The following is a 72,089-nucleotide window of genomic DNA, read 5'->3' as shown; positions in this document are numbered from 1 at the left end:
AACTACATATATAATACCTATAGCAACCATTATTAAAGCTAACAAAGACACTCAAAAATACTACAGATAAAATGAAAGAATATTCAAGAAACTCACAGGAAAGGATAGAGGGAAAGAAAATAAAGAAGTAAAAAAGAGAAAACAAAAAATACAATCACAGATTTAAGCTCTATCATACCGATAACCGTTTGAACATAATGATATATAAATACAGGATTTAGAAGAGATTATGGAGATCTTGGCCAAAGGTAATATAATTATATAGAAGAAATGAATAATAAGTATTTAAGTTTATTGATATGTCAATTCACCTAATCATTCCACACTGTATACATGTATCATGACATCACTGTGCACCCTATAATTATAGATGATCACTTGTCAACAAAAAAGTAGAGGCAGGCAGAGGGATCAAACATATTACCCAACAGTATGCTGTCTACCAGAAACTTACCTTGAATATAACAATGAAGGTATTTTAAAAGTAAAAGAGTGGGAAAACACATACTATGAAAACATTAGTTAAAATAAGACATGATTTGCTACCCTACTATCAGATTAAGTAAATTTCAGAGTAAAGAAAATTACCAGGGACATATAGGGACATTACATAATGATAGAGGGTCAATACAACAAAAAGACAAAGCAATCCTAAATGTGTCCATATCAAACAATATAGCTACAAAGTGTGTGAGGCAAAAACTGATGGAATAATTGAAAGGGGAAACAGATCATTCCACAAATACAAGTGGTATGCATCCCCTCTCAACAACTAATAAAATGAGACAGAAAATCAACAAGGTTGTAAAAGAACCCAATGTCACCGTCAACCAACATCATAAAAACAGCCAGGGCCTCACACATGCTAAACTGACATTCAGAGAACACTCCACCTGAGGACAGCAGAATACAGTTTTTCAAGTACCTCTGGAACCTATACCAGTAGAGACCATATCCTGGGGCATGAGGCAAAGCTCAACCCATCTAAGAACTGAAAGGCACAGTTTCTTCTCTGACCACACCAGAATCTTTCACAAAGCAAGAACTTGCTAAATATTTGCTTCCTCGACGTTTATTAAACAAATCTTCCTTCTTGAAGGCAGTCTGTTAAGTGTGCCAGTCAGTAAGCTGTGTGTCTCAGCTGCAGACTTACCTTTCTTTCCCTACTTGAGATGCCATAGACTTTGTATTAGGCTCTACCAAAGAGGACAGTGGAGGAAATCTGAGCATGGAGGACAGAAAGGGGACTTGCTCTTTCCTGGAAACCTGCTTCTGTACCACCCAGCCTGCTGCTTCACCAGGCAGCAACTGAATCCCCACTTGGAGAACCAGTCCTATCTTGCTGCTTCAGTACATGAAAACCCAGTGACAGCACCCTCCTCACAGGTGTGGGCCCAGGTGCGTGGTCCCTCCTCCCTACCTGGGAACATCAGGCACCAGTGAAGCAGTACCCCTTCCTCTAAGTCTCCAACCTCTTCCTTTGCACCCCAAACCTAGGGGTGTCCAGTGCTTTCTGGAGTTCTCTTCCCTGGTTACATTAGTTTCCCTCTTTTGACTACTTATTTCTTTAATGCCGAGCAAACAATTGTTCCTGTTGAATGTTCTCTTAGGTGAACCGGGATGGTTTCTCTCTCCTAAGAGATGCTGCAAGTTCACATTGCATGCCCTGAGGCTGCCTCGCCTTACACCAGTTCCCCCAGTGGAGACCATTCTCCGAGTGTGGTTGTCATTGATGTGACTGAGTCACATCAGGAGCTGGGAGGCACCTTTGAGACCCCTTAAGGTCAGAGTTACCGCATAAGCAGTCAGTTCACAGAAAGCTCAGCCGAGCACGGGAGGAGGCTAGTGAGGACCTGCTTTGTTCCCCTTTGGTCCCCTTTGTGAGGACCTGGTTCCTTCCCCTCTTGTCCTTCCTGCCTCCCTGGCTCTGGGTTATTGACTGCTTTTTCAGATCCTCCCTTTGCTGGCTGACCCTGCCCCCCACTTAGGGCAGATCTGCTGCAAACCTGCTTCCTTTTAGCCCGTCTTCCATGCTGCGTGGAGAGAGCACCTTCGCTACTTCTGAAACAGCCTCGTGTGGTCTTTGTTGGCATGTCAACCATAATAAATACCAGTGTTGTTTACCAATCTTTCTAGTTCTTTGCCTCCCTGGCACACCGTAGAATTACACCTCCCTCCCCTGAGAGGAAAATGTGAATGAAAAATGATTGTGTCACTTCCAAGTGGAGGCATTTGAAGAGTTGGTGCATAATTTCCCATCTCCCCCTTTCCGCTATTGCTGGCAGCCAGAGAGGCCCCGGGAGGTCGAGCCTCCCTCCAGTTGTTCCTCCCTGAGTGCGATGACCTGGAAGAGGATCTGCGATGACCTGGAACAGGATCTCCCGCTAACTGCAGTGAACAAGCAGCATAAGCAAGAAATAAACCTTTGCTTTAAATCTCTAGATGTTTGGTTTTATTTGTTGCCACAGCAGAACCGAGCCTAATCTTACTGATGCTTAAGATGGCTCAGGGTGTTCCTGTCCTGTTAGCAATTTAGCATTCCATGCTTTCTGCTTACATCCTGCATTGAATGCTAATTAGGTGATGAGTCAGGGCGTTCATGGGGTGGTCTCCACCCCACAGTGTGATGGCACCTGAGAAAGTGCTTTCAGGACCAGCCAACGCTCCTGCAGGCCTGAGGAACAAGGATGAGGCTTCCCAGAACTTGGCGAGAGTGGCAAGCTTCCACTCTGAGAGTTAAAATAGAAGCCAGCACACCACAAATAGCAAAAGTAAACAGTCACCTTAAAAGACAGAACGACTCCTGAAACAGAAGAGCAGGTACTATCATTTGCTTTATTCCATTAACATGTCTGAGGACCAAGTGTGGGGGTCCCCCCCTTCACAGGGCTTACAGCCAGAGGGAAGACAGACCCTTGACAAGACATGGTAATGAAGCAGGATGATAGCACAGAACACAAGCACCCGATGTTCCAGAAGTTAGGAAGTGGTAGGTGTTGGCACCGCAGGCAGTGTGGCTCCCGGGGTGAGCTGCAGGGCTTCAGTTATACCTTCTGAGCAAGTTCTGGAGATCCACGGTACACCACTGTGCCTACAGTCAAGAGTACTAAATTGTACACTTCAGACTCTGTTAAGAGGGTAATCTCTTGTTAAATGTTCTCGCTGCCACAATGGTAGATAAAAGTGTAAATATTAAAGAAAGAAGACTATTCTAACCAGAGTGCTCAGAGTGTACAAATTTTCCAAGACTGTACACGACAGGGCCAGCACCCAGCAAGACAGGGAAATCAGCCTGACCAGAACATAGACTGTCTCGGGGAGAGAGGCCAAAGAAAAGGAAGCTCCAGGTCTTGCATGGCTTTGGAAGTTGAGCTCAAGATTTGGGAGTAACACAGATTTACTTTCTAGAACGGCTGCTGGGAGGAAAGTTGATCATAGAAACCAGTTAGGAGAGAGAGATCGGTGGCCTGATCGTGGGTGGCAACAGCTGGACAGAAAGAGCAATATTCGGGCAGCAGAGGCGGCCGGAACTGGTGTCTGACTGACCACGGGCAGAGGGAGGAGTCCCCAGGCACGGTTCCCAGTTTCCGTCCTAGTGACCAGGTAACTGCTGGTCGCTGAGCTGGATAACCAGGAGGAGCCGCAGTCTGCGGGGCTGGAGCACAGGAGAGGGATCCGGTCCAGCTAAGCACTGTCCAGATGAGAAGGTGCCTGGTTGGGACAGAAGCAAAATCCAGCTGGCCTGCTGTCTCAGCTCGGCCACCCTAACAAAACCAAACGCCCCAAGGATTTTGGAGGGTTTAAATGGAAGTTTGATTTCTCTCTGTTCTACGGGCCAGAAGTCTGAGATTAGGTGCCAGGAGGCTGGGCTGTGGCAGCTGCCTTCTTGGCGTGTCCTCACGTGGTTGGTGGGGGACTTGCATTTCTGATACAACCACGGTTCTACAGGATTAGGGCCTTAGTCCTTTAGGATTACGGCATTACTTAAGATTATGGCATTAATTACCTCCTAGAGACACCTGTCTCCAGATGCAACCTCACCCGGGTTAGGGCCCCAGCGTATGCATTTGGGGAAGGAGACACAGTTCATTCCACAGCAGTGGCAGAATGGTGGGTTGGGTTACCTCAACCAAACATCATTATTGTCATTCCAAGGAGACAAGCAGCTCTTGCTGCCTGGAGTCCACCTCTCCAAGCCACTTCCTGATCATCTTGCTTCCTGTGATCTTCAAGGGAAGAATGCACTGTTTCCGCCAACGCCAATGCTTAGTGACTTGGTGCACTTGAGGTATTGTGGCTAGATTTGTGTGGGTCAGAATGCTCAGAAAACGGCTGGAAGATCACAGTTTTGGACCTCCAGACTTGAGAACCAGTTTCTGGACCTTAGTGAATTCACAATATATAAAACTTCATGGGGTTTCCGGGTCATCCAGCCTTCCCTTGGGAAGGAAACCAACATTTTCCATCTTGCCTAGATCATTTAGAAAGCGGAAATACCAGTTTCAATTATGTAGGCAAAGTAACAGAGCAAAAAGAGAACGGGCTTTGCAGCTGACCCTGTGAACAGGGTCCCTGTGAAAAAGGTCCACTGCAATTGTGCAGTATGCAACTTGTGCTGTTGCACAGAGGCTGTACTTCCAGGAACAAAGCAAATTTCAAATGCCAGTGACTCTACCTACCAAATGTGGAGTCACTAGTTTCTTTTTTTTGTTGTTGCTGTTTTTAGATATACATGACAGTAGGATATATTTTGACATATTTATGTATATGGGGTGCAACCCATTACAACTTTGATCCCATTCTTGTGGTCGAACATGATGTGGAGTCACACTGGTCATGTATTATATATGTGTATAGGAAAGTCACGTCCGATTCGTTCTACTGTCTTCCCTACTCACACCCACTCCCTTCCCTTCATTCCCCTTTGTCTAATCCAATGAACTTCTGTACTTCCCCTCCCTACCCTCCCTTGTTATGGGTCAGCATATCAGAGACTAGTGCAGCCACTCTGGAAAGCAGTCTGGAGATTTCTTAGAAAACTTGGAATGGACGCACCTTTTGACCCAGTTATCCCACTCTTCGGTTTATACCCAAAGGACTTAAAATCAGCTTACTACAGTGATACAGCCACATCGATGTTTATGGCAGCTCAATTCATAATAGCCAAGCTATGGAACCAACCTAGGTACCCTTCAACAGATGAATGGATAAAGAAAATGGGGTATATATACACACAATGGAATATTACTCAGCCTTAAAGGAGAATGAAATTATGGCATTTGCGGGTAAGTGGATAGAACCAGAGACTCTCATGCTAAATGAAAGAAGCCAGTCTCAAAACACCAAAGGTTGAATGTTCTCTCTGATATGTGGATACTAATTTCTCTCTTAAGGCAAGAAAAAAACATATCCACCTTAGAAGAGTGGACTGAGTGGAAAATGATGTGGCAAGCCTTTAGATCAGTATCTGGCATTTGGTGGGCAATCAAAATTGATGGCTATTTTTATTTTCACTGGAAAAGAAGAATAAGAATAGTTAAAAGGCATGAGAGAAACACTCTGTATTTTGTGTCTACCTGGGACTTCGGCTGTTGCTGACTTAATGTTGGAGTAAAATTGCTACTCAGAACCACCCCCTCAGTTCTGCAGGACCATGGAAAGAAAGGCATTCTGTACTACAAGAAAACATTAGTCAGCTTTTCGTTACTATAATTAAATACCTGAGGCAGCTAACTTAAAAAAGGAAAAAGGCTACTTATCTCACAGCTTTGGGAGTTCTAAGTCCAAGATCAAGTGGCCGCATTGGTCCAATCTTTGGTGAGGGTGGCAGATATGGGCACATCATAGCAGGAGTGTGTATGTGTGGAAGAGCCTTCGTTGCCAAACAGAAGTCACAGAGTGGGGTGGGCATCTCACAATCCCTCCAAGGGCACACCTGCAATGACCTTAGGGCTTCCCACCATGGGGACCAAGTCTTTAATCACAATGAACCCTTGAGGGACAGTCAAACCACACCCAAGCCACAGCAGGGAGATAATGTGGTAAGTGACATTGACCATGAAGTAGCACAGAGTTCATGTTTCTGCCCAAAGATCTCCATCTTCTATTTTGACCACCATTACCTCAGTCTGGAAGATATTGTTCCTGCAAAACACAGCTAACGATGACTCCTAATTGGCATAAAGAAATTTCCAGGCATAATGGGTATATCTATCATATTGATTGTGTGGTTATATGTGTCAAAACCTCAAGCTGTACACCATAACTATGTTGCAATCTGTTGTACCTTAATTAAACTTCAACAAAGTTCTAAAGTGCCCTCAAATTATCACCACAGTTTGCCAAACACTGATCCAGGCAGAGAAGGCCACACATGGGAGCCCGGGAATAAACAAAGAGGCAGGAGAAAATGTGCACAAATTAGAAGGCGATCAACAGCATTCTGAAGCGCATGTTAACAGGAACAGACCCCTGGGGAGCTAGCTAGCAAGACCACAATTAAACCAGGAACATTCATAGGTGCAAAGACTGAAAATGATTTGTATAAAATGTTGACGGCCCTGAAGAGCCAAGTGCCATCTCCACCCCCCTGTACAGGACAGAAGTGACCTGGACACAGCAAAGCCTTCAGGAAAGTCCTGGTGCAGTCTCCTGCCCTCTAACCTTCCTGCATACCTGTTGGCTGACAACCTTTCTCAGAGAACACGTCCATGTGAACTCTCGGTCTCCAGCTCCTGTGGTGCCCAACGGCTTCCGAGGTCTAATACAAGTCACTCCTTCCTTCTCTCGACTTTTCTCCTCTGTGTGGATCCATGTAGCTGCTCCCCACTTCCCTGCTTCCTGGGATACCTGCTTCCTTTTCACCTCGGGACTGCCCGTCCCTGCTTAGGCTCAGCCTAATTTTACATACTCTGCAAATCCTTTCACCACTAGATGATCATTTGTCTTCCTTTTCATTAAAAACCTATCTATAGACACTTTATTTCTGAACCCCAAATTGGGACATGTAGATGTGGTTCTGTGCTGTTGACAGATGTGAAAGACAGTCTAGGAAATGTTGCTTGAATGCTTGGAAACTGAACTTTGGGAGATGTTTTGATAGTGATTGTACAGGGCATCCAGAATGCATGACTGATTCTATCATTTGGCTTTTGGCATGAACTACATGCAGTATGTTATTAAATTCTTTCATTAATATCTTTTCTCCAAAACTAAATTTTAATTACTTTGGGAACAGGAACTGTGTCTCTGCCTCTACTCCCAACACCTAGCAGGGCCTGGACAATGCTGTAGAGCGAAGCAATGGTCATGAATGAACAACTTCAGATCTTTAATCTCCGTGGGAAGGGACTTGCATTCAGATCACCATCATCCACCCTTTTCCCTGTGACAGCAGCCGGTGTCTGGGGCACAGTTCATGTGAGTGACACGAGTCCCTGAGGCGAGTGGGGATGCAGAAGCAATCCCCCCGTAGCGCAACATCCCAGTGCCTGGGACAGAGCTCACCTACCAGTGTATTTGTTAAGCTAATATTTGCAGGAATGTGATTAGCATTCTGCTAGATGTTGTATATGTATTCTCTCATTTACACCCTATGACTATTTATGGTTTTGATCTTCAATGGTCCCCAAAGACCATTGGCTAAAGGTTGTTGGGAGGTGGCAGAACAATTAGGAGGCGGGGTCTAACTGGAGGAAATAGGCCAGGGGTGGGTGCATGCCTTTGAAGGATTTATTTTGTCCCTGGTACCTTTCTCTCTCTCTCTCTCTCTCTCTCTCTCTCTCTCTCTCTCTCTCTCTCTCTCTCTCCCTCCCTCCCTCCCTCCCTCCCACTGTTCCCTGGCTCCCCAGAAGGTGAGCCTCTTGGTTCCACCATGCACTCTTCCATGATAGGCTACCTTTCTGCAGGCCCAGAAACCATGGAGCCCTCTGAGCATAGACTGATACCTTTGACACTATGAGCCAAAATAAATCTTTCTTCCTCTAAGTTTATTTTCTCACAGCAACAGAAAATTAACAAACCACAATCCTAGGAAACTGAGCCTTCGGAGGTGTGAAGTCACCCAGTATAACACACAGGGAGGTAGAACCCAGCCCAGGCCCTGTGACACCAAAGTCCCTGTTCTTACCCAGTATACAGCAGGACCCCTGCATATATGTGCTAAGGTGCCACTGCTTCTGTGAACACTGGCTGGTGACAAAATGCTTGATATACTAAATGCTCAAAAACCGGCAGTTATTTTATTTATTTATTTATTTATTCATTTATTTATTTGTTTTGGTACTAGGGATTGAACCCAGGGACACTTAACCATTGAGCTGCATCCCAGCCCTTTTTATTTAAAGACAGGGTCTCACTAAGTTGTTTAGGGTCTCACTAAGTTTCTGAGGCTGGCTTTGAACTTGCGATCTTCCCGCCTCAGCCTCCCAAGCCACTGGGACTACAGGTGTTACACAACTGCTCCCAGCTCAAACTTGTATTTTTATCTAGATTATTTTTCATACCCAAGTATTCTAGAGTCCATATCAAAAGAGATAGAGGTGAAATCAGTTTCTTACAACATTTTAAAATTCTACGTGCAGCATAAAATGCATCTGGGGACACTGAATACCCAGGACTCTTCAAATTTGAAAGTTCCAGAACTACTGGGCTGCTGCATGCAGGTCCAGCTTCCCCATTCTTCAGCATAACAGGGGTGGCTTGTGAAGGGCAGGGTGCTCAACCTTAAGTCAAACAACATTTTGGCTTTTTGTTTGTTTGTTTGTTTGTTTGGTGCTGGGGATTGAACCCAGGGGCACTTCACCACTGAGCCACATCCCCACCTCTTTTTTTAGTTTTTATTTTGAGACAAGGTCTCTCTAAGTTGCTTAGGATCTTGCTAAGTTACTGAGTGAGGCTGGCCTTGAACTTGCAATCCCCCTGCCTCAGCCTCATAAGTTGCTGGGTCAAATAAGGCTTTGAAACGGGAGTCGGCAGCATGGTTGTGGGCCTCATACAGTCCATGTTAGTAGCTACTGGGATTTAAGAGGGAAAGATGCTTGAAGAGAAAATTGTCGTTTCTCAGTTGCTGCTTCCTATGTGAGAAATCCTGCAGGCCCACTCACAAAGCCCTTATAATCTGAATCCTTTTCAACCCCCGGGCCACCCCAAGATGATGCCAGTGTCCTCTCCCTCGTCTCTGTTCCCTCCTACCAGCTCCAGTACCACAGTGTTCTTTTCTCAGAATATAAATTTAGCTGCTGTAGGAGCAGGAGCAGGCTCAGCAACTCTGCTCTCTGCAGGTGGCATGAGTCACTCCGCCTTGGGAGGGGCCTCCCCTGGCAGGTTTGCCAGTCCGTCCTCCTCCTCCATCTTCCACTGGTCAGTGGGTCTGTTTAAACACACCTGGAGGGTCAGGGACGTCTCTGGAATATTGATGCTCACCCACTAGGAAAACAAAGCTGTACTTAAATCCACCCAGAAATGTGCCCTGCATTTGGTTTCCCTATCTCCAGTTAGCTTTTTTGCCTCCTGTATGCAACTTATTCAGAGTGGACATGTAACTCAGATCAGATGGTGAACACTGGCCCAGCTTGCAGTGCAAGAACGTGCCTTCTTTCCACCACCAATTCTAAATGCTCGAGGGATTTTAAGCCTAGTCTGATATTTTTCCTTTTCCTCACTTGCCACTTCACACTGGTCTGTTTATCCCAGTCTGTCTCATAAACATATATGCTTCGCTTTCCTCTGCACCATGGTCTTCCCAGATGGCTAGAATATCCAAAAGGCCAGTAGATTGACAGGAGCACTTTCTTTCAATGTGAAGAGGCTGCCACCTAGTGCCTAACAAAGGAAGTACAGGCATGAAACGTGCCTGCCTCTAAACAAGCACATTGCACCTGACCTGCCAATTTCTGGGCATGTTGGTGACAGTTTGTCACACAATCAGACAAGCTGCATATATCAGGCAGCAACACAAGAGGTAGGTGAGAAAAATACTCTCTCACAGTTCAGAGTGACCATCCCTCTTGGTTTACCTGAGATTAGGGAATTAGTAAGGACAGAGGACTTTTGGTGATAATATCAGGAAAGTCCCAAGAAAACAGGGATGAGTTGGTCACCACATCTGAAGAGATGAAATGGCTCTGGGGGAAGAAATTAAATGAAATAAGAGACCCTGGGCTTCTGGCTGGGGACCGAAAACGGAGCTTTAGAAGGAGAAATTTTGCTTTTAGAAAAGTTACGGGGTTTTGTGGTTAATTAGAGGGAGCAGGCTCAACTAGAGAGCAGAGAAATCACTTGGGGCATGTGTTAGTCAGCTTTTCATAACTGTGACCAAAATACCTGACAAGAACAATTTAGAGGAAGAAAGGTTTACTTGGGCTCATAGTTTCAAAGGTTTCAGCTCATGGTCAACTGACTCCATTGCTTTGAGCCCAAGGTGGAGCAGAAGGACGTGGTGGAGAAAAACAGCTCAGCTTGTGGCAGCTGAGAAAAAGAGAGAGGAATGGGTCAGGAACAAATATAGTCCCCAAGGAAGTGCCTCCAGTTACCTACTTCCTCCGGCCATGCCCTCCCTGCCTACAGTTCCACCTCCCGCGGTTATCAATGGATGCATCCACTGATGAGGTCAGCGCCCGGAGGAGCCAGTCACTTCCCTAAAGTCCCACCCCAGGACACTGCTGCTTTAGAGACCATGCCTTCAACACATGGGCTTTTGAGGGACATTAAAGACCCAAATTACAACAGGACACGAGCCAAAAATATCCTGATCAAGCAGGACAGTGAGGGTGACACAGGAGGGCCCGGAGCCAGGGCTCACAGGACCTTTGTGAACACACTGCACTTCTGAGAGCCACAGGGAGCCCCAGAAGAGCGTGGAGCAGGGAATGCAGCAGCAGATTGGAATTTGGAAAGCTTGCTCTCTCACCTCTAAGGGTGGAGCTGAGCAAACTACTAGCCCTTCCTCAAGATTCCTTCCTTTCACTAAATTCAGGGAGCGTGAGTCAGGATAGAGGCTCAGGTATGAACTGTCCAGGTGGGCGAATCTCCTCCCCCAAGGACTTCCAGACTAAGAGGCTGATCAGGCAAGACAGCAGGAATCTTCCCAGCAAGCCATCCCTGGAGAGGGGGAGCACAGGAGATGGGCTCTGCCCCAGCCCCCAGATGGTGGAGGATGCTGGGAGCTGGCCGCCAGCCAGCCCGGTGCCTGCACGGGCCTCCCCTCCCTTTTCTTTATATAACTAATTCCATGGCTGGTTGTTGTAACTGGTTAACGAATCCAGCCTATTGCAACCCCCGTGTATTCGTGACATCTCTACCTTCCACATCGTTTGACCAGTTGTGATTTAACGAAAATGGCCTCAGTGCTTTTGGAGGTGGGGGAATGAAAATTGAGAGTATGGAGCAGTTAGATACAAAGCAGACTTCCTTTCAGGCTTCTTCACAGAGCTTTGAATCCCTGAGGAAGGAAAATAAGATGAATGGATTCAGCAGGAGAGAAGGACAATGGCAAGCTCTCCACTTCTTGGTTGGGAAACTGAGGCTGGGAATGCAGGGACCCATCTGCCCAAAATTAAACTGGAACCAGTGTCATGGTCAGTTCTGGTCAGCAGGCAGGCTGTGGTCACACAAAAGCCTCTGGAGAAGAAACTGGTCCCCCTTCCCCACCCTGTGGGAGGCTGAAAGAAAATCAAGAGGCCCAATCCTTAGCCATGGTTGGACCACCAGCACCGCAAGAACCCCACTTCAGTCAGACCTTCCTTTACTTCCTCTGATAAGCCACAGCCTTCAGTTTCTGTGTGGTTCCTCTTGCCAGGGCACTCTGACCCCCCCTCCACCAACTCACTTCCTCCTCCAGGTACAGTGCCAATCCACATCCTCATAAAGGGCCTCCAAGACCCACATTCCACTGAGCCTCTCTTCCCCCTGGCCTGATGTTGTTCATCTTCATTATGAAACTCTCACTGGGAAAGACCATGTTCAATTAGTTCCCCATTACAACCCTGGCCCACAGAATGAAACTCCAAGAGATGAGGATCTTGTCTGTGTTGTTTACTCCTATATGCCAGTCAGGGGAGGCCTGGAATAAAGATGGCACTCAATAGCTGTAGAAGGAATTAGTGAAAGAAAGACTTAGAAAAAAATTCACTCCAAATAGGCTTGGAAATTACTGCTTGCAAGGTAATTAAATTCAAAGGTGGTGTAGCTGGGCTTGGTGGTGCATGTCTGTAATCCTAGGGGCTTGAGAGGCTGAGGCCCAAGGATCAAGAGTTCAAAGACATCCTCAGCAATGGTGAGGCACTAAGAAACTCCGTCTCTAAGTAAAATACAAAATAGGACTGGGGCTGGGGGTCAGTGGTTGAGTGCCCCTGAGTTGAGTCCTGGTAAAAGAAAAAAAAGAAAAGAAAGAAAATTCAAAGTAGTGTAGTGGCAAGAAGACCAGGTGAAGTAATCACAAGATAGGAATTTATGTCCTAGATGGACACTTCTTCCAATGTACTGAAAATTCTGAAGCTCAGACTGGTTTGGTAGTATAAAATAAGAAAGCAGAGCCAGGGGTATAGCTCAATGTTAGAGCGATTATCTAGTGTGTGCAAGACCCTGAGTTTAATCCCAAGGACCCAAAGAAAAAAATTCTAAATAAAAATGTTTAAAATTACTTTCAGGTTATGTGTATAAGGTATATTTGAAACCTAAATGAATTTTGTGTTTAGATTTGATTATCATCCCCAAGATATCTATCTCATGATGTATATGCAAATATTACAAAATTTTTTAAAATCAGACATCCCAAATGCTTCTGGTTCCAAGCATTTACAGTAAGGGATAATAGACCTATATTAAATGCTTTATAAATTATAAAATGCAAGTCAATGTATGCTTACAACTTTACATGGAGAATTACTACAGTGATATTTATATATAAGTACTTTCCTTAGCTTATTTAAAACAGGCTTCAACTTGGAAAAAGCTGATTTAGAAACAACATTTCAGACACTCATCTAGTATATAAATTGAATCATTCTTCTAAATGAGGGCAAAGTATATAAACTGTGTCTATTCTCAGACTGTTGTTTTCTTTTCACGCTGTGCCCACTGACAGCTGGCCTCACTTGTGAACAACTTTTTTTTTGTCCAACTGATTATTTTCTTTTTAAAAAGACTTTTTCCCCATTTGTATCTTATAAAAATGTATGTTCTTGTAAAAATATTTAGAAAATGATGAAAAATATGGATAAAAAAAACCAAAATCACCTGTAAACCTAACAGTCTAACAGTAACCGAAGAAAATAATTTCCAGTGTTTTCTTCCCTTTTTTAAAATTATTTTTTGAAACCTGATATTGCATGTGACAGGCTCATTTTGCAGAGTGAGGTGGTGAAGGGGATACACATGGCATTGTACGGTGGGTGCAAAACACATAGGTTTGGTTCTGACTCCACTTCTTAGTAGCATGTAGGCTTTGGTAAGTTATTTAACCTCTCTAAACCTCCATTTTCTCATCTACAAAATGAGAAATAATTTCTACCATGTACATAGGGTAGCCGGGATCACTCAATCAAATAAAGAATGTAAATTGAAATATACTGGTGCTTGAAAAGTCACAGTCATGTCAGTGCTGTTAACAAAAGTCTTTAAAGCTGGCAGCTCGGTCTTGAAGAAAGGTGTTGAAATTGAAGCGAAGTTGGCTGGAGCCAGACACAGGGACGGGACAGGGTGGGAACTCACTCCTCAGGACCTTGTATGGCCAGGGGAAACTACTTCCCCCGTCTAAGGCATACTCTTCCAGAACAGCAATCAAGGACGCAGAGGCTCAATGGAGAGCTGACAACCCCCAGGTCTGGCCACAACTGAAGGATAGTGATCACAGCTCGCTGTCACTCATCCACGGCAGAAAGGCTAAGTGTGGCAAAGCTGTGACACATCCCCCAGAGCACGCTTCAGGGTGAAGGGCTTAGCCCCTGCTTCTGGGATTGCTGCTGGAGACCACCCTCAGCTGCCAGCCCTTTTGAGGATGGCCTCACTGGAGAAAGCTGCCTCCTCTAAGATCTCACTGTTATTCACGGTAACCCCACACCCTGTGACTGATGCAGTGGGTGTACAGAGGCCTAACCCTCTCTTCCCAGCTCATCCCTGTCTTCAGAAAGCTAACGCCAGGGCGACAAAGATGTTATCTGGCAAAGATTTTCAAGTGACCACTATAAAAATGCTTCCAGGAGCAAGTAATTATAAATATGCTTGAAACAAATTTTAAAAATACAGTGAAGAAATATGAGATATAAAGAGGAAACAATATAAAGTTTAGAACTAAAAATCATAATAAATGAAATTTAAAAAAAAAAAAGGTCAGTGGATAGGTTTATGTAGGAGACAATGTAAAAAAAAAAAGAATAAACTTGACAGTAAAGTAGCAAGGACTCAATCTGAATAGTAGGGAGAAAATACACTGGGGAACAGGTAGGTGGTGAAGGAGCAGAGTCTTAGGTTTCTGTGGGACTAAAGCAGAAGATCTAATACTAGTGTCATCAGAGTGCTGAGAGACAATCAGAAGCATTGGGCTTGAAAAGTCCTCTAAGACATAATGACTGAAAACTACCCCAAACTGGGAAAAGACATCAACCTACAGATTCAAGAACTGAAGCCCAGCTCCGCAGCGCAGCCCTATAATCCAACTACCTTGGCTTAAAGTAGAATTTTTTTAAAGGGTTGGGGATATAGCTCCATGGTAAAGCACTTGCCTGGTATGTGTGAGGCCCTGGGTTCAATCAAGTACCACGAAAAAGAGCAGGGGCACTGAGAAAACCCTCAAACACCATAAGCCCCCCAAAATCTATGCTAAGGTATATCATAGTCAAGCCTCATGAAAACTAAAGACAAAAAAGAAAGCCTAAGAAGAAATCTGTAGTGAGGAGCAATTTGAATGGCAACAGAGTTCAGGAAAGAAGCCATGGAGTCCAAAAGGAAACTGGCACAACATTTTCTAAGTACTGAAAAAATTTTGTCAACCTAGAATTATATGCAGAGAAAATATCCTTCAAGGATGAAGGGAAAATCAAGATATTCTCAAGAGAAAGAGAACTTTCTTTTTTTTTTCCCTAGCAAGACTACATTTAAAAAAAATGACAAAGCAGGATTTATAAAAGAATTTTAAATTTTAAAAATAAGGTAATTTAGAACATTAGGGAGAAAGAACACACAAGAAAAAATACGATGGTTTTCTTCTCCTGTTTTCTAAATAATGTTGGACCACTGAAGCAAAAACTATACACTGCCTGATATGGCTCTCTACATAAAGGAAATAATTTAGACAATTATAAAAGACATATGCTCAAAAAGCATTATAGAGGGAAAGGAGTTCTCAAAAATAGTATTTAAGGAACCCACAGGAATGGAAGAAAAAGAAAACTATGAAATGAAAAACAGAAAAGAAATAGAGAATACAAAAAGTAAAATAGCATACTTAAGTCCTAACATACCATAATTATAAGTACAAATAACCTAAATGTACAATTTAAAGATGGAGACTGGCAGAGGGATTAAAGCACATTACCTAACTGCATGGTGTCTACTATACCACAAGTCAAATATAACTCTTGGAAGTAAGAGTATAAAAGTAACAGGCTATGAAAACATTAACTGAAAGAATACAGGAGTGACTGTGCTACAGAGATAGTAGACTTGAAAACAAAGAAAATTACCAGGAACAGAGAAGAACATTATGTAGTGATAAAAAGAAGTCCATCCTCCAGACAGATCAATCTTAAATGCATATGTACCAAACAACAGAGCTAAAATATGTAAGAAAATACCTACTAATGTCAAAAGGAGAAATAGATACATCCACAGTTATAGTTGGAGATTTAAACACCCCACTCTCAAAAAATGGATAAGACAAGATCAGGAAGGATAAAGAAGAATTCAACAACACCATCAACAACAGGATCTAACTGACATTTAGAAAGCACTCCACCCAACAAAAGCAACATACACATTCCTTTCAAGTGTCAATGAAACATAGCAAGATGTATCATATCCTGGGTCATGAATAAAGCACTCAACAAATTTAAAAGAATTGAAATCATACAGACTGTGTTCTCTGACCACAATGAAATCAAACTAGAAATCAATTACAGAAAGAAAGGAAATCTTCAAATACTTGGAAACTAAACAACAAAGTTTCAAGCAGGCCACGAGGAGGTCTCAAGAGAAATTTTAAAACTACCCTGAACTGAACACAAATGAAAACAAAACATATCAAAACATGTGGAACATCCCTGGAGAAATGCCGAAAGGGAAATCCATAGCACCTCATGCTTACATTAGAACAGAGGAAAGGCCTGAAATCAATTATTTAGCCTCCAACTTAAGAACCTTGAAAGAGAAGGGGCGTGTACAACAAAATAAGCAGAGAAATAACAAAATAAAGATGAGAAGAATTCAATAAGATCAAAAATGAAACATAGGGAAATAATCAAGGAAAGAGAGAGCCAGTTCTTTGAAAAGATCAATAAAATTGACAAATTTCTGGCAAGATGGCAAAGTATAATGAAAGAAGATGAAATAGGGGCCATCGCTACAGACCATGCATATATCAAAAAGATAAGAAAATTGATAAATAACTCTATATACATAAATTGGACAACTTATATGGAAAGGACCAATCCCTCCACCAACACAAACCACCACAACTCACCCAATTGGAAACATGTCATTTGAATAGTCCCAGGACCACCAAGGAAAATGTTATAGCTCCCAAAAAAGAAATCCGCAGACCCAGATAGTTTCTTTGGAGAAGTTTGTGAAATATTTAAAGAAGGGTTAACATCAATTCTACTCAATCAAGATGAGGGACACTTCCCAAATCATCTTATGAAGCTAGTGTACCCTGATCCCCAAGTCAAATGAAGACAGTAGGAAGTAGAAAAAGATAGATTAATATTCCCCATGAATATGGATGCAAAGATCATTATCAAAATACTATAAAAAAACTGTAAGTAAAAACAATTACACATCATGACCAAGTGACATTTATTTCAAGGATGCAAGACTAGTTCTGTATTCAAAAACCAGTCAATATGATCACTGAATTAACAGGCCAACGAAGAAGAATCACATGCTTATTAAAATCAGCACAATTATCTGACAAAATTCAACACCAGTTCGTGATAAGAAAATTATCAGAAAACTACACATACACTTCAGAAAAATACTGTTAATGACTTGGTATATACTATTCTGATTTGTGGTACAACCTAAAGTATTTGTTTACCTACATATAAATTATACTTTTAGGTCAAAAATGGAAGTGTGGCATGATTCTGCAACTTGCTTCTTTTTTTTTTTTTTCCCCTTTGTGGCCAGGGGAGCAGAGGGGCTGTGACTGGGTTTGAACCCAGGGTCTCTTAACCACTGAGCCACTTCCCTAGCCTTTTTTGTTTTTCATTTTGAGACAGGGCCTCACTAAGTCACCAAGGTAGATCCCAAACTTGCATTCCTCCTGCCTCGGCCTCTCAAGTCACTGGGATTACAGGCCTGCACCTCCTCACCCAGCTTTGCTTTTCTTATTCAATATATTTTGGGCGTTTTTCTATATCAGTATTTCATTTCTACCATGGCTACACAGTAGTCTATAGAATGGCTCAGCCCTGATTTATCATTTCTTATAATGATAAAAATATGGCTTTTCCTTTCAACATTATAAATATTACTGGAAACCACTACTTGTTCATCTGTGCCAGCATATTTCCATAGACATAAAAAAATACCATTTCCTAGATATAAAAAAATGTTAGACTAGTTTTTGCCTACTTTATGTAGTAGATTCTGGCCATTGCCCTCCACAGATATTGTAGCAATTTACACCATCAGCAATGCGGTATGAGACCAGGTAGGTTTGCCCGCAGACTTAACACAGACATTGGTTTTTTAAAATTTCCCTAGTGTCATATTTGTGACCACTTGTCACCTCGTAAAAGGTGTCCCCAGAAATAGGAGTAAGCCTCTGAGACAAGGGCAAGTTTGAAGAACTAGAGATACAGAGAGAGAGAGAGAGGTGAATAGATGGAAAATCAGACAGATCAATGGATGCATGAATGATGAACATATAGATATATGAAATATCTTTTGATTCAGTAGAACATTTAAAAAATATATGACTTTGAATATACCCACAGTGAAATACCATGAATATATTGGATGGTTTCAGCAGTGAGTGAATTACTATTGTATATAAAAAATTTTTTAAAAAGTGAAATTCCAAATTTGACCAGTTATATCAAGCTCAAAAGTCCTAAAGTCTGATGGGAGGTTTTCTGAAAGGTCATACAAAGTCATAGCAGCTTGGTGCAATGTGACCAGAGCATTAGGCACCTGAGGGGAGAGGGATGGTGAGAAATGTGTCCACAGCAGGAGGGAGGGCAGCAGGGGGAAGATGGGTACAGAAAGCAGAGAGGGTCTGGGTGCTCCCTGACACCCCTCCAAGTTTCAGGGCCACAACTTGAGACCTACCACTGAGCATGTGCCCTTCCCTCGACTGCCCCATAGGGTGCCCGAGCATGCCACAGCTGGGCCCTTTCTGCCTGACACGGGATTCCTCCTACAGAACACTTCTTCTCTCTGATGCCCCATGGTCCTGAGCTCTTTCTGTCCAATCCCACCCTGCTTCTCCCCCACCTCCCGTCCCTCTACGGAGTGTCAGATCCATATGGCAGTCGGAGGTCTCCAGCCTGCTGCTGCTGTCTCCTTAACCCCTCGGGCTACATCTCTGGCTTGTCTAATGGCATCTTGGCATCTGCTTCCTGAAGAATCTGCTCTTCCACACAGTCTATGTGCACTGGAAAAGGAACCTGGGCAGAGGCTTGGCATGACTGCCAGAGCCACGCACTCAGCTGTGGTTGGGTGAGCTGAGCAGCCCTCCCAGAGCTTAGGAAGGACAGTCCCTACAGCAGGCCACAGATTTCACTATTACTTCCTGGTGAAGAATAACTGAACTATCCTCAGCGCCTTGACGATGAGAAGGGGCCCTGAGAGAGTTTGACAGATTACCAAGTGGTAGCTTTCTCCATTAGACTATGCCACCGCCCTGGGGATCCACCGGAACTCAACCAAATCACTTTCTCTTGCAGAGCCTTGGGGTGCTCACCTGTAAAATGAGAGTTGGACTACAAAATCTCTAGGCTCTTTCAACTTTCTGTTCCTACAAACAAATTTGGACAGGTGGTCTTCATTCTCAAAGATAAGGTCTTTCTTTGAACCTATTAACCAATGAACAAAGATGAACTTTTCTTGTGAACAGTGCAGTTACTAACCCCAGGGTGTAGTCATGGCTCGCTAGGCACAGGGGTACAGGAACGAAATGAATAAGGGAGGACAGGCACTAAGAAGAGAACTGGGGTGCATAGAGGAGACAGTTGTCCTTGGGTTCCTGCTGGGAACACAGATGGTGCAGAAATCACAGCCTCCCTTATTTGCATTTTTAAAATTACAGTCAGGACTGGGGTTGTGGTTCAATGGTAGAGCACTTGCCTAGCATGTGTGAGGCACTGGGTTCAGTTCTCAGCAACATATAAATAAATAAAATAAAGATCTATCAACATCTAAAATATAATATATACATATTAAAAAAAAAAAAAAAAAACTACAGTCAGCTCAGTGGCGCACACTGGTAATCCCAGCAACTCAGGAGGCTGAGGTAGGAGGATCACAAGTTCTGGAAGTTAGCTCAAAATAAAAATAAAAAGGCCAAGATGTAGTTCAGTGACTGAGTGCCTCTGGTTTCCATCCCCAGCACCATGGGGAGGACGAGGGAAGGGGATTACAAAAGTTTTACAGACTTTTTAAAAAAGTCAATCAATAGAAACGTATATAAACTGCTTAAGGATTATTATCACTCACAGATTGTTTCTTTTTCCAGATCTATTTTACACAAACTTATAGATCTGCACAAGTACACATTTTCTCTTTTGAATTATAAAAGCAGTCAAGGAAATAGTAAACCTTTTCTTTTGGGGTGGGGGGGAGATTTAGAAATTTATAGAGAAAAAGTGTCAAGTTCCACTGTCTCTAACTCCAGCCGGCTCCCGGGAGGTAACACACAGCTGAAACTCGACCACCTACTTGCTATCTTTTCTTATATTCTGAATAAGTTGCTCAAATTTAACAAGTCCAAAACAGGACAGACTGGTCCTCTTCCCGCTCTTCAAAGCCACTCCTTGAGACCCAGGAGTTTCCCTCTGACTAACAGGCCCCAACGCTCATCTCCTTGCTCAGGCTAAATCTGGGAGTGAGCTTTGGCCCCTTTCTGATCCCTCACACCACAATCCAATACCTTAGTCCTGCAGGTCCTGCTTTCAAAGCCTATCCTGAGTCTGCCATTTCTCTCTGGGTCTGTGACCACAACCCTGGTGTAAGCCAACGTCCACTCTCACCTGGATTGCCACATTCGCTTTTGGACTGAACTCTATACTTTTCATGAAGCCAGGGGAAATATTTCTTCTTAAAGCAACATGAGCTGGGTATGGTGGCTCATGCCTGTAATCCCAGAGACTCAGAGGCTGAGGTGGACAAGTTGAGGGTCACAAGTTCAAAGTCAACCTCAGCAACTTATCAAGAACCTACTTCAAAATAAAAAATAAAAAGGACTGGGGATGGAGCTCAGTGCTAAAGTACCCCTGGGTTCAATCCCCAGTGTGCCCCCAACAAAGGCAACATAAAGCTGAGGCTTAAAGTACCACCCCAACTTTCCTTTACAGGTGGAATAAAATCCACCCTTTTGGTCCTACAAAATCTGGCCTCTCCCCCCTCTCAAACCCCTTCCTTTGAGGTCTTTCCTTTGGCTCACCTGCCTTTCTGGGCTATGTGGAGCTCCTTCCGTTCAGGGACCTTGCATTTCTGTCCCCTTTGTCGGGGACTCTCCTCTGCACGCCTGCACACAGTGCTCCTCCTCAGACGGCCACCCCAGCCCTACCCCTGCTGCCTGCTCATCTTCAAGGCGCTCACGACAACCCGCCAGGATCTAATTATTGACTTCTTCAGTTCCTCCCTTGCTAGAGCCTGTCACCTATAAGGAGCAGGGGCATGGCCTTTTCTGCAGTGCACCCCAGTTTCTAAAGCAGTGCTGCTACATAGTGAGTGCTAGTGAGTAAACTCAGTGGAAGAACAAAACCTACATATGTATCCAGGGTGAAAATAATGGTTTCATTCACTTTTTAACTTGCTCCTTTCACCTAAAAATATTACACAAATGCCATTCTACATCAGTATGTGTATTTAGAAACCACCTGGAAACACAAGATGTCACACTACATCTGAATCACAGTTTATCAAACCATTTCCCTACTGATTGACACTTAGATTATTTCTGAGTTGTGTGTATGTATGTGTGTGTGTGTGTGGTGTGTGTTACAAATAATGCTTGAAGGCACTCTCTTTTAAATGCATTCCTGCACCCTTGGATAAATGTTTGCATAGATTAAATTCCAAGATGCAAAACTGCTGGTTTAAAGTCTCACTTGCCCTTAAAGAGATGACCGTGAACCAGGAGAACATGAAAGGGCTTCATTTCAGGAGATCTGAGTGCGACCCTCCTTTTCCATGAACTCACTCTGTAATATTCAGAGATTCTTTGAGACTCCAGATCCTACTCTGTAAATTACCTACTCTCTAAATGTCCATATGAGACATGGGTATATAAGTATCTCCTGGGTTGTAAGGCTCTGTACAAGAGGAAAGATCACTGATGAACTGGCATGGCACCGCAGGCCGGAGTATGGACTCTGGAGCTGCCCTGCCTGTGTGCCTGCTGCGCTCTGTGTGTCACTGGCATATTGCTTAGTCTTCCTGTGCTTCCATTTTGTCATCTATGTAAGATGGGGACAATGATAGTATCCATCAAATAGAGTTGCTGCAAGCACTATGTAAAGTACTCAGTATACTGAGTGGCACGTAGGAAATACTACATAAGCACTATCATTATTGTTATTATTGCTGCTGTTCAGGCTTTTTGGTAGCATTATCGCGTCATGAAAAACAGTTACCTAAATACTCTTGACACGTTTGTGTGGGTTTTTTTTTTTTTTTCTTAATAAAAAGATCCGCATGTCAACACAAATTCTCAACATTTTCTCTCACCACTTCCTTCTCTTGACCTAGGTTTCTCGCCCTGTATTAAGCCTGTCATTCTTCTCAGTTTGCTCATGTGTCAACTAGAAAACCAGGTACATGTTTACTCACACTCCACATGCCGCTCTCCAAAACTGGATTGAAAAAAGGAGACTCTAATGTTTCTCAATGATGTCCAGAAAATAAACACAATGAGAACAGTGCTCTGAACAGATATAAACAATAAAACAAAACAAACATAAAAACAGGAAAGGAAAAAGAAAGAAGGAAGAGGCTGCCAGTGTGCTTTGTTTTTGGCACTGGGGATTGAACCTAGGGGCATTTAACCACTGAGCCACATCCCCAGGCCTTTCCATATTTTATTTAGAGACAGGGTCTCGCTGAGTTGTGTAGGGCCTCAATAAGTTGCTGAGGCTGGCTTTGAACTCGCAGTCCTCCTGCCGCGGCCTCCTGAGTTGCTGGGATTACAGGCGTGCGCCACCACGCCCAGCGTACCAGTGTACATTTTTGCCAGGCAGCACCACCAAGGGCTACTGGCGATTATTTGTGGTGTGTTCACCTTGGCATTGAGCAGCATGACCACAAGACACAAAGCTCTCAGCCCTGTTGAGATCTTCCTGCAGAATTCTCACTGAACTCTGCTGCAGGGGTAAAAAGCTGCTTCAGCAGACACACGTGACCCCCCAACTGGTACATATTAGACACCGTGAGTTTCCCAGAATCACAGCAGAACAGCAACCATGGCTCTGAGGAAGGAGAAAACCATTTAAAATTCAAGACGCAAGCACGGATATACTGTATGGCCATTATCCTCGCATATTAGAAATTCTATACTTTTTCTCCCTTTCTTTCTCCCTCTCTCCCTGCACTCTCTCCCAAGGAGACATCCATTTGCTCATTCTCCAAAGTCCATTTTGGGGACAGAATACATCTACAGAGGTCAAAAAATGTGCTGGTCACGAACCTCCTCCCAGTTTACTGATACAATCACCACCTGCTTCAAAAAAAGGGGGCTTTTTACAAATCTCACAGGATGAAGTCCTTTCAGATCAAAGCCTGTTTGGATGGTAGCAGTTACAGCCTAGGATGTCAATGAGGATGCAGAGGTATCTTGAGAGAAGTAACTCCCAAGATAACCAGACCCATCCCCAATGTGTTTAATAGGCTCGTTTAATTGACATTCAATGAAGATTCACATATGGTATTCCCTTTCCAATACAGAGGCTCCTAATACTGAAAACCTAGATTTCAGAAAAACTTGACATTGAAGATCATAAGACTAATTTAAAGTCTTTGGGATTTAAAAAGTTGGACTTTTTTTTTTTAAACCTGTCATTAGACTTTGAAAGAAATGTATTGGGCCAGCCAGATTTCTCAGGCTGCCACATCTGGTCTCTGCTATCTGTTCTCTGTTGGTGTTTCCCATACCATCTCTGACTACCACACTATTCTGTTGGAGACAATCAGTCCTCCTGTCTTCCTTAAGCAGGATAGCTCTTCCTGTCTTCCAGGATGTCTCTTCCTGAGTCTTTGCTCAGGGGCAATTTAATCATCCAGGAACTTCCACAACAGATACTGGGATATATCCTCGAACAACTTGAGCAATAATCATATAGAGCTCTGTCTGTCCAGAATAGGCCCACCCTTCTTTGGTGACTAGCATTCCCCCATCTCCAGCCTGGTCTGGGGAGTATGAGGCTTGTCAATCACGGACCCCATACACCTAGCCATAGTGATTGGTCTCTGCTTCACCAGGTCATAGAATTCTTCTCGAGGACTTTCCCAGGGAGTGTGCAGGGAAAAGACCAAACTTTCTGGTCAGGAAGTCAAAAAGATCTAAGCAAGGAGCTGCTTAATGCATGGCAGGGAACTGAAAGGAGTCAGCTTGCAAACAGAAAGTGAAGTGAAGACGAGTCATCCAGTCTGGACTGTATCTAAGTTCCCTAAGACTAGATCAAATCACCCCTCCTATTCTTTGGTGATGTGAATCAATAAATTTCCTTCTTATGTTGCAGCTATTTCAAGCTGAATTTCTGCTTACAACCTACTAGTGCCAACTGCTTATGGTTGTTTTGCAGAAGATGCAGATTCCTCATTGGTCATTTTTTGCATGTGTCCTCAGTGAAAGCCAAAGCCAATTGCAAAATTAACTTAAAAATGTCTGTGCTGACAACATATACCAGTTTTCTAAGTGCTAAATGTAAACATAATCATTGTGAAATGTGTTTATGAATACTAGGGCAGTGTAGAAGATGAATATTTCAGATATCTATATACATGCAAGTGCATGTAATGATCTTAGTATTTATAAAAATTAGATAAGGCTATATATACAACCCTCAACCATTTGCTTTTTCCATCTAACACTTTTGGACATCATGATAAATCAGTTCATATAGATCTGCCTGGTCTTGGTGGTGTTTTAAACATTTATGTTCAAAGTGAATCTTCCTAAATGACTGTCATTGGTAATGTGGTCACTAGACTGTGTATGATCTGATTGACAGAATTATTCTTGAGAGAATTTTGCTATTGATTTTTTGTGTGCAGATATGTTTTCAAAGAAGCCGAATGTCTTGTTTTTCATTTCCATGGAATAAATCATGTCAGATTATTGGCAGTATTTCTCTCCATTCAAGGTTGAACCACAAAAGAGCTGTCAGGCCTGTAAGTTCGCCTGTAAGGTGAACTTATTCTGGAATGTGGATGGTACAGAGAAAACAGCAAACCCTGCTCATCTTGGATGCAATTTCATCATCAAGAATGAACACAACAACTGTAATACAGTTGTACTTTAAAACATTGTATCAGGTTCCCGTATTTTCAGCATATAGTTTTTAACTATCATCACTTAATGTGATTAATCATTCAATTTAAAATTCTGTGCCATGGTTTATATGTTCAAATTCAAACCATTTTAAAATGTGACAAATGAACTTCATGCAATTTGGCAATAGTTCTGATACTAAAAATTATGGTTGTGTCTTCTGTTTACATAACCTATTCAGTATTGTATCCCTTTGTCTAGAGGGTGTTCCTACCAAGAGAGCCCTCATTATTACCCTTAATATCTACAACCTGTGACTAGTTTTTTAAAGGGCTTTATGTGAACCATGATGTAATTTTTCTAAGCATTTTAAAAAGGGTAACACAATTATGTACTAATTCTGATCAGAAAATTAAGCCAGGAAGTTGATGGTATTGATTAGATTTTAACTAAAAGGAACAGTTTCTGATAATAATAATTATATAGTAAGGATAAAACACTAACTTAATGTGTATTCAGCTTAAATTGTTATGTATTTTTAAATACTCAAGAAAAACAATTTTGTATATATGGAGATTTTTTTTCAACAGCTTTCATCTTTAATGTCTTCATATAACCCTTACCAAAAAAAAGGAGTTGGCAAACAGTCTTCTAGCACACTTTTTTAAATGAATAGTAGCCTAAAACTTTTTATTTTATAAAGTATTGTAATATTGTTTTATGGATGAATTAAATAAAAATTCTTGTTGAATGCATCAAAAAAAAAAAAAAAGAATGAATACAACAGCAGCATTTATTGACACTTATTAGGTACCAGGAATATTATCTAAGCAGTTGAGCATCAATTGCTTTATTTAATGCTCATGATAGCCTAATATTATTATAATAATTTTTAATAATTTGATACTCTTGCTCTGGTCAGGCAGGTAGGAAGTGGCAGTGCAGGGTTCTGACCTTGGGCTAAATAGCTCTGAGTAGCACTCTTCACTGCAATTTTATTATTCTAACTTGCCCACCTAACGGGGGACATTTATCTATTTTTACCCCAAGACTCAGATTTTGAAATGTAAAAATGTTTATTGTTGGGGAGGACTTGTAGAAATTTTACTTGTAGAAATTGTATGGACATAAATTAGGGGAGATATTATAATATCCTCTTGGTTGGTGTGACCTAATACCAGTCAGATTTGGGAGCTATTAACTAAGGTCTGTTCCACATCCACTTGAACTTTTGCTTGAGTCAGGCTTATAAAAATAATATGCATTAAAAAGTACAGTTATGCATATTAACAAAATTAAAACATTATAAACAGAATCAAGATTTTAGTAAGAAAATTCAATATAAAATATGACTTTTGGAGAATCCAGTGATATATTAGTTTCCTGTTGCTGCTATAACAAATTACCACAAACCTAGTGGCTAAAAACAGCACAGATGTATTATCTTACAGTTTTGGAGATCACAAGTCCAAAATGAGTCTCACAATGACTTCATGACATTTGCTGGTAAACAGAAGAATATGGAGACTATCATGCTAAGTGAAATAAGTCAATCCCCAAAACCAAAGGTTGAATAGTCTCTCTGATATGTGGACACTAACACAATAAGTGGGGGGATAGAAGTTCAGTGGGAACAAGGGGAATGACGGGAAGGGAGGGGGGATAGCATAGAAAGACAGTGGAATGAATCTGACACAGCTCTCCTATGTGCACGTATGCATGCACCTAGTGAACCTCAACATCGAGTACACCCACAAGGCTGGGATCCTAATCAGAATAAGATATACTCCATCTTTGTACAAATATGTCAAAAAATAGACTCTACTGCCATGTTTAACTATAAAGAACAAATACAAGAGAAAAAGAAATGGATCTTACAAGGTTCAAAGCCTACACTGGCACAGTTGTGTTCCTCCTGGAGGTTTTTGGAGAGAATCGGCTTCCTGGCCTTCCCCAGTTGCCAGGGCTGCCTCCCTCTGGTTAGTGGCCCCACATTACTGCAGTCTCTACCCCCATAGTCACATCTCTTTCTATGACACTGACTCTCCTACCTCCCTTTTTATTAGACAACCTATTATATTTTTTAAAATTGTGGTGAAATACACATAAAATTTACCATCTCCACCACCTGTAAGTGGATGGTTCAGAAGGGCTAGTTCATTCACATTATTGTGCAACACGTCTCCAGGACGTTTTCAACTTGCAAAACTGAAATTCTGTACCCACTGAACAATAACTCAGTGTCCTCTCTTCCCAGTCCCAGCAACCACAACCCTACCTTCTGCTTCTGTGAATAGGACTACTTTATTTTGAGGTATTGTGGATTTAATCTGGGCACTCTACCACTGAGCTACATCTCCAGCCCTTTTTATTTTGAGACCAGTCTCACTAAGTTGTTTAGGAAGTTGCTGAGGCTGACCTTGAACTTGTGATTCTCCTGTCTTGGCTTCTCAAGATGCTGGGGTTACAAGTGTGCACCACCACACCTGGCTGAATATGACTACTTTAAGTACTTCATAGAAGTAGAATCATACAGTTGTCTTTTTTTAAAATTTTTACAGGCTGCATTTTGATTTATTGTACACAGATACAGTGGTTGTGCACGATGTAGATTCACACCATTTGTGTAATCATACATGGACATAGGGTAATGATGTCTGCCTCATTCCACCATCTTTCATACCCCCACTAACTCCTCCCTCTCATTTCCCTCTACATAAAGTTTCTCCATTCTTCTGTCACTCCCCACCCCATTATATATCATCATCCACTTATCAGGGAAAACATTCGGCCTTTGGTTTTTTGGGATTGGCTTAAAATTTCACTTAGCATGCTATTCTCCAATTCCATCCATTTATCTGCAAATGCCATATTCTTCTTCTTTATGGCTGAATAATATTCCATTGTGTATATATACCACAGTTTCTTTATCCATTCCTCTGTTGAAGGGCATCTAGGTTGGTTCCACAATCTTAGAACGGGTATTATCAAGAACACAAACAATAATAGGTGTTGGCGTGGATGTGGGGAAAAAGGCACACTTGAACATTGCTGGTGGAGTTGCAAATTGGTGCAGCCACTCTGGAAAGCATTGTGGAGATTTCCTCAGAAAACCTGAAACGGACCCACCATTTGACCCAGTTATCCCACTCCTCGGTTTATACCCAAAGGACTTAAAATTAGTATACTACAGTAACACAGCCACATCAAAGTTTACAGCAGCTCAATTCACAATAGCTAGATTGCGGAACCAACCTAAATGTCCTTCAACGGTTGTCTTTTTGACTTATCTATTCACTTAGTATAATGTCCTCAAGGTTCATTTGAGTTGTAACATGTGTCAGAAGTTTCTTCCTTTTGAAGACTGAGTAGTAGTCCATTATATGACTATACCCCATTGTTACCCACTTGTCTATCAGCAGACATTTGGACTGCTTCTACATTTTGGTTACCGTGAATATCTCTATAAAACCCTGCTTTCAGTCCTTGTGACTGATACCTAGAATTGGAAATGCCTGATCACATCATAACTGTATTTTTAACTGTTTTGAGGAACCGTCATCCAATTTTTTCATAGCAGCTAAACCATCTTGCATTCCTACCAATAGTGCACACGGGTTCTGGTCTGTTCACATTCAAGTCCAAACTTTTTATTTTTGATTTTCTTTCATAATAGCCATCCTGCAAGACATGAGTTGATAGATAACTCTCTGTGGTTCTGATTTGCATTTCTCTTATTATTAGTGATGTTCAGCATCTCTTCCTCTGACTCTGATCTTCGTACCTCACTTTGATAAGACTCCTTGTGATGATGTTGAGTACACTCAGGTAAACCAGAAGGATCTCCCCACCTCGAGATCTTTAATTTAATCCCAGTTACAAAGTCCCCCTTGTGATACAAGGTAACATATTCACAGTCTAGAGATAAGACACAGAGATCTTTGCGGGTATTGTTATTCCGTCCTCCCCAGTGAGTACTATGCTACCAAGACCCTGAGAATAAAAAGTTCAAAGAATGAATATTTGGCTACTTCAAATACTATAAAGAATTTGTGCAATCTAAAATGATCTGATTGAATTTTATGATCAATGACCTTTAAGACAGCTTTTAAAAAAGTGACAAGGTTACAATCTAAAATAAGTTATTGATATTTCTTGTTAACTACTAATTTGTGATCATAGTTACTTATGTTTCTCCCTATTACAGACTGAATATACATGTCATCCCCAGATTCTCATGTTGAAGCCTAATAATCCCTAACGTGATGACATTGGGAGGCAGGGCCTTAGGAAGGTAATTAGGTCATGAGGGTAGGACCCTCATGAATGGTATTTGTGCCCTACTAAAGAGACAAGTCCCTGGGCTGTGTGAAAATACAATGAGAAGGTGATTGTAAGCCAGAAAGAGGCACTCACCTGAAACCAGGTCTGCTAGTGTCTTCATCTTGGACTTCCTAGCCTCCAGAATTGGAAGAAATAAATATCTGTTGTTTAAGCCACCAGCATATGGTATTTTTGTTATAGCAACCTGAACTGATTAAAAAATAAAAAGCACACTCTAATTATGTGATCCCAGCTGGTTGCTGGGGAGCATGCCTATAATCCAGCTACTTGGGAGGTGGAGGCAGGGAGACTGCAAGTTCAAGGTCAGCCTTAGAAGTTTATCGAGGCCTTAAGCAACTTAGTGAGATCCTTCTCAAAATATAAAGGGCTGGAGATGTAGCTCAGTGGTAGAATGTCCCTAGGTTCAATTCTCAGTACCAAAAAAAAATTTTTTAAGTTTTTTAAATGTGATTCTGTTTATATTACCCAGCGATTTCATAAGCTTAGGTTAATTTTTTTTTTTTTAATGCTGTCAGAATCCAGCTTCCTTCCAGCTCATCGCCCCACAATCCCAAGTGGAATCCTGGTCCTTATTCCGTGGACCACTGTTACGAACTCACGCCTGCTGCTCTGAGCAACGTGTCTGAAATCCTTATGGAGTAACTGCAAGAACAGGTGAGAAAGGATTACCGCGGCTCCCTCAGCTGCTCAGCAGGCCTGTGTCCTGTAACACCACAAACACCAATGAAAATGAACCACCTCAACTCTGTCTCAACATTTCTTCCCAAGTCACCTATTTTCTTGGCACTCCCCGTGGTTTTAGATGATAATCTCTCTTCTTTTCCAAAGCCTTAAAAAAACTGAAACACTCTGGATCTTGAAACCTGGGCTATCCTGACAGGTACCCACATCTCTCAACAGCAAGGACAAACAGCAAACATTTCCTTAGAACTAGGACTTCCACCTCCCTCCTTCTGTTAATGGACCATATTCTCCTCCACCCCCACCCGACTCCTTCATTGGCTGCAAGTATTTATCATCTCTGTTTTGTTTGGACCTGTTAAATTGAAATTACATGAGGCCATTGTTTTGGACGAAGCTTCCATACTAGGCTCCAACTGACCAAGCTAAAAATAAAAATGAGGTAACTACTGCTAAAGTTCCACGTCACCAACCTGAAATTAATTTATTTGACCTTCTCCAGCAATCAGAGTTAATACAAAACAGCCCCAAACAGACCAGTTTCAATTGACTTTTGAAGTTCCCTCTGCCTTAATCTTTAAAAAGGGTAACCTGAAGTGAGTTGATGTTAACTCAGTGACTTACCCATGATCTACTCCTTTCCCCTGCCTTACAAGGAAAGTAACTTTAAAATAACCAATCTGCTTTTCTGTTTCTGCTTTCTTCAACCCTTTTCAGTGTACACAATCAACCTCCTCTGTTTGGTTCACTGGAGCACTTTATTCTGTTTGACGGAATGAAGTGTTGCCTGATTCTAGAATCAAAAATAAAGCCAATTGAGATCTTTAAATCAAGTTGTTGTAGTTTTGACAGATCATATATACAAATGATCTAATCTCACATTCAATACCCCAGTTTATATCCCAGCAATCTCTTACCAGTTTGAGGTCTAATGACCTTGTATGACTTGTTTTGTAACAGTGATCCAGTTTATGCTTTGAATGTAGCCCTCGCTGCTCTGCCACTGCAACTTATTTTTAAAATGGACGTGTTTCCTTCTCTTCCTCTCTCCCTACTTCTCCTTAATCTCTCCCCCTCTCCAATCTCAAGGGAAACAGGATTACCTTTCTTCCCCACCTAGGCAGATTTATCTGTCCTTGAGAACACACTTACCACAGAACAAAGTAATCCAGACTTTGGGGATGGTACCAGATTTCAGAAATGACGATCTCCCAAATTTACAAGCGAATTACTACTCCAACAGCTGTCCCAGTGTTCCAGGGTTTGGGGGACAAGAATTGACTAGGCTATGGGAAGTGTGAGGAGGCAAGGGGAGGCTGAGGTCTCTTTGTACATGAGAGGTGGTTTCATTTCTACAGGAGCAGTACCTGTTGAGGGTCCTTCAAAGCAAGAGAAGGGAAAGCAGAGCGCAGAAGCACCATGGGAAAGACACCGTGGAATCTGCAGTTGTTAAATGGAGTCACCAAGTGGGGGCCCAGCAGGCAATTTCTCACAGGACATACCCTCAGTAACCACAATAAAGGACGAGGGTATGTCAACATAGACAGGTACACCTTTATTTCTGATTTTTGCACTCAAAGAATGTCAGTCAGCACATGCCAATGATGAAGGAGCTTTTACCCCAGAATGCAAAGCAGTTTAATACTGGAAATGAGTTACTATGGTACAGCCTATTAAAAACAGAATAAAAGGAGGGAAAAAAACATGGTTGAATCGGGGAGTACTAAAACAACTGAAACAAAATTGCATACTCAATATTTTTTTAAAAAAGAGAAAAATGACAAATTCTAGGCATTTGTTTGATAGAAATATTCACCCATGTACTCAAGACATATGAAAAAGAATTTAAAAAGAAAAGGCAAAATGACTAGAAAGTAGGCAGCAAAATTATGGTAATTTGCAGAAAAGGAAATTTTTCTTTCCAGAAAAAAATCAGAAAAATAAACTACAAAATCATTACCTTTCCTACAAAACAAATAACAACTAAGAGTTATGATATATGAGAAGTTCCTGTTTACAGCAACCCCTGTATCATAATTTGCTAGGGCTACCACAACAAAATACTACAGACTGGGTGGCTTGAACAGAAATGGATTTTCTCAGAGTTCTGGAGGTCAAAAGTCCAAGATCAAGGTGTCGGCAGGGTTGTTCTCTCCAGAGGCCTCTCTCCTTGGCTTGCCTTCCCTGTGTATCCTCACGGGGGCCTGTTACAGGCATCCTTCGGGTTTCTGCATATCCTAATCTCTTAATCAGGATATCTGTCAGGTTGAATGAGAGTCTACCCTAATGGCTTCATTTTAACTTAGTCACCTTTTAAAGGCACTACCTCCAAATAGTCACATTCTGAGGTTCCAAAAGTCGTGACTTCAACAAATGACTTGGGGGGGGATTGTCACAATTCAGCCATAACATCCTCAGAAAACAGATGATAACCTGAATATAACCCTAAAATCACATTAACAATCTAGGGAAAAGCAGCCAAAAGACATTTAAGAAAACCTCTGAATAATGGAGAAATGTTCCATGTTCTTGGTGGCCAAGTCTTAGTATTATAAAGTTTCAGTGAAATATCAATGTTCCAAATTACTTCTCAGGTATAACACGATTTTACCCGAAAGTTCAATGGGAGTTTTTCGAACCTCTTATCCTTTTTCATTTCCCTCCTATATTTGTTACATTACCTTTAATTGTACATTTTTTATTTCCAATGGGTATACTGCCTCAGATAAGACCCATCATTTTTCACCCCTAATCACCATTCCCACTAGCAATAGGAAACCATCCCGCAGCCAGTCATTTGCAATAAAACCTCTGGTATATCTTGGGAAAATCTGTCCTCATGACACCTGTAATTTGTCAGTCCTTTGCAGCCACCCTTTTGTCAGTTCCATTCCTATCTGCCCTTCTTACCTCACACTTGGGCTTTACCTCGTCACATCACCATCATCTAGATTAAACTTTCTAAAATATGATTTTCTTCACCTTCTTCCAAGTTCACAAATACTGTACTCAGTAACTTTATTTGGGTGACCTTGGACGTTAATCACTGTGCTTCAGTTAACCCAACTACAAAAATGGGATGACAACGGTATTTACATCACAGAGTTATCAAAACTAAAGGAGTTAATTTTAAAACACTCAGAGCAGGAAGTATTTTATATGTATCCAATAAAAATAAATTAAAATGGTCCCACTATTTTACCTGGTACTTACAGTGCTCTTTCCTGTCAATTTAGGCACTGTACTTCTTTTTCAATTGCTTATACTCAGTAATACTTGAATATTTTACCAATGAACAGGAGTGTTCATTACAGCAGTATTTTTAATAGTATGAGATTGAAAGTATACGTACATCAGTAGAAAAAAGTGTTTTAGTGTTTATAGTGTTTCACACTATGAAAACTGTAGAGACAAGGGTAAATATGTACATAAAAGGTACATATGACACTAAAGGATGGCCATAACATATTGTTGAGGAAAAAAAAAAAAAGTTGAAGAATAAGGACAACATGCTCCCATGTATAGTCATTCTGGGAAGAACAGGAGGATACACATGAAATCGTTAGCAAAGGCCTCTATTATGAAATAAGGCAGTATGAACTTCCTAGGAAAAACAAGTTGTTTTTGTAATTAAAGATAATTAAAAAGAAGGAGTTATGAAGGGGGAAAACCTAAAATACGTTTAAAACTGCTTTATCTCTTGGAAAACTCACTTATCCAAATATAATTAGTCCTTTTGCCTTTGTTATTCAAATAAATTTTATCAGAACTGAACGAAAATACTGGTGGATTTGGGGGTGACAAGGAGTCAAGTACTAGGATTTCCTTCAGAATCTTTATCTCATCAAGAACACCTTGCAAATTAATCTCAAATGCTGGTCTGTATATTTTATGAGAAATGGGCATCACTCCAAATTTTTGCATAATCCTGAAAGTCAGCCAACAGATATGTAATTACCTGGGAAATTCAAATGGGAAGCAAAACCTTCCATCTTAAGCACTAATGAAGTTTAAGGGAACAGCTACCCTTTTCAACAAACATCTCAGACTCACGAAGCAGAAAATCTAGAAGATTGAATTTTCTCTTTTTGAGACTCTCTTCCATTACCAAGAGAAAACTCAGGGAGCTGTAAGTAAAGCTGAACATACTTGAAAAACCCCCTTTTCAATAGATGATTTTCAGGAGTTCCTACATGCTCAAAGGATGTGGGGTTGCAAGGAAAACATATTGCTCGGTAAGGGGTGGAAAGAGGAAGTGGCCTTAAATAAATAACACGAGGCATTGTAGCCACCTAAGTACCTGCTTTGTCTAGAAAACAGCCTGTTGTTTTCATTTGTCATCACTGGACCTCATTTGGCATCAGGAAGCTAGGCCTCAGCCGCCACCTGGTGACGCTGATGACGCGCGATGAGTCCCAGCTGCCACAACTAGAAAGGCTGAGCCGTCTCCTTTAAGAAGCTGACTCACGTGGATGCTGTGTTGTGTGCCCTCAGCTGGGAGAGGGGTGGATCCTCAGTCTCACCACATTGGCCACTTCGGGAGAGGGGGCAGAGTTAACCTCTTTGATTGGCTATACGAGTCCGAGGCGTTGGATCGGGGGCGGGGCGAGCTGCAGTGACCCAGCCCTGGGTCTGCGGCTTCTGGGAGGGGCGGGCCCCCAAGCGCAGAGAAGCGGGAGTGGGGGAGGGTGAGCCAGAGAAGAGGCGGGGCCCAGGGGAAGGGGCAGGGTACCAGAGAGAGGGGCGGGGCCTAGAAATGAAGGGAGTTCTGGGCCAACCGGGAGAGCCTGCCTCAGGGGGGGCGGAGTTACACCGGGTGATTGACGCTGAGGCCCAACCAGGGAGAGGCGGGGCCAAGGCCTGCCTAAACCTGGAGACTCGGGTGGCTGAGGGGCTTCGTCCCAGCTGAAGAGCAAAGAGCCGCTGGCAGCGCGGATCTCACCGCCGCTCAGGGTGAGTGCGGCGGCGGGGACTGAGCTTGGGGCCTGAAGACTCCTTCCAAGCCTGGAGGCTTCGAAACCCTCGGGGAGCGGCCCCGGGGCGGGGGCCGAGGCAGGAAGTGCCTCTTCCTTGCTTTGCTTCTCCTGGGGTCCCAACGCGGCAACCCCGTCCCCTCGGGCAGGGCCCCTGCGCGGGGCTGCGGGGCGGGCGGAACCATTCCTCTTTGTGAGGCCCAGGCGCCTCCGCCTCCGTCGGCCCGCCCCCGCCGCGCAGCTGGGTGACCGGCGAGACTACAACAGCCGCGACCCCTCCGCGCGCCCGCACCCCTAGCCTGCCAGGCCGTGGGAGCTTAACGCCGCGCCCTCCGCGGGTCCGGCTCAGAGGCCCGCACGCGCCGCCAGGCTCCCTCACCCCTCCGCGGACGGTGTGCCCCGCGACTCCCTCCCCCCCACCGCCTCGGCCGCCCCGCCCCCACCGGGCCGCCGTGCCCGCCGCAGCGTCGGGGGCGCGCCCGGGCTCCGCGCCGGGGTCGGCCCTGCGGGCCTGCGCTCCGGGCCACCTCACACCCCGCCCGACGTGGAGGCTGAGCTCAGAACTGAGTTGTCCCGGCCATGGTGACGCTGCGGCGCGTCCCGGCCGGGGAAGCGCCCTTCGCTCGACCCGTGGGGCATTGCCCGCGTCGGGCGGGGTTGGCGCTTGCCTTGTGCCCCGCGTGGTGAGCGCCCGCCTCCCCTGCCCCGCTGGTCCCTGGGCGTGGGGTGACTGCTGGGCAGCCTGCCGGTGCTGCAGGCCCCGAGAGCCCGCGCCCGCCCAGCTGTTCGGCCTGTGTTTGTTGTGCCGGAGGAGGCCCCGCCACCGCCGCGCTCGCCGCCCTGCGCCTCCGGATTCGCTGGCGGGTGTCACGTGGCCGCGATCAGCTGGGCCGGCTGGCGGTGGGGGCCGACAGGTCTCCTGCTGCAGCCGGCCGAGCCCACCGGGAGTAGAGTCGCAGGGTCAGCGTCCTTCCTGCCTTCGCTGGTGCGAGGCTAGACGTCCTCCTGCATCCCCCTTTTTTTCTGCACTTCTGCGCGGGTAGGTAGGACAAACGAGTATTAACACCAGCGGGAGTGGGAAACTAAAATACTACAAAGACCTATTTAATCCTGACACCGACTAATCCTTTCAAGGGAGAGTCAGGGAAGGTGTACAGCTCATTTATTTTTAAATTTTTTCTGTTTACAGAGCTGTATTGGTAATTCGAGGATTTTTATACCAGGTCTCCTTGACAGATGGAAAACCTGAAGTAACCTCGGGTTAAACTTGTGTTTTTGGAAAGTTAGTAGACTTACTGGTGAAGTAGCTTGGGGAATAGGATGTATGCATTTGCATAGCAACATATGTAAGGTTGCAGCTGCATATCAACAAAGAGAAAGCAAAAGGTACGCAGTATTTCCAGGATACATACTTGTACCAGATGTGAAATGCCTTGGTGGCTTTTTTTTTTTTTTCCCCGAAAAGTTTATTGCGTAGTTGTACTGGATTAGGCAAAAAGGAAATTACAAAAAACTTGGTCTTAGTACTCAAAGCTTGCAGTTTACTAAAAAGTCACAGACAAATGAAATTGAGTAAACGATACAGAGTTAAATATTAGTAAAATGTGAAATGGACATTATGAGAGTTCAAAAATAGAGCTGTGAGAAATGAGGAGGAGGAAATAAGGAAGTAAGCAGCATTCTGAAGAGGATTGGTATTGATTAGTCCTAGGAATTGAAGAGGCTTTGAATTGCAACTGGGCAGACGGGCTTGAAATAAAAATGGGCCTGGAGCATTTACAACTAGTAGCTAAATGGAGCTATGAAATTTGACACACAAAATTTTCCAAATAGCCCTATTTTATCTTGGTATGTATTGGAATACTAGGTAATTGTACACTCTTTGGAAGGAACTGTCTACCTTTTTTACACCTCATCATATCAAATACAGACTTATAAAATAATTTTTATCTCTAGCAACCATCTTATCTCTATAAAAGGGACAAGATGAAATCTCAATTATTTATACAGGAAAAGTGAGTAAATTGAGATTAACAGTAACTTTTCCAAACAAAGTTCATCCTGGTGCAGTGGCATAATCCTGTAGTCCCAGCTACTTGAGAGACTGAGGCCAGGGCATCAGTCTAATTGATTGGACTGGAGTATAATTTAACTGTCTGGTTTCCTTGAGCCTACAAGTTCTGAGAACAGTTTGGGTAGCATAGTGAGACCTTTTTCTGTTCCCTATTGAAGTATAAGGAAAAAAGAAGCAGGTTTAGTAACAAAAAGTAAAAAGAAATATGGGCAAGAATTGTGTTGAAAGAAGAAATAAAACTTTCTTCTACTCTCAAATAGTCTATGAAACATGAAGATAGGCCTAAATATATTCATAAGATGTGAAGATAACCCTGTTTGTGACCAGAAAATCATTTTAGGTTTTATAGTTACTCAATAGTTATGTAAATCCATATTAATTTCCCTGGTAGTCCTGTGGTAATATGTGTGTAAGGTGGGAACTAAACCTTGGTTAGATATGAATGTTCTATTTGACACCTGAATCAGGAAACCAGACAGTTAAGTTATACTCCAGTCCAATCAATTAGAAGCTTTTTGTATGGCATCTCAACAAATGAGAGATGAGTTTTTCTTGCCAGGAGGTTTTTGGGGAGATTACCAACTCCGATTGTTTGCTGACTCATGACTTGCTGAGTTACATGACTGGTTTTATTTTCTAAAGATGATTAAGCAGTATTATAGAAATATAGTAAACTTGGAAATTGCTTAACAAAACAACCACCCACCCCCACCAGAAAAAGCAATTTTAGGAGGGAAGAACAAAAACATGCTTAGTAATTACTGTCAAATGAGACTGATCCCACAAGCAGGACATCATTTGACACAGCAAAGTAAACTGATCCAGTATTTGCAAGAGGATAACATGGCTTTCTTGTGTCACTGAAACCTTGGCTTGATAAATATTTTGTACAAAAATTAGAAGACTGATTTTATGGTTTTAAACTATTTTTCCATGTAACTTTTCAATAGAATTTAATCACAAATCAGTATGAAAATGATGGAATTGAAGTAGGATTAAATGTTTACTATAGTAATTAACCTAGCACTGTTAGAAGTTTTTTGGGTTTTATTTTTTTAAAGAAAAGACTGAAAAATCAGATAGACAAACACACTTCCTCATGATTCCATTTTATCAGGATAATTGCAAAAGAGAATGGAAGAAGCATTATTTCTTTAACCCTTTCTGTACTAGACTGACTCTCATGAGGTTCCTTGCTGCAGAGTATTCTAGTTGCCTTTGTCTCCTCTTCTGATGCCTTGGAAAACCCCCTCTGGCCTGTCCAGTTGTGGAGTTTGGTGGAGCGTGTTCCTTGGAAATATCCCCAGGGGTTAATTTCTTTACTAAAGAAAGGTCTGTGAACTGGGTGTTTTTCCATCAGAAAGTCCTGTGAGATGCGTATAGGTACCTATTGTTCTCCCTGGTATTTTTAGAGCTGGGAAGTCATGCCTTCTTTGACTAATTCCATTTGCCAGTGTTGAAATCAAACTGGATTATTAATTATAGGGAGAGCAGGTACCTATTTTAAGACCTAGAATTGTGACACCAAGAATTTGAGATGCTTCAGAAGGTTTCTAGCTTTTCTCCTATTGGTAATTTGTATTATCATTGTGTAATTAATAGAAGGTGAAGCTACTTACTTATTGCTGTTTCATATTCTTTCTAAGCCCCTCATCTGTGATAGTGGGAAGTTGGAATGGGATATGTTAAGAGGTGATCTAAGTTTTACTGACCTTTATTTAGCATTTACTGTGTGCCAGTCACTGTTCTTACGATATGGTATCTCCATTTAATTCACATCACTCAAAGATAGATATTGTTATCTCTCATTTTATAGATGAGGTAGCAGAGGGTAATTTGCCCAGGGTTGACAAACTATTGAGGAGGAGAGCTGAGATGAACCCAGGGAGTCTGATTCCAGAGTTCAAGTACCTAGGCTGTAATAAGTTGGGGGGGGGGAGGGTAGAGAGAGAAGTAGCAACAGCTGGGTGTACATTCTCTATTTGTATAATCTTTATGTAGTTGATCTGCAACTAGCTGAACTGGTTACAGAAAGTTAAGGATTTTAGTTAGAAATCCATGAAGAAAAGAGGGGTGGGATTAAAATAATCTTGTCAGATATTCCAGTTGATCCTTGAACCTGACTCCTGGCCAAGTTTCCGATTTTCTGAGAAAGACTGCTGTCTAAATAAAAAGTTCTTTCACTATCAATATGTTTTTTAAGCAGGGTGCAGTTGTTCTTCTAAGGAGTGAGGTAGTGAATATTTTGAATTTTGTAATCCACAGCTACTTAGACGGTTATTGTAGTGCGAAGGCAGCCAAGTATAAACAAATGGGTGTGGCTTTAATCCAAAAAAGCTTTATCTTTGGCTGCTGATATTTTCTTTTACTTTCTATTTTGTTTTGTTTTGTTTTTATACCAGGGATTGAACCCAGAGGCACTTTACCACTGAGCCACATCCCCAGCTCTTTATTTTTTGTTTTGAGGCAGGGTCTTGCTAATTTGCTGAGGCTGGCTTTGAACTTGTGTTCCTCCTGCCTCAGCCTCTTACAGGTGTCCACCACCATGCTCAGCTGATATTTGAATTTCATATAATGTTCATGTGTCACAAAATAACTCTTGATGTTTCTTTTTTCACCCATTTAAAAGTATAAAGTACATTTTTAATCAGTGGGCTGTTAAAGAGGTGGTGACCTACTTTTGTCCCACAGGCCTTAGTTTACTGACCCTTACTTTTAAGGAAGATACTTAGCAATGAGCCAGACTAAAAACAAGACATCATGCTTCATTTGTTAGTGTGTGTGTATGTATGAAACCATATATTTTTTAGAAAATTGCTTTATTGATCTGGAAACATTAGGAAAGTATATAATCTGTCAGGTCCAGTTTTTAAATTAATGCATTTCCAAAGTCTTTGTCTTTCATAGATTCCTGAAAGATAAATCTTTTTTTTGTCATACAAATTCTATAATTTTAAAGAATTATTTAAAAAGGTAGAGATCCTAAAATCTGATCTCCTTCTAAAATAGAAATTGGAAGTTCCTGTATCAAAGTGTGCTATTTGGAGGGAGAAGAAATTGAAAATAATTATGGAAACCTGGTCTATGAATTTCACTTATGTTTTCATCCTGGCCCATGGTTCAGGTATTTTAAACTAATAATGAGCCCCCAGTTAAACAACCAAGTTTGGTACTTTTTTTATTTCAGCCATTTTAGGATTTTTTACTCTGGAACTATGAAAAATGAGTACCAAAGAGACCTTATTTAAAATTATCTGGGAAAGGTTGCCATAAACCTGGAAATTCAACACTGAAAGGTAACAGAGTATGCATTGTATTACTGTGAGACCCAGTAAGGTGCTTCAGATTCAACAGAGGACATTGGTCATCTGTGAAAGCTGTTGGGTTTGGTTTTTTTTTTTTTTTTTTTTTTTTGTACTACAGATGGAACCCATGGGCACTTTACCACTGAGCCACAACCCCAGCCCTTTTTATTTTTTGAGACAGGGTATTATTGCTAAGTTACCGAGGGTTTCAGCTGAGTTACTGAAGCTGGTCTCCCAGTTTGTTCTCCTGCTGCCCCTCAGCCTCCTGAGTTACTGGAATTACAGGTGCACCAACCTCACCCAGCAGTAGTCATTCTTTTTTTTTTTTTTAAGTTGGCACCTTTATTTTATTCATTTATATGTGGTGCTAAGAATCGAACTCAGTGCCTCCCTCATTCGAGGCAGGTGCTCTGCCACCAAGCCACAACCCCAGTAGTCATTCTTAATATGTTTTAGAACTGTGATTGAAGAGATTTGAGATTCCACTAAATTAAAGCAAGTGATTAGCATACCTGGGAACTATTTTGGATGTAAAAATAATCACAGGAAGCAGGTCGGTGGTTGCTGGGGAGGGGTGTGTCAGGAATTGACTGTAGACAACTTTGTGGGAACTTTGTGGAGGGATGTAAATATTTTAAGGGCAGTTTGTGGTGGTGTCATACAACTTTATAAATTTACTAAAAATTATTGAATTGTATGCTTATGGTTTGAGAATTTTATTGGATATAATAAATATTCCTTAATACAGATGTTTGGGGTTTTTTTTTGTTTGTTTGTTTGTTTTTTTGGTGGGGTTAGGGATCAAACCTAGGGCCTCTTGCAAGACTGCTAACACCATTCACAAGGGCTTTGCCCTCATGAACTAACCATCTTCAGATATCATCACATTGGTGCTTAGATTTCAACATACAGATTTTGCAGAAACATAAACATTCAGGATATAGCAGTGGCATCCTAATCGATGTCAACTTCTTGAGAGTTTGAATAGTATGAGTCAGAACTGGTTGATTTGTAACCCTGCAAGGCTAAGGCCTACTGCCTAGAACCTAATGACGGTGCAGAGGCTCTTCTACTGCCTAAAGACTTTTGTTGCAAGGCATATTTTTCTTACTTCAGCTGGATTCCATGGCATTCTAGCTTTTTTTTTTTTTTTTTGCAAATAAAATTACATTTTACAGTTTTAAATACATATATAGTACTCTATAAATGGCAAGCAACCACAACTAGGAATAGTGTAACATAAGGTTCTTCCCAGATATTTTTGGTCTTGGTAATGAATCATATAATTGAATTCAGTAAAAATAGACTAAATTTAAAACAGAAAAAACAAGGCGTATTAAATCTATTTACCCCCAGTACCAGATGGTCACAGCTGTACTGTAATTTTGAGCCAAAGATAGAATGGTGTAGGTAGAAGGTATAGGGAGAATTCTTTTGAAGTTCAGGACATTTTCCACAATAGTGTTATTTCCCATAGTCAGCCCAGAAACTTAGTACTGCATTATGGTTGAAATAAGGTACAATATGAATATGTTAATAAAAGTGTGAAGGAAATTTAGCTTTAAAATCACAAGTCCCAGAAACTCTAGCTAGAGACTGACTGCACAAATACTATAAAGTTTAAGGACTATATCATTAACAGTTGAGCCTCAAAACCTTGCTTTTGATTCCTTTCTGTTAATGATCAATATTAAGAAACATGATCAAAGTCAGCTCACAGGTTTGTTGATTGCTCTGTTTGTACTGAGAGTCATGAATTCATGTGTTGATACAAGGACCAAACAGGTGAACTCACTATATAAAGCAGAATGGAGAATGAGCAGCAGGGGATCTCTGGGGACAGTTACTGCTCCAGTGTAGTCAGTGTTTCTAGAGGAGGTAACTGTGGGGACACCCCATGTTGTTAACCCCATGGTTAAAAAGAACCAGAGGTATAGGCTCTTTTCTCAAATCTTAAATATCAGGACACCATTTTTTTAAAATTAAGAACAAAAACTTGAGTGGCCCAAATAAAATGTGTCTGTTTTGTTCACTGCTGTATTCTTGGGCTACCAAATGAGTTTGTTAAGGCCTCTGACTTAACAAATGTGTTCTTAAGTGTCTGGAAAAAGTAATGCTAGAATCTTGAAAGGCTATAAAGATGGGCAATGAGTATTACTACCTTTTGTTGCCAATTTTGCACAAGTGTTTTTAGAAAATTAAATACACCTTAATTCTGGTTGTTGTTTTCCTATGGTGCTTAACCACTGGCTATATCCCCCAGCCCTTTTTATATTTAGGGACAGGGTCTCACTGAGTTGCTTAGGACCTCAGCCTCCCAAGCTGCTGGATTTCAGGCACACCCACCTGTTTTTGTGACTCCTGTTCATATACTGGTTATCCTTTTACTAGCTGTTTTTTAAATGTTCTAAGCTTGGAGTAATTATATTCACTATTTTTTATTCCTTATTAAACTTCCATATCCTAGTGATTAAGGGAAGTGATAATGTTTATGACAGTGACACTTCTGATGACAGGACTGCCTAGTGACTGAGGAAATTGATCTAAGAAGGAATGGAGTTTGCTTTTTCAATTTATGATTGTTCTCAAACTTACGATGACAGTGGCTTCTTAGAAATATTTTCTGAATTTTTTTCACCCATAGGGGCTGCTGTATTGGCTGTGCCTGTCCTTTTAAAGATATATATTATTAAATATTTAAAACACAGAATTAATTCCCCTGTTTTAGTTGGCTTTCTCACTGCTGTGACTAAAAGATTTGACCAGAACAATTTTAAAAGAGGAAGAGTTTGTGTGAGGGCTCATGGTTTCAGAGGTCTTAGTCCACAGAAGGCTGGCTCCAATCCGCAGGGCTGGAGGTGAGGCTGAACATCATGGCAGGAGAGGGTGGCAGAGGGAAGCGGCTTACATCATGGTATCAGGAAGCAGAGAGACTTCACTTTCCAGGTACAAAATATATACCCCTTAGCCACACCCCAATTCCCACCTCCTCCAGCCACACTCTACCGCTTTAATTAATCTCATCAGGGATTAATTCACTGGATTGGGTTAAGACTCTTACAACCCAATCATTTCTCCTCTGAACTTTCCTGCATTGTCTCACATCCAAATAACATCCCCTAACTTTTGAAATATTGAAGTTTGATTTTCCTAGTTTCAGAATTTTGTTTCAAAGTTTTATCTATTGAGTGTTTCAGCACTTTTGGGATTTATTGAATAAGTAAGATTTCTTAAGTATAAGCAAGTTGTGTGATAATAGGAAAGAAAGCTTCTCTTACCTCCTTTTAACTTTTTTCCTCTTATTGCACTAGCCTCAGGCCTGGCCTTGACCATTGTGGGTGCCCTTTTTGGGGGAGACCCAGGAAAGCAGTGAAAGAGGTTTGTCTTTGAGTGGGGCGAAGCACTCCAGCTGGTTTTCTGTGTTTAACAGCTGTGTCACCTTTGGCCCATCAATAACCTTTTTAGACTTGCTGTGGGTAATCTGTGAAGTGGGGGTGGTAACAATCTCCCAGAGTTCTGACAGTTTCGAAATAAGTAACTAATACAGTGTTCCTAGACTGTAGACAGAGACTTAACTGAAGTTAGTGCCATCCCTCCTGTAAGGTTAGGATGTACCCAGTGACCACAGACCCATGCACCTTATGCTCTCAAACCAGACTCTCCTTCTTGTCTTTCAGTTGCCCTTTTTCTATTCTTACCCAATCACCACACTCAGGCTCCACAAGTCTTTTCTCAAATTACACATGCTTAGAATGTATACTTAACTCCTTTGCTGGACTTTTTTCTCACCTCTATCAGTGCTTTATAATCATTCATTTTCCAAAATTCCCACTTAGTTCTTTTTTTCCCCTTACACCAACCAGAAGAGAAGTGATACCATTCCTTGGCCTTGCTTCAGCAAGTTTACTTCCTTAGCCCTCTGCTTTGAAAATGTTCTAAGCCTGTTTGTTTAGTGTGTGAACTTTGGATCCTTTTGTTTGGGGTCAGCTGTTGCACACAGCAAGCACAAGGCAGATACTACATAGATATAAATGGTTGTTCTCCATGATACCCCCAAATAATAACATGTTTTATTATAATGCATTTCTCATTCTTTCCCATTTGTTCCTAGGTTATTTAGAACTTCAGCTATCAAAATGGGCAGAATTTTCCTTGATCATATTGGTGGTACCCGACTGTTTTCTTGTGCAAACTGTGACACGATCCTGACTAACCGCTCGGAACTCATTTCCACTCGGTTCACAGGTGCCACCGGTAGAGCATTTCTTTTTAACAAGGTTGGTGAAAAAAGTTTAATTCCAGAATGCACTCAGTGCATATCTCTGATAGCAACACCAGAATACCCACTCAGAACTTACAGATTTAGAATGAGTGCTGCAATGTATAGAAATTATTGCTTATTGACTTATTTCTCATGGGACTTCAGGGAGACGTTACTAGAATAAGATTTTTAACCTTGAAAGTTAAAAGAATGTGTTATAGGAAAGGTAGTCTTCATTTCTTCTGGAAGTGTGCAGTGTAAGAATTCAGTAGTGATTTCTACACAGACTAAGGAAGAAGGAGCCAAGATGCTCACTTTCATCCCCCACATATCACTGCTGTATCCATGCCATGCTAAATTGTCATGGCTTGGCAGTGAAACTGAACAAGGATCATCTAACCAGCTCCTTTTGCTCTAACTCATACTCACCAGTCCTCCTGATTATGATTTGGTTTGTCACATAGGCCTGTGAACAGTAAAAGCTTTTCCTGATTTGCAAATGTATCCAATCTGCCTACCTCTGAAATTACTGATTTGATCAGTTAATATGATTCCAATACTTCCACAGTGGACACTCTAAAGTGTTCCATGTAGAAAGCTGCTTTTCTCTTAGAGAATGGATAATGTGTTAACATATTTTGGTACAGAGCAGGTGTTGACACACTGTGGCAGGCCCATTTGCCTGTTTTGTAAAATTTAATGGAACACAACATGCTTGTTTTTAAATATGTCTTGCTATTTTCATGCTATAATACCAGAGTTAAATAGTTTACTATATGATCCTTTAGAGAAAAGTGAAATGTAAAGTATTGGGTCTGCAGAATCATTGTATCTTAGAACTCAACTTCATCGTGTTCATTGTCTTTGAGCTCACTTGGAAACTGTATTGCAGTTTACGGTTTCCTCTGTCCTAGCCCATTTGCATATAAAATATATATTTGGAAATAAATTTGACAAACTTATGGCATGTCCTTGGTGTAATAGTTTCTTTTACATTGATTGTCTTAATTTGCACTCATTGACTATCTATTGGTAACATTTAGATCCAAACCTGCATTTCATGGCTCTAATTCCAGGACTTTCTTCACTTTGACACAGAAATGTAACTAACATGTAAAAATCGTGTGACTTGGGCAAGTGCAGCAGTGCTTGATTGCTATTAGGTGTTCAGTGCACTGCAGTTTCCATATGTTCACCTATCGGCAACTTGTAGAACTAGGCAAGTTGTGTTGTAGATTTGACTAAAGTAACAACTTCTGTTTTCTGAAATTGCTGTTATTGCACCAACCATAATATATGGGATTCTTATTTGGCAAATAACTTACAAGTCTTTGCAATTTTGTTTTTACATGTTTCTTAGGTAGTTAACCTACAGTACAGTGAAGTTCAAGATCGGGTCATGCTCACTGGCCGCCATATGGTTCGGGATGTGAGCTGCAAAAACTGCAATAGCAAACTGGGATGGATCTATGAGTTTGCCACTGAAGACAGCCAGCGTTATAAGGAAGGCCGTGTGATCCTGGAACGTGCTCTAGTTCGAGAGAGTGAGGGCTTTGAGGAGCACGTACCATCCGATAACTCTTGAAGAAAAAGAGAGAAATCCATCTTTTCCCAGGTCTCCTTCACTGAAAACAAAAATCTACTTACATACACTGTCACCTTAGCATCAGAGTCGGATTCATGAACTGCGGAACAAGAGGTTGTGAGAATCCAAGATGGAACCTTTCTTTCTTTCTTTCTTTCTTTTTTTTTTTTTTTAAATTTTGTATTTTCCATCCAACAGCAGTGTGTAGAGAGAATATTATGCAGTTGCTGTTTTTTTTTTTTCCTATGTTTACATCTTGAGGCAGAAGAGTCTCTGCAGCTATATGGTGGGCTATGTGAGGAAAAAAATCTGGGCTATTAGAGTGAAAAAAGTGTGTTTTATGTAAACTTTGAATGGAGAATATGTCAAAGAGCATGGTTTTTAAACTTATTTGGGCTTCATTTTAAAACTTTTTTTTTTTTTAAACCCAGTTATTTCACTTGATTTGCTAGCTTCAGAGAAGAGATCCGAATCTGTGCCCAGCGCTAAAGGCTCAGTGTTAGCATGGCTTGTGCTGGCCCGTGTGCCATATTCTTGTTGGAGATGAACCGTAGCACCAGAGCCCATTCTTCCTTGTCAGTCTTGACCCAAAGATGTCACCATTCCTAGTTACTTGTCACCACATAACTGGTGTTGATTGGAAACTTTCTCTGAAATGGGGCAGAACTGCTTGGTTGTCTTTTTCCATGTAACTTAAGCATAGTAATATAAATAAAGTAATAGTTGGATGTTTTTGGTCCTGTGTTGCTTTTAAAAAACCTTATAAAAGAACAGAGTATTTGATAAGTAATTTTCATAGTAGTTAAGTGTTTCATCTCTTAAGCTAAATGGACTACCTATAAGATATTTGTATAAATGAAAGCATACTGTTTAAACCCACGGTATTGCATTTAGAAACAGTTGAACAGAATGTCAATGTGCATCCATGCAGAAAGCATTTAATCTGCATCTGTTTTAAAAGGAGGGGGAAATGAAGCAGCTCATCTAAAAATACTGCTTTACAGAACATTTCAGCCTTTCCCTCTTCAGCTGTGCATTGATTTCGACAAGTCTATAGAACCTGCTAGTTTCATCAAAGGACTAGATCTCCATTAGCATTATTTTTTCAGATCTTCCCTTAGAAGTTGGGCTATTGAAATCAAAACTGCCCTTGAGTAGAAAGGGATCAGATATGACTCAGGGTGTTCTGTTAGCCCAGAATGTATGACATTACTAAATATTAAAATGTTTCTTTATCCAAACTACTAGATATTCTGATATTCATTTGTAAGACTAAATGACAGTAAATTGGCTAATTATTCAAATGAATGAATGGATGTTTGCATGCTCAGTTTCTAGGTCTTTGGAAAGGAAATTTACCTCAAATTGTGAAATCTTTTTTGTCATTAAGAGTAGAAGTGACTTCAGAGTACAGTTAAATTCCTCTTACTTGCCTTTGGGCTCTTGTTAGAGGCATAGGTATCTGATGAAGTAGGTATAGTTATATTGCTGCATTTGAACTAAGTGGTTATACATACATTCTCTGTCTTCTCTTCAACATGAATTAAGTCTTCAAGCATTAAGAAACAGCATTTCTTCCCATTGGTTTCCATTCTGGCCTTTGATGATATGCAGATTCTTAGTAGCATGCCTTACCTACAGCACTATGTGCTTTTGCTGTCAAAATAAAGTATATTTTGTCTTGCATTGGTGCAATACTGCTACTTATTTTCCACTAATTCTGTCTACTGATCAACTTGATTCTTGTCTCTGAACACGTACTTCATGCTTTTGAGTAGTTATCACTCTTTGCTTGGCAGTGTGACACTTTAGTTAACTGCCTAATTTATACCTGATGACATTGAATTTGCCAGTTTAACTTCTCTGAGATCATTTTGCCTTAGACACTGACAACTACGGTTTAGTATATATGAAAAAAATTAATTTGTTGGTCTGTGTCTAAATAAATGTCATATTGCTAGGTTTTTAGGTGACTGGAAGCAATGAGACTTCCTTTTAAAAACTTCATTTGCAAAAAATAGAATATCCAATCAGATTGGATTGCTTATAGGAAATCAAATGTTCACTTAAAAACAATGACTTAAGATGGATAAATAACAATTAAACTGCCTTTAAGGAGTGGAAAAGTCTAGAAAAGAGGCATCTCATTTTTTAAAATAACAAAATCTAAAGACCTGCCCTCAGTGTTGACTAACTTACTGGCTTTGTGACTGGGAAGTCAACTTCTAAACCTTAGTTCCCTCATATATGAATGTGAAGATATGCCCTAAAATTTGTATTAGAACTGAGTGAAATACAGCTCCAAAACCCTGTTGAGAAGTATGATGCAACATATGGAATGACTTCTTAGTAACCCTGAACAACTCTACACAGTTAAATTTTCTTCTAAGTCGGGAGTGACCAGAATGCTTTCTGGATTTGACAAGCACTGCTAAACCTTTGAGCTAAATTAGTGCAAGAAGTCAGGCAGTTTATGACACATTGCCATCTTAACCTTTGCCTTTAAGGAATCCTTCATAACCTGCTACAACACGTATTTCACATTGCTTTCAAAATCTAGTTCCTGTACTTCTATGGATATCATGGAACCGTAGGAAGAAAGTGAAAGGTTCATTGAACACAACCTCAATGGTAAAATAAGCCACCATCTTTTCCCTAACACGGTAAGTTAGAAGAAGCCTATAAGAATTTTCACTGCTAACTACTGACTGTACTTGCTTTTCAAACCGGTGTTCTTTCTCCTGTTTGTCTCAGCCAACTTACACTACCACCATAATATGAGGATCCTGAGAGAAATGGTTTATATACCACATCATCTCATTTTAATCCTCTTCTGGTTAACCCTAAAAATAGCAGTCATCTTTTGTCCCTGACTTAAAATAAGGCAAATTCCACCTAGTAACAACAACAACAAAAAACTGTTCAGAGAAAATTTAAGAAGCCAACTTTGAAAAAGGTATTTGTGTCCCCGGGGACTGACCTGAAGTTTTTAGGGAACAACGGCAGTTTGAAAAATCCTATGGGTGTGCCCCTGAGTCAGGAGATTGGCTTTGACCCTTCTCCAGAATTCCTCTGCCACCAATTATTGAGCCACTATGATGTGAGCTGTCAGCCTCTGGCTACACCTCAGCTCGCTCACTACTGATCGCCTTGCCCTTACTAAGAACTTGAAAATCCCTGAGTTTTCTGTCTCCAGCTAAGTCATCTCCTTTCCCCTGGGTTCTGAGCCAGTTGGAAGGGGCTCTAAGGCATTTCTGAAACCCGCCAGTCACTGCCGGAAGGAATGAAAGTATTCTCATTTCCTTTCCTGAATGAATCTCAGGTCCTGTGTTAGACTCCTTAGGGTAATGACAGCTGTCTTCAAAGATTGAGAGGGCTAATTTTTAGGAGGTTAATAATAAGCATTCAAGTCCTGCTGAAGTTTACACTGAAGGAAAAAAATGGATTTCAATAATAGAAAATCGGCTGGAACCCATGCTACTACAGGAGCACCAGTAGATGGCATGAGAGAGCACCAGCCTGACCTGACCAGTCTTGAATAACACTGGGGCAAGTCTGTTCTTGTTCCTGTTGGTCCACCATCAGGGAGTGCCCACAGCTGAAGGGAGGGACTATTTTACAGCAATGGTGAGGAGTCACCCACTGAGGGTGAAATGAAATACGGGATCCAATGTTAGCAAACTATCAAGTGCTATACAAATACTAGTACTATTGCCACTTTTTATGATATTCAGGTTTGGTTTGGTTTTCTGCCATGTTTTAGTAGCAAATGATTTAGCTTATAAAACTTAAAAAATTCTTTTGTCAAAAACTTTTTAAATGTTGGCTTTCGTTTGTTTTGATAACATCCACCAGAGGTCACAAAATTGAACCTCACAATGTGACTTTGAAGATAATCTCTTAAAACCACATTTCCTCAATTTTAAGGAAAATGATTCCTGGAGAATGAATCAAGTCCTGAAATACATTCTTACAACTCAAATGCGGTTTAGCAAGTTTCTTAACCAGTAGTCTAAGGTCTGGTTGCTATAAAATATTTACTTGTTCCAAGTTATCCACTCACAGTACGGAGGGCCTATTCTAGGCAGCGTGCTAATTTCAACACCTTGCACCCTCTAACCATCAGCCTGATGAATATTTACAAAGCCCAATAAAATATGGGCTTCCTGCTCTGCTACAGGAGTGAATGGCATTCAGTGTAGGGGGGGCATAAGCTCATGAAGCAGAATAAAAGGTCCTTGTTATTCCAGCAATTGATTAATTTTCTGAGTTAGAAAAGAGGAAACCTTCCAGATGAAATGAAAATAAATCGTCTTCCCAAGTGCAATGGATTCTGAAATTAGATTAGCCATACATTCTAAAACAAGCTTCATCTGTCTCCCAGAAGCAAATATAAACGAGCATTTTCAAGGCACACGACAGGAACACTGACTGACTAACCTCGGACAGTCTGATCAAAGCAGAGGACTTCCTGACTGATGGCAAAGAGCCTAGGCTTGGCCGCCTTTGCACAGCAGACATCCCAGGTAAGTGGCTGTTTAAGTTGGACGCAGGAAGATGAAAGGTGAAGGTGAAGGAATAGAAAGTTCATAGTAGTTCACATTTAGATGTCTGATCTGCAATTGCAAACTTCAATGCCACCAGCTGCCAGACTAAGGAAGTGGCCTGTGGCAAACAGCAGTGGCTGCCCAGGGAACAGGAGAGCACAACCCAGTGAAAGACAGTCACATTTAATCAAAAAACCAAAAGATCTGACCAAACAAGTTACAGACTTCAGTTTACAGCCCTCCTCTGATCTAACCTCTCATTTAAAATAATTGAAAACTAAGGACAGAAGTGATAAAGTTCTTGTGAGCCACAGGTTGCGGTGTTCAGCACAACAAAGAGCAAGGGTGCTAAACGCCTTGGCCACGTAGTGACCGTTCCAACACAATCCGAGACACACTGGATGGAAGATGTCCCCAGCGGTGGCGTGCCCTGCTGAATCCCACCTCTGATGCTGGCTGTGCACCTGGGTGGGCTTCTAAACCTTTCTCTGCCTCATCTCTAAAAATGGGGAGAATAGTCGTCCCAAATTGGTAGGCTGGTTGTCAGGGTTAGATGACTTAGTGGGTGTGAAGTGCTTAGACCAGGGACTGGCCCAGAACTATGATCGTTCTCACAGATGAGGATGGGCCTTACAGGTCAAGGTCACAGCTTTACTAGAGGTCAAGGGTGTGCCTGTGCCTGTGGTATGAACTCCTTTCAGACATCCAGATCCGAAAGTCTGACCACATAAGCCCAGTATCTGCCATGACCAGACTCGAAGACAAACAAAATGGGCGACTGCAGAGAGGCCAGGACCAGGTGCCCACAGGTTTTTCCAATTCTCAGGAGGAGCGCAGGCTTCTCAAAAAGTAAGTGCAAGGAGGAAGGAACAGTTCACTTCAGCATAAGAACCAGCTGGAAGGTGTGTTGAAACAGGTTGCTGGCTGCATATCCGTGTGATTCAGCAGGCCTGGGGTGGGGCCTTAGGAGTCACGTTTCTGAAAGTAGGTGATCCAGGAGCCAGACTGGAAGAACCACTGACCTACCTTTTCCCCCCAATTCTCAATCCTTTGGGTTTGGCATTATCTCCTTTTGTGTGTGTGTGGAGGAAACCAAGGCCAGAGAACGTGACAGGCTTAACCAATATCACACCACTTGGAAGGAATAAATGAGTTTTTTAGTCAAACTGGTCTGATTCTGAAGCCTGTGCTTTTTCTATCTCACCATGAGGCATGGGCATTTGTTCTGTGCCAGAGGAACAAAGATAGTTAGCTTTCTGTCGCTGTGACAAAATACCATAGATAACTTAAAAGGAGGAAAGATTTATTTTGGCTCACAATTTCAGAGGCTTCAGTCCATGATCACTTGGCCATCTTGCTTTGAGCCTGTGGTGAGGCAGAACATCATGGCAGGGGGTACATTTGGTGGAGGAGAGTGCCCACCTCATGGTGGTCAAGAAGCAGAGAAAGAGGGGCCTTGGCCCCAATATCCCCTTCAAGGGCACACCCCTGATGACCTAATCTGACCTAATTTCCTTCTCCAAGTCCTCACCTGCAGGAAGTTCCATCACATCCCACTACAGAATGGCAACCAAGCCTCCAACACATGGTCTTTGGGGAAATTTAAGAGCTGGACCCACAGTCAGCATCTGTGTGGTGGGCAGGTGTATACAGGTGGAGGGATGAGAGGGGAGCCTTCCCCAGAGAAGGTCATCTACCAGTTTGCCAGCTGCCCTACCTCTGTATACACAGCTGCCAAGTCTGACCTGTCATGTCCCTGACACAGCCAGCTTTGGCTCCTGCCTCCCATCTGCTCCCAGATGGGAGGCAGGAGCCAAAGCTTTAGCCTTACTAACTCCTTGCCATCCCCTGAAGTGACATTCTGTCCCCAACATGCTCTGATGCATTGTTTTCCCTCTGACTAGAATAGCCACCCACTTCTTTACCAGGAATTCTCCTACTTGCAACCTCAGCTGCTCTGATCGCCCATCTCTCATGTCCCCCAGTGTGGGTGACATACTCCTCCTATTCAAAGCACTTGTGTGCATTGTTCTATAATTATCCATTTAGTGATCTATTTCTCCTTCTATTCTAAATTTCTAATCTTCATTGACTTTTATTTATAAGTCGCTGAGAATAATTATAATATCCAGTACAGAGTGGGGCAGTGATTCTAAAGCTTGTCTGCACCCAGGGAACTTTTCAAAATTCCAACACCAGGCCACTCCAGACCATACAGTTTTGGATTTTTGAAGTATTCCAGATTTTTGGATTAGGGATGCTCAGTTGATAAATTCTACGTAAATGTTCCAAAATCCAAAAATAACTGAAATTTAAAACATGTCTGCTTATCCCCAGCATTTCAGATAAAGTGTACCCAACCTGAACTATATACTGAATGACTTATAAACAACAAACACTCATTTATCACAGTTCTGGTGGCTGGAAAATCCAAGGTCAAGACACCTGCCTGTTTGGTGTCTGGAGTGAGGGACTGCTTTTTTGTAGCGGCACCTCGCTATGTCCTCACATGTTAAAAGTGATAACCCTGACCAATCCCATTAGTGAGGGCTCCACCTTTCTAACCTAATCACCTCCTAAAGGTCTCACCTCCTAAAGGTCTCACCTCCTAATACCATCACCTTGGTGATTAAGTTTCAACACAAATTTGGGAAAGGACACAAACATCCAGATCATAGCACAAACCAAATTTTGGAACATATAAATCACGCACGATAACTATTTTTTATTTCAACATTTTCATTTGTTGCACAGCACTAATTAACTAATACAAAGCTAAGAGGGGAAAAAAATAGGCTAATTCCCTCTCATGAGAAAAAGCATTGGCATTTCCTTCTTCAGATCCACGCAGTCTAGTGTGTGGACAGCAGGGGGAGCCATTGGCCCACTTTTCTGATCTAGCTGTGCAGGCATTTTCCTCACTAAAGCAGTGAATGCAGCCAGGTCATGCCAGGGGAAAGGTCAGACCAGCCAGGAAACAGGCCAGCCACCTCAGGGCCCTGCTCCTAGTGGGTGTGCTGATGGTGGTTGCTGCAGGCAGACAGTTTGTATCTCACACTAGGGTTGGGGGACCCTCGTCAGACCCTGACAACACTGGGTGTCCCACATGCAGGCCCAGACCCAGCTGCAAGGAGTAAGGGGCTGGTGTGGTCAGCAGGGGCTGCCCCAGCATTAGAGGTGCTGTACAGCACAGAACCACTCCCAAGGACAGCCAGCCAGTCAGTCTGAGAGGACCCCACAGAGGGCTGGAGAAAGTACAGAAGCCGTTCCTCCTGGGGCAGGGGTGGGAGAAGTCAGCCAGTCAGCAGGGCACATCTCTCACTTTCTGTGTCCTCCAGGAAGAGCAGAGAGCCCTGGGGGTACTCTTCTCCTGGAATTCAGATCTAGGGTTTCAGAGGGCTTGAAGCTTCATCTTCCCAGCCCAGAAAAGGTGGCACTTTGCAGGGGAAGGAGGAAAGGGACAGAACACTTTGTTTACCCTTCCTCATTCCTCATTGGTGTATGGGGCTGGGGATGGGAGGCCATCAGAAGGGGTGAGAGGGTAAAGGTCAGTGTATCTTAGGCAGTCCTGAGAGTCCTGTCTTGACCGCCGGCCAGGGAAGGAGCCCTACCTGCTCCCTGGGCCATGAAGCTGCGTGGGAAGCAGCGCCTCCTCAAGGAGGCTCGTGGAAATGCAGAGAACGCACAGAGTTTCCTAATGTGCTTTGCTTATGCATTCCTTCACTGTAATGCATGCATATGTACTATTATAAATTACTTTTTATTTCTTTATATTGCAGGGAATTACCTTCATTTATTAGAAATTATGCATATAATAGATTTAGATTATGGATTTCAGCATTGAAACATACTTATTATAAAATGGGAGCCTTAGGTCTAGACGTGCAAAGAACCACAACTGTTGAGGGGTGAATTTGGCCCCTGCTCACCCCTTGGCAACCCAGATCCATAGTATCTTGCTTCTTTGGATCCAAAATAGTGTCATCATTATCATTATAGAGCTCTGATTGAAAAAGGTATAAGGAGCGCTTTAGCCTTGGATGGGGTGCATATCCCAAACCTGTCCTTGATTCAGTCCCATGGTTAGGGTGCTGCGATGGCTGATGGCTGTCCTTGGGTCTACTGCGTGTGCTTCTTTCCCTGGTTCTAATAACAATCTTTCAAGGTAGGCACCTCTACTCCACAGTGAAATAACTGCAGCTCAGAGAATTTCCATGCCTTGTTCCCCAACAGCTCAACTGGTGTTGGAAGAGATGATCCTATTAGACTCTGAAGACCAAGCTTAACACACCATGCCCCAGTGCTTCAAAGAGCAAGCCTGACCCAGTTGGTGACAAGTCTGATTCCAGAGTTATTGTCACAAATGATCCCAAAGTGTCCTGCTGTGGATCCCTTGGTCCCTTCCCAGATCTCAGTTCTAGCAGTGAGGTAAAATCCCATTCCTGGGAGATCTGTGTCAGAGACCAAACCAGCTCTGTGAACCCAGCGAGTTGATTCCCCTCTCCAGATATGACCTGCTGTTATAGAGAAAAGGGTGTTTTAGTATTTGATGGGTTAATCCATGTTGATTTCTCTTGTTTTCACAATTTCCTTGCTGCATAGCAAGGATTCAGTGTACTTCAACGGGTTTATTATCTGCAAAGACCATAAAAGTAAATAGATAAAAGAAACAGTGCTATAAGAATATTTGTATTCAAGGAACAATGATTAAGCACCTAGTGCATGTAAGGCACTGTGCTAAGAGCTGGGAGGACTCTCCAGAAAATGAGCCCAGAGCACCCGTTGGGCACTTGTCTTTGTCTCCCACTTTAAGGAGCACAGTGTGAAGTGGAGACAGGGCCTTCTAACTGGATAGGGTGTATCAGATCTGTCACACTCCAGGCAATGCTACATCATTATTCAGGTATAAAAGCACAGGCTTGTGTAAATTGAGAGGTGTTTTAAAACCACTGAGTAGTTGGTGTACTTTTAGAAGTTGATATGCTGAAAGAACTCTCTGGAATATCTGTGCTAGATGGATATACATAGCCAGCCTAGGCACACCCTCCCTTCCCTGGTCCAGTCAGATGAGCACCACAAGAACAAATTAGTAGAGGCTCCATCAGCCCATAATATCCCCAAAGAAAAGTGTAGAAAGCCACACAGGCCCCACTTCTCATGCACAGGCGATTGTCAGAAATGTCTGCCTCCTTACGAAGAAACAAACATCCTCAAACAGGGCCAAATAGCTTCACCTGTTCCTCGGCAGTCACAAAATTGATTTTCTGTTCCCTCTTGACTCCCTCTAGACAGTGGAACTCAGTTAGCAAGCTTCACTTCCTGTTCTCCCCGGTAACCCTATTTGGTGAAATTAGAATTAGGAGTTTAATTCAATGTAGTGCAAAGCCCAATGAGATTAGCTTTATGGTTTCAAGACCTGTGCTAGGAAGCAGAATTCTGGTTCTCTATTCTTCTTCCTAAAATTGACATCCAACCAAGAGAAGCAGAGGTGGGGTGCCTCAGCCCGCCTCTGAGGCCCTCCTTGCTCTGAACATGTTTGGTCCTAGCTATCAAAGAAACTCTCCTGTGAAACTTGACCTGCATCTATCTTTAAAAACAATAGGTAACTCTTTTCTTCGATTCCTTTCCCATGTAGTGTAAAAGTCACATGGCAAACTGAGCCAAAACACAAATAGCTGACATTGTCTAGCATCCCCACCAAATGGGACGCAGTTTCCACAGGCATTGGATATAATAATAATCCTTGCCCATCACTGTCTTTGAAGTTATCCATGACCTTGAAGTCTCCCAGGGACCACATTCAGAAGGACTGTGTACTCAGCTGTTGTCGTCTTGAAATTCTTAATGATTTTTGAGCAAGGGATCCTGTATTTTCATTTTGTACTGTCTCTAAAAATTATATAATCAGTTTTATCCTAACCACAACTCTTTTGTTTGGTAGGTGTTGTTAATCCCATTTTTAAAATGGGACACTGATGATCAGAGTCTGTTTAGTAACTCACCCAAGGTCATTCAGACTGAAAATGGCAGCTCTGGAGTCTGAAGCCAGGTCCTTACCGTGAACCCCAGATCCGTGCTTTGTGTGATGGGTGATACTGCCCTCCTGGCTTAGCTAACTCAAGTTAATCCACCTCTATGAATTAGGATAGCCATTTCAAGTTAAAGTGCATTGGCGGCTCCCTCCGACACACATATACCCTTAATCACCAAGATAATTAGTTTAGCTCTCTAAATAGTTTTTCCATGTGAAGTATTTATTTTCTGAAAGAAAAAAGAAACGTTTTTCAGGAAATGTAACAAATTGTCTTTGAAATCTAGGTAATCTTTTTATCCTCATGTGCTTTTTAAGTGACCTTAGAGATGTTGATGGGAAGAACATTTGCTCTATGACAAAATAAGATGTAGTGATTTAATAATTAAAGCAATATCCATGAAATATAAATACTAGGTATTCATAAATAAATTAAGTGAGATTGTGGCTGTTAAGAACCAATTATCATGTAAGATAGCTCCAATGGTTGAAAGAATGAGAGTAGAATATTAATTTTGACATTCTCTATAGGCCATGATTATAAATTGCTAAAATGGTCTAATAGGTTATGGAATCTTATTGAAATTTGAGATGGCCCTTAAAATATTCATTGTGTGTTAGAAATTAGTTGTCTTGATTGATTTTAGTTGTAATTCCATTATATGTTTACAAGAGGGGGGAAAGAGAGGGGCTCCACAGAACTGAAGAGAGAAGTCTGTTCTATATATGAAATAGTAACTAAGTAATTAAGATGGCGGCATCATGTGTGAGAAAGTCAGACAAATCTAAAATTGAATCCCAGTTTCACCACTTTCTAGCTGTGTGGCCTTGAGCAATGTACTTCTCAAATGTCCTCATGTATAGAAAGGGTAGCAATGAGATATGACTTAGGTCACATATAAAGCACAGAGCAAAGGGACTGGCACTTAGCGAGCACAAAATAAATGTTAGTTCTTGCAATTTCTGCTGCCCCAACAGGGGAAATTGAAGAGCTGGGGAAGATGGCGCTTTCCTGTATCAGTAAAGCATCAACTTTGATCTTGAGGGTCTCTGTGACATTTCCTTTAGCACCAACTGGAAAAATCATTGAGACATTCTCAGTGGAGTGCTGTTAAGTGTTCAATAACCAACTCTGGGTGCCAGGGGGAGTCGGGAACCAGTGGAAACTGGTTTGTAACAGCTGCCAGTTTCCATGGTGTAAAGACTCCCCTCGTGGCCAATGTCAAGCTACCAAAGTGATGTCATTGAAGGCGGAGTTTGGAAGAGATGTGCACAGCTGCCTCTCACAGCCTGATACAACTCAGTCACCTCACATCACTGGTCCTTTCAACCAACTAAGAATGGAAAGATGGGTTCTCATTCTGGTTCAGTTGCTCTGCCCTACCCGGCACCCCAGTTGCATAACCCTGGGCAGTTCACACCCTCCTGGGGCCTCCGCTTCCTCGTCTGTCCTGTAGAGATAGCAATGTCTATCTGGTGTGGCTCCTGGGGCTGATTTGACAATGAAATGAACAACACATGAAAAACTTTTGAAACTGGAAACACAGTGGAAAGTAATTGGTAGAGTCGTTGATGTGCAGGTGACTGCTACAGTTCCCAAGGTGGTGTTGTCTCTTGATCTACATTTCACCCAGGCCTGGGAACTACTGGTTTAGCTCCCCTCGTGTTCTTCTCCCTTGTGACCATTTAGCTCACAATAATCACCTGAACAATTAACGATAACACAAATTAGGCTCTTTGCAGTGGCAAGAGACAAAGACGGACCCTTGTTACCTGAGGCTTGGAGTGGAGCAGTGAGGGGCCTGGGAAGCCCTCAAAGCAAATGCTCCACCTCCGCCTGGCGCAGGAGCCAGGGTTTCTTCCTTCAGGACTGTCCTGGTGACCTGGTCACTTTGCCCTCCCCTCAGAAGTGGAAGTCCCTAGTTCCCAATTCTAGTCCTCCCACCAATCGCAAAACTGCTTTCGTGTCTGTTTCTCTCTCTGCTGGGCCACTCTCTGCTTCGGCCATGATGGTGGACAGCCAGGAACAGTGGTAGGACAGGAGTCACATGGTCTGAGCCCAGATCCTAGCACCACCACGTCCTTTGTCTGGGCTACTTACACAATCCAGCTGTGCCTCAGTCTCTTTATCTGTAAAAAAGGGATAATAGCACCTACCTCCCAGGGGTATTATGAGATTAAAGGAGTTGGGGGCGTGCAGTGTTAAGATGACCATCTGACACTCAGCAAACACTCATTGCTGATAGCTGTCCTCTCTGCTTCTTCTACTTGGCCTCTTTCTGTGCCTCCCCATCAAGTCTGGGCTCTCCCTAGGTCTGCCACCTTTCAGTGTAGTGTTTTGCACCTGGAGGAAGAATCCTCTTCTGTCTGTAGAGATATGGCTGCCTTTTTTGTGAAGCAATGTCAGAAGACACAGGGCATGGCATGTTCCAGGTAAGGAGCCATTAGGGCTGGCAGCCATCTGAGGAGCATTGTGGTTGTGCAGACACCTGAGTCTCTTGACTTCACTCCTTCACAGCAAGAGGTCTTTTCTGAGCATCCAAGAGGAGGAAACATAAGACCAGAAGTATCTCCAAGATGACATATTCCATGACTGGGCACAGGAGGATTCTGGGGTATATAATATAAGAAAGTAGAAAATCATCATTGCTTTTTTGTCAGTAGACATTTGAGATATGTACCTTCACTTCCTTGGTTTGCAAATCCAAACCAGGGTGTGCTGTCAACCTTTCCCCACCATGAAACCCAGAAGGAGTAACTCTCTTGGTAACTCCCAAGCATGCCTGTTATCTCAGGCTGGGATGTAGGAACTTCTAAGGGGCAAGATAACTTGGTAAGAAACGGCTTCTTCATTTTCCTCCAAGGGAAAGCATTTAAGAGTGTGTTTCCAAGGTTCAGCTGCTCATCTAATAACAATAATAATTACCTTAATGTTCTTCAATAGGGGATTAGTTAAACAAATTATAGTACATCCATGGTACATGATGCAGCCATTAAATTAAATGAAGTAGAACAATACACCATATTTCATTAATCGTTACATCACTCAAAATCTGTACCATGCTGGTGGTTTCATAAGTGTTACAAAGCTGGGTGGGGTCGGGGGGGGGGTTGGTATATTAATTGTGGAACTCAAAAGGCAATGTCCAGTCGCATCTTGAATTAGAATCGTATCCCTGGATGTGAGCCAAGACTGCATTTTCATCTTGGCCAACTGAAAGGGGAGGGAGATGGCCCAGCATACCCAAGTTTCCTGGAACACCATTGGAAAGCCAAGGGAATGTTGTAGAGATGAAACTGTGGCTGGAATTATAATTTCTGGGAGATGGCATGGTTCAGAACTGGATGTTCCAAGTGGAGAATGGTTATGAGTCACTACATTGTGGAAGTCTCTAAGACTCCTTGTGGAATCCGTGTCAGCAGGTCAGGATGGTTCAAGGTCATTTCCAGCTGTGGTCTTGGGAACTTTGTTGCCACTGTGCGACTGAACATCTGGGAAGTCCCAGAATGGACCACTTTCCACTGTAAATAAGCAGAAATAGTAGGGAACCCTGTGCTGGGAGCAGGGATGATTGGGAGGAGCAAGGTCAGAAATAGCACCAGGCTGGGCAAGCACCAGAGCAGACATGCTGCTGGGCATGGGGGGCATTTGCAAGCCTTCACCCAAAGGAGGTTGGCAGCCTTGGAGTTGTAAAGGAGATGGCTACTGGGTGGACTGCCCTCAATACTCTGGGGTGAGCATATGGCAGGGTGGATAGCACCTGGGATTGATCTGTTGAATTCATAACCTCATGGCAGGGACTCAGAGAAGATTTATGCCCCCCAAACCATTACAGTGTACTTTCTCCCTGGAACCCAAGAACCGGACTGGGAGGTCCATGCAGACCTACTCACTGAGTACCTGCTGCAATGATGTCTTGGTCTATTCCTGCTGCTCTTACACAATATCGTAAAGCTGGTGACTTATAAACAATGTGAATTTATTTTTCACAGTTGTATATGTCAGGAAGCCTAAAATCAGGATGGCAACATGGTCAGGTTCTGGTGAGGACTTTGCTTTGGGTTGTTTTGATAGACACTGATGAAATACTCACTGGATACCCAATCCAGGGACTTCAGGCATATTGTATCTGATCCTTGCAACAGCTGCCAGGTTGGTTTCATTGTCTCCTATTTTATAGATGAGCAAAATAAGGCTAAAAAGATGGAGTCAGTGTGTTGGTCCAGATTTTTCAGAGAAACTGAAGCAATGGAAGAGAGATTTATTTGAAGGGATCAGCCCATATGATTGTGGGGACTGGCAAGTTCAGAACCCACGGGTCAGGCCAGCAGACTGGAAATTTGGGTAAGAATTGGTGTTATACAGCCTTGGCTCTGAATTCAGTAGGACAGCAGGCTGGAAACAGGCAGGGTTTTTCTGTTGCATTCTTGAAGAGAATTCCTTCCTCTTTATGTAACCTCAGTCTTTGCTTTCCTTGAGATCTTCAAGTGATTGCATGGAGCCCACCCACATCATAAGGGTTCATCTGCTTACTCAAAATGTACTTATGGTAAATGTTAACCTTGTCAAAAGCATATCTTCACAGCAACATTCAGACTATTGACCAACACAGGCCCTTTTGACATGTAAAATTAATTGTCACAGTGAGTTGACCAGAATTTCACAGCTAATAAGTGGTAAGCCAGGATTGAAACCAAAATTCTCTGAGGTTTTGTAAAGGCCAGAAGTGGATGAGAAACCCCAGGCACAAGGAGCACACAGTGGGATGTCAGGTGCAGTTGAGCAGAGGAGAGGACAGAGTGGCAAGGCAGGGACAGTTGGGGGACCAGATGACAGCTCTCCTGGGCCTCCCCAGTGGGCTCCGATGCCAACTCACTGACTGTAAGGTCCCTACGAGTCATACTTGCACAGATTCAATGCTACTAAGAGGAAATACAAAGTAATACCACAAAGATGAATCAATATATACCCACCAGGATGGCTAAACTTAAAAAACTAAAAATAGTAAGTGTTGGCAAGGACACCGAGCAACTGGAATGCTCACAAATTGGCAGTGGGAAATGTATATTGGTACAACTACTTGGAAATTCATGAGGAAGTATTATTAGAGCTAAATATATTCCCTCTCTATTCCCCAGCAATGACACTCCTGGGTATACCAGACTCAGGAGAAAGAAATACAATAGTCCATAAAAGATGTGTATAAGAATATGTTTAACAACTTTTTTCAGATTTATATATACCTAAAAACTGGAAACAGCCTGAAGTTTATCAGTAGACTGGATAAATATTGGGCAGCATATTTATACAATAAAATATAATACTATAAAAAGAACTAACTACTGTTACAAGCAACAACATGATGAATCTCATCTATATTGAATAGGACAAAATAGACTCGAAATATAAGATGCCATTTATATGAAGTTGAAGAACTTTTTTATGGTGATAGAGGTCAGAAGGTGGTGACCCAGGACGGGTATTGGCTGCAAATGAACACAAGGAGACCTTTGTGGATGCTGGAAATGTTCTACCTCTTGAGCGGGTACTAAAGTTAATGCATAGGCAAAAATCCATTGATGTTCGTGAATTTTACTGTTTTTCAGGATAACTCAAGAGAAAGCCAAAAATGTATATCATTGTGGAAAAGATGCTAAGCTATGTTTTCTAATGCAATGAAGTGATTCTCATATGGGGTCAGGACATTGCTGCCTTTGGGGAGGTTAAAAGTGATTGTAAAAAGTAAAAGTTTAAGCAGCTCCTGGAGCGAGCATTGGAGGTGATAATCTGTTTCTTTCTGGTCCTGGAGATGGTTGCATGGATGGGCACTTACAAAAATTCATGAAGCTCCTCAATAACATTTATGTGTTCTGTTCTTTGATATATATGTGTTATGTTCTACACTTAGAAAAAAACTTTTAAAAACAATAAAATACTTTAAACTTTTTTCTCCTTTGATGCAACTGAAGAGCTGAGGCTCTGGGAAGGTCACCAGGCATCGTGGCTGTGGCTCCAAGGGCTAACTCCCAGGCAGGGGTCTAGCCACTGGCTCTGCTTTTCCTCCCTGTGAGGTAAGAGTCCCTCCCAGACAATTTCAGGGACCATTTCAGAGGTCCTGAGCCAGAAGAGGCACATCTCACTGTAGAAAGCTCCTTCCATTTCATTTAAGGAACAGCATTTTCTTCCCTTGTCTGATGTGTTGATTAGATTTCAGACAGGATTAGTGGGGTTGATGCCATTAAATAAAAAGTCATCTCCTTTGGAAACAGCCCAAAAAGTCTGGATTCCATTTTTAAAAGCCTTAGATCCCATTAAGATGAAATATTGAGAACCATGTGGATTTAGATTCAATTGGAGAAATCAGAACTCCAAGTACTGGGAGGCTCATGTGAACACCTGGGGGCGGGGAGGGAGGAGGGAAAGGCGGTAAAATGGGGACAGTGTACTTTGGCAGCAAGATCAGAGACTTCTCAGCAACTCTCTTCCTCAAGAACAAGCAATCAATAAATCAAACACTGCCCATCTGCCAGAGAATGGCTGAATAAATCACAGCACACCCACACCATGAAATATTGTGTATCCATTTAAAAGCATAAATTAGAGCTACACCAATGGACTTGGATGGAGTTCCACCGGGTATTGATTTTGAAAAGCAAGAGACGTTAGTTTTTAAAGCATCTATAATATGATTCTGCTGCATAAAACATTGACAACCCCCATTCATGTACATGCACATGTGAGTCTACATGCAGAGAGAAAAGCATGGAAAGAAACATGCCAGGTTGCTCACACCAATAACCTGGCATGATTTGGGGTGGCAGTAAGTGCTGAAAAGAGGAAATGTGGAACCAAATACAAGAGAATATCAACAAAAAAAACAGCCAGCAGGAGCGATATATGTTTATATAAAAATGAATCAGGGGAGTTAATCTGTGCATGTCCTCTCTCCTGTCTCCAGCTCTCCTTAGGCACCATGTGGAACAGAGGAAGGTTCTGCTCACTGGAAGCTTACGCTCTTCCTTTGGGGAAATAAGCAAACCCCTTGCAGCACTCAGTGAGCAAATCAACATAATTGGACTTTCTAAATCCCTTTCTCCTGTGCTCCTACAACTCTAGCACTGTTTGTTTAACAAGCATTTCCTTAGACCACACTGGGTGCCAAGCAAGGCCACTGCTGCTAAGGAGCCTGTCTAGTAGTGGAAAAAGCAATATAATTAGAGATGGGTCCATAGAGGTGCTAAGTAAATATTTACTGGGTGGGATTCAATAGCTATAACTGGGACAGAGAGAAGTGCAACAGGACATATTCTTTGTAGCCCATCACATCTGACTGTAGGACTATAGAGGAACCTTCTCACTTCCCTAGTCTAATGCCCATGTATTGCACATGTGGAAACTGAGACCCTGGGAGAGTAAATGGGAACAGTCACTTGCAGTGAGTAGCACAGCTCAGCAGGATGGTAGTCTCATTGATGCCTCCCATCCTGTAGAGTCCTTGAGCAGAACTGAGACCAATAATATCTGAGAAACTTTCCTCTGGGGCAGTAAATGGTGAAAACATGGTACTTTGCTTATGTTGTCTCCCCCTCCCCCACAAAAAAGATATGTTAAGATCTTAATCTCAGGAACCCATGACCATGACCATATTTGGAAATAAGGTCATGCCATCTTAAATGAAGTTAAGATGAGGCCACAGAGGATTAGGGCAGTTCCTAAACCCAATATGACCCGTGTCTTTATAAGAAAAGGGAAATGCAGAGTCAGAGACACAGACACAGGGAGAAGACCACATGAAGTGGCAGCAGAAATTGGAGCAGTACACAGACCAAGGAGAACCAAGGGTATCAGCAACCCCAGTAGCTGAAAGAGGCAAGGAACGGTTCTTCCGTAGAGCTTTGGAAAGGAGATGGCCACTTTATTTCTAGTGTGGCTTTTTTTGTTTATGCTTTTGTTTGTTTGTTTGTTTAGCAATGCTGGTCATGGAACCCAGGGCCTTACACATAGTAGGCAAGCACTTTACCACCGAGCTACCTCCCAGTCCTTCTTTCTATTGTTTTAAGCCACTCAGTCTGTGGTATTTGTTATGATGACTCTTGGAAACCAAAGTATATATGGCTTAGAGTTGCTTAGCTCTGGGGTAAAATCTCGTTTTTGTTCCTACAGTGATGGGTGACCTTGAGCAAGTCAACAAGCTTCTTTGGTCCTGCCTAAAACATGGACAATAGCAGCTCTCACCTGTTCCACGCCCTTACTGACTATGGGAAAGGACATGAATGAGGTCAGGCAGGGTGCAGGCAATGGATGGAGCCTCTCTTTCCTCTGGGTCTCACAAGCCAAGTGGAGTCAGGTTGGACAATTCTTTATCTTTCCCCTGCAATTAATCCACATGATTGGCTGGTGTGTTGTAGAAAAATGATGCTGTCGGCCGAAGTTGGTCCCTTGCTGATATCAGTGCCGCACGATGGTCTAGGGCGAGGCTCCAGGAAGTGGGCTGACACTGATGAGCGAGGGATCAGTCTGAGACAAAAGACCCAGGCTCTGTTCCTGGCTTGGGGACCTGTGTTGTGATCTTGGAATTTATATCCCAGTGCCAATAGCAATATTTTTTCCTCATATGTTATCAGTAATATGAAGGAATTTTAAGAAAGCCCTTTGAGCCAGGTGCAATGGGGCATGCTTGTAATCCCAGAGACTTGGGAGGCTGAGGCAGGAGGATTCCAAGTTCAAGGTCAGCCTCAGCAACTTAGTAAGACCTGGTCTCAAAATTAAAAATTAAAAGAACTGGGGATGTAGCTCAGTGGTAGAGTACCCCTGGGTTCAATCTCTAGTACTGCAAAAAAAAAAAAAAAAAGAAAAAAGAAAAAGAAAGAAAGAAAGAAAGAAAAAAAGAAAAAAAAAAAAGAAAAAAGACACACGCTATCAAATCATGAAAAGACATGGAGGAACTTCAAGAGTATGGACTAAGCAGCCAGTCTGAAAAGGCTACATACTAAATGACCCCAACTATGACATTCTGGAAAAGGCAAAACTCTTCAGACAGAGAAGAGATCAGTGATTAGTTCTTACCAGGGACTCAGGGAAGGAGTAATAAATAGAAGGAAGGAAGAAAGAGGATATTTAGGTCATGAAGCTATTCTGAATTATATCGTAATGGTGGATATGTGTGATCATATGGTCAAAAGACAAGGCATTTGTAAAAAACAAAATTTAAAACGTACTTTTAAATGCAGGCAATTTATTGCTGGGTGCGGTAGTGCGTGCCTATAATCCCAGTGGCTCCAGAAGCTAAGGTAGGAGGATTGCAAGTTCAAAGCCAGTCTCAGCAAAAGCGAGGCACTGAGCAACTCAATGAGATCCTGTTTCTAAATAAAATACAAAAAATAGGGCAGGGGATGTGGCTCATTGGTTAAGTATCCCTGAGTTCAATCCCTGGTACCAAATCAATCACTAAATAAAGTTATAAGTGCAGGCAACTTATTAAAAAATAAAGTACTTCACTGGGTGCGTGGTGCATGCCTGTAATCCCAGCAGCTCAGGAGCCTGAGGCAGGAGGATCACGTTCAAGACCAGCTGCAGCAATTTAGTGAATCCCTAAGCAACTTGGTGAAACTGTCCCAAAATAAAAAATAAAAAGGGCTGTGGATGGAGCTCAGTGGTAAAGCACCCTTGGGCTTAATTCCCAGTATGAAAAGAAAAAAAAAATAAAAAAATAAAATAAAGACTTCTATTTTTTAAGTTGACATTTAAAACTAAGAAAACATCACAAATTTATATTCTTGTACATAGTCTTATTTAGACTAGAATTACAAAAAATGCTCACCACCAGAAAATATTTTTACAACTCCCCAAAATGTTTACTTCCAAGCAGCCATGGATTCATTTTTATGGCACTGATGTCGTTTTGAATGTCAAATGACAGTCTGCAGGGACAGAAAATCAAAACAGGGCTTTTTGTTTAAAAAAAAGAAGAAGAAGAAGAAGAAGAAAAGAAAAACAAAAGAACATCATCTAGCCCTTATGGATGATATTTGATTAAAAAGGACACGGGCCTTCTCCCCCACCCCTCCTCTGGTGGCCATCTTGTTTGGCTTTGTGAGTGTTGTGTGCCTGTCTGTCTATCTCCGCTGCCTCCTCTGTGCACACCTGCACTGGCTCCAGCTTTCATTTCCTAGCTCCACCTTCCTGGGCTTTGACTGGCTGTGCCTCCCTAAAGGCTGGTGAATGGAGGGAGGGCAGCAGGCAAGGCCCCTGGGCAGAGCCGTTCTCGTGGACTTGTGGCCAATGCAGTCAGGCAGGGCTCTGGTTTACGATGGGACCCCAGTGCCTGGGGTTTAACGCTCAGCAGTTGCTAGCTTGATAGTCTCGATATTTCTGTTAGAATTTGTGTTTGGGGCCATGAAGCTTGTCTCCTTCATGGTCCTCCCCTTACTACCTCCCTGCAACCCTCTTTTCTACTCTCTGCTGTCCAGGCCCTGCCTGGCCTTCCCCTCCCCACCAGTATCCTGTCATGCTCTGTGCAGGGTGGTAACTGAATTGCATTGTCAGGGACGGACTCGCAGGCATGGGGACAGCCAGGGTGGGATGCACACTCCATGACACCTGGGGTGGGGCAAATCGACCACTGTCCTCCTTCGGGGCTGGCACCAGTGACTTGGCTAGAGCCTCCTGCCCATCCCCAATGCAGGTTCCAAGTGTGTCCCTACATGAAGGTTGTTATCCCTTGGGACTTTCCTGGCACATGGGTTGGATTGGTGGCTGGTGGGCCATGAGAAGGTGAACAGACCCTGACTTGTGTCTTTCATGGGCCAGTCTGTCCCTGTCCCTCCTCTCCCTCCCTTCATGTCTTTCAGTGACACCAGGGTCCCCCACATTTTCCTTCATTCTTGCTGTGCCTCTGGGAAGGTACCCCACTCTCCTTTCCAACCCTCCTCCTGGCCATCTTTGGAGCCCCACATAGACCCTGTCTCTACCCCATACCCCTCTATTGGTCTCCATCAGTGTCCCTTCCCTTCATTGCCTGTGACACTGAAGTCTATGTCACTAATTCTGGTTCTGTACGCTGTTCCTTTTACCTCTTTAGGCCTCAGTTTTCCTTCTCTATAATGGAAGAGGAAAAGCATGGCCAGATCTTGGATCCTTCCAGTTCTGCTCTCCAGGGTGTGATCCCACATGTGAAGATCTTATCCCAGCCAGGACCTGAACAGCATGAAGGATGAAGCCTAGACTTTCTCTTGTGTGTGCCTCAGTTCCCACCCCATGCTCAGTACCTCACAAACACGTAGTTCAGCAAGTACGTACTGAACTGAACTCCTCACTAGAAGCAGACAGCACTTTCAGACTCTCCCATCTATTCAGGTGTGTGGCCCAGTGTGGCTTCAGGTTTTCAGATCCATTGTGTGTCTCCCAGTTCTTCTAGTTGCTTCCAGTGGGCTGAGCCCATCCTGTGGACAACCTGGGCCAACCCGGAGGGGACTTCCAGCCCATGTGTCCAGTGGAGGCCATAGCTATCCCACCACGGATGTCCTGTGCCAGATTCCCTGAGGCACTACAATTGTCCTATCCAAGGGGGGTCCTTGGTCCCCAGCCTGGGAGTCAGCTGCCCTTTGCTCTAGAGAGTTCATTGGCAGTCACTTGCCAGACAGTGAGGGGATGATAGCCTGAGGGCCACAGTTGGTCTGGGAGCCAGACCTTCAGCCGTCCCCACTTCAGGAACGGGAGCACAGTCCACAGCCCTGAACTGCCTTCAGAGTTAGGAAAGTAGCAGGGAACAAACACTTCTTCCCAAGAGCACTGATGTCAGAGACCGTATGGTCTGGAACACACGGAGGGGAAGGGAAGACCCTCCACTACCTCTGGCCTTCTCAAACTCTGGAATGTGGAGGAGTCATGGTGGGAAATTATTTCAAACCCAGGATCTGAAGTCTACTCCAACACCTAGGTCTGGAGTGGGGCCCTGGCTGGCGATGGGTGGGCCACCAACTGACCCACAGACACTGAGGCTCAACTTAAACAACTGGGCTGGAGTAAGAGACCACAGGTTAGGCCCTGAGCTAGAAGCTCATGCAGGCCCAAGGGCTAAAGTAGCCATGTTGGATCATGTTACTGTGATAAACAGATGGAGCAAAGAGCAGAGGGGGTAGCTGGAGAGAAACTCATACAGAGATCGAGAGAGAGGGAGAGAGAGAGAGAGAGAGAGAGAGAGAGAGAGAGAGAGAGAGAGAGAGAGAGAGAGAAAGAGAGAAAGAATGAGAATATAGATTTGAGAGCTTGTCCACATTTTCCTGGATTCTTGTGCACGTGTGCCCATTCAACACATCTCCATTCCTGGGGTAACTTGGTTTGGCCTCCAAAGGGCTCTGATGCACAGGACAGCCCTGACCACTGGCCAGGCAGATCCTCTCTGGGTGAGGTGGAAAGAACCTGCCTCCACTGCCTCTAGTACCCAGGCCTTGGTGGCATCTGCAGAAGAGGGTTCAGTGGTACATCCTGATTCTCTATTTCCTCAGAATAGACTCCTGAAGGGAGAATTATTGAATCAATAGGTATGAATTTTTTTTTTTTTTTTTAGGATTTCCTACCTATTGCCCATCTGCTTTCTAGAAACCCCAAGCAAGTGCCTGCTTCATGGCTACACACCAAGTAAGCAGAACTCCCTTTCTGGGTGGAGAGATTCCAGTTGCCAGGAGGCAAGCAGGTCTGTAGATGGCCAGCAAGGCTCTCTGTGTTGAGCTGCATCTCTGCAGCTTCCATTTCCTTCAAAGAAAGCAGATTCCAGCCCTGGCTCTAATATCTACAAGTCCTAGAGCCGTGCCAGTCAGACTTTCCAACACAAACCACAGAAATGGTTCTTGGCTTTCTCAAGTAGAGTAGGAATTTATTAGAAGATGTGGTCCACTGAATAAGGTCCCCCAAAGATGTCCTTATCCTAATCCCTGGAAACTGTGACTGTGTTATGTTACCGTAGGGGACTGCACAGATATGACTAAGGATCTCGAGATGGTGACCTTATCCTGGATCACCTGGTTGGGTTTGATATACTCAAAAGGATCCTTTGTAAGCTGGAGGTGGAAAGGTCAGAGTAGTGGACAGACATGGTGCCAGGAGAGGCAGTCGGAGGGATCTGAAGAGGATCTGCTGCCAGTTTTGAAAATGGCAGAAGGGGCCACAAGCCACGAAATGCAGACTACCACTTAGAGATAGAAAAAAAAGCAAGGAAAAGGACTCCCCTCTAGAGCCTCTAGAAGGAACCAACCCTGCTCATACCTTGACTTTATTCCTGAAAGACCTCTTTCAGGCTTCCGACCTCTGGAAGTGTAGGAGAGTAGACTGGTGTTATTTTCAGTCACTAAACTTGTAACATCTTCTGACAGGAGTGATAGGAAACTTCACAGAGGGATCTAAAGCAGCTCAGAGAACTAAGGGGAGGCTGGAGAATCTGGCTCCACAGTGGAGGAACAATGGAGACGCTGTCCCAGTGCCATAGTTTGGATCTTAGTTGTTCTTGGTCTTCAGCTTGGGGCTGTTATGATATGGTGAAAACTATAAGAGGTAGGGCCTAGTGGGAGGTCTTAGGTCCCTAGGGGGTGGGCCCTCCAAAGGGATTATGGGCCCCCAGTCCCTTCCTCTCCATCTCTCTTTGTACCCAGTCATGAAGTGAATGGGCCTCCTTTACATGATGCACTGTGCTGCCACAGACCTAGAGAATAGGGTCAATTGGTCATGGGCTGAAGCTTCCAGAAGTGTGAGCAAAATAAACCTTTCCTCTTTTTTATTTTACTTTTTCTTGCAGTGCTGAGGATTGAACCCAGGGTCTTGTGCTTGCAAGGCAAGCACTTTACCAACTGAACTATATCCCCAGTCCCAACCTTTCCTCTTTTTAAGTTGATTTATCTCTAGTGTTTGTTACAGTAACAGAAAACTAACTAAGATTCCTGTGAATAACCTGCTGGGGACACTGCTCCTACTGGACACTCACCACTGCTTTTGTGGGGACAGTGATATGTGCAGCTCTGCCAGGTCCTACCTCACCTTATCCCTATATCTTGCTCCCTCAGGATGCAAGCAGGAACCCTGGGCTGACCTTGTGGGTCAAGTGCCTATGCTCAGGTGCCAGGGCTGAGGACATGGACAAGCTGGCTTCTGTCTGCTTCCAGTTTCCAAGGTGAGGGTTGGCCCTGCCTGTCAACTACTTCAAGAATCCTCCAACTAGGAAAGTATTCAGATGGCAGCTGGCTAAATGGACAAATTTGCACCAGAGTGGTTTTAGGCAGGTTGCTCTTCCTCTCTAGAGTTACCATTTCTCTACAGTCACTTCTAGCCCTCACCTTCAATAAATACTAGTTAATTCAGTGGTAGAGGGAAGGAGGAGGCCAGGAGTAAAATTTAGCCTTCACTTGCTGGCATGGGGCCCTGGAGTCCCTCTTGGACCAGACACTGCTCATCACAGTACCCCTAATCTCAGCAGGTATAGAATTCACAGACTTGTGTGCAGAAGCCCAGGTCTTCCCCCATTTAATCCCACACCCATTTGGATTTGTAGGTCAAGACTCTGAGCAGTTGGCTGTTCTTGAGTTATAGGGAGAGAAGGCTGCAGTTCTATGTGAACCACAGAAAATCCTGCCCGCCAATCTCCACTGGTTCAGCCAGGGGCAGCACATCTGGCCTCCTTTCCATGGGGGGCACCCAGGCAACATGATTCTGAGACCTCAGGGCAAGGCATGCACTGTAAGCCAAATTCTTCTGACCCATAAGCTGCAGGAAGCATTTGAAAAAGGAAACACAAAGAAATACGCTGCTGAGGAAAAGCCATCCTGAGCACCAGGGATTAGCATTGCCCTACCTGTTCTCAGGCAGGGAATCAGCTGGAGATGCTTAAAGATGTACACCCAAACCCTCCCGGGTGCCAGAGAAAGCTCTGTGAAAACAGCTAATTCACACACACACTGAATAAGATGGAGTAATAAGGGGATCTGGGTGCTCCATCTTCCAGAAAAAGTTCAGTGTTGCTGTATGCTGTGGTCTGAGTGTTGTGTTCCTCCAAGTTCATAGGTTAAAGCTAAGCATCGGTGTGATGGTAGAGGAGGTGGGACTGCAGGGGGTTAGGGCAGGAGAACTCCTAGTCCTCATGAATGGGACTAATGCCCCTATCAAAGATGCCCCAGAGAGCTGCCTTGCCACTTCCACCATGTGAGGAGACACCGGAAGGCACCACTATGAAACAGGAAGTGGGCCCTCACCAGACCCCTTGATCATGGTCTTCCCAGCCTCCAGAGCTGTGAGAAATAGGGCTGGGTATTGTGCATAGTGGTAGAGCATTTGTCTAGTAGGCCTGAAGGCCTGGGTTCAACCCCCAGTACCAGAAAAATAAGTGTCAGAATTAAACGTTGCTGTTTATAAGCCACTCAATTGATGGTGTTTTG

At 42.8% G+C, this 72,089-nt stretch overlaps 1 protein-coding gene across 2 annotated transcripts; it reads left to right on the top strand.

The window, feature by feature from the left end:
- The first annotated feature begins 34,715 nt into the window (after positions 1-34,715).
- Ypel5 (yippee like 5) lies at positions 34,716-46,819 on the top strand. 2 transcript variants are annotated; one of them, XM_047523191.1, is made up of 3 exons: positions 34,716-34,846; positions 44,357-44,522; positions 45,867-46,819. In XM_047523191.1, exons 2-3 carry the CDS (start codon positions 44,382-44,384, stop codon positions 46,089-46,091), a joined length of 366 nt encoding a protein of 121 aa, XP_047379147.1. In that variant the 5' UTR covers positions 34,716-34,846; positions 44,357-44,381; the 3' UTR covers positions 46,092-46,819. The 2 variants fall into 2 exon arrangements, with proteins under 2 accessions (XP_047379147.1, XP_047379146.1); XM_047523190.1 differs by lacking the exon at positions 34,716-34,846 and adding an exon at positions 35,383-35,905.
- The last annotated feature ends 25,270 nt before the right edge of the window (positions 46,820-72,089 follow it).

Source organism: Sciurus carolinensis, chromosome 13, assembly GCF_902686445.1.
Source record: "Sciurus carolinensis chromosome 13, mSciCar1.2, whole genome shotgun sequence".
In the NCBI taxonomy this organism is placed as follows: Eukaryota; Metazoa; Chordata; class Mammalia; order Rodentia; family Sciuridae; genus Sciurus; species Sciurus carolinensis.
Note: the sequence above shows the minus strand (reverse complement) of the source record. Positions and strands in the feature narration are given on the sequence as shown.

Coding starts and splice junctions, on each gene's coding strand:
- Ypel5 (XM_047523191.1), top strand. CDS start 44,382: ATGGGCAGAATTTTCCTTGATCATATTGGTGGTACCCGACTGTTTTCT. Junction 44,523..45,866: donor GAGCATTTCTTTTTAACAAG/GTTGGTGAAAAA, acceptor CATGTTTCTTAG/GTAGTTAACCTACAGTACAG.